General features: G+C 40.2%; 3 protein-coding genes across 4 annotated transcripts in view; all 3 read right to left on the bottom strand.

Annotated features, from left to right (window-relative positions):
• hcn2b (hyperpolarization activated cyclic nucleotide-gated potassium channel 2b) overlaps positions 1-31,731 on the bottom strand; it is a 39,717-nt gene extending 7,986 nt beyond the window's left edge. Inside the window, exons 1-6 of the mRNA XM_031318157.2 lie at positions 30,905-31,731; positions 29,183-29,606; positions 23,134-23,295; positions 15,689-15,907; positions 3,569-3,715; positions 2,447-2,687 (exon numbers count right to left, since the gene is read on the bottom strand). Of these exons, the coding sequence (XP_031174017.1) occupies positions 2,447-2,687; positions 3,569-3,715; positions 15,689-15,907; positions 23,134-23,295; positions 29,183-29,606; positions 30,905-31,731 (2,020 nt within the window). The remainder of the gene's footprint in view (positions 1-2,446; positions 2,688-3,568; positions 3,716-15,688; positions 15,908-23,133; positions 23,296-29,182; positions 29,607-30,904) is intronic.
• Positions 31,732-34,172: 2,441 nt separating this feature from the next.
• Positions 34,173-54,020, bottom strand: bsg (basigin). 2 transcript variants are annotated; one of them, XM_031318083.2, is made up of 9 exons: positions 53,768-54,020; positions 47,027-47,377; positions 43,838-44,009; positions 38,836-38,924; positions 38,132-38,268; positions 37,602-37,878; positions 35,525-35,549; positions 35,350-35,422; positions 34,173-35,208 (listed from the first exon to the last, which is right to left on the bottom strand). In XM_031318083.2, exons 1-8 carry the CDS (start codon positions 53,829-53,831, stop codon positions 35,362-35,364), a joined length of 1,176 nt encoding a protein of 391 aa, XP_031173943.1. In that variant the 5' UTR covers positions 53,832-54,020; the 3' UTR covers positions 34,173-35,208; positions 35,350-35,361. The 2 variants fall into 2 exon arrangements, with proteins under 2 accessions (XP_031173943.1, XP_031173944.1); XM_031318084.2 differs by having other exon boundaries at positions 35,525-35,537.
• An 867-nt stretch (positions 54,021-54,887) lies between these two features.
• LOC116063226 (E3 ubiquitin-protein ligase RNF126-like) lies at positions 54,888-62,443 on the bottom strand. Its single transcript, XM_031318085.2, has 9 exons — positions 62,278-62,443; positions 60,714-60,772; positions 59,851-59,911; positions 59,068-59,303; positions 58,861-58,929; positions 58,683-58,752; positions 58,419-58,512; positions 56,703-56,818; positions 54,888-56,581 (listed from the first exon to the last, which is right to left on the bottom strand). The coding sequence occupies exons 1-9, from the start codon at positions 62,350-62,352 to the stop codon at positions 56,402-56,404; spliced, it is 960 nt and encodes a 319-aa protein (XP_031173945.1). The 5' UTR covers positions 62,353-62,443; the 3' UTR covers positions 54,888-56,401.
• Positions 62,444-72,089: the final 9,646 nt, after the last annotated feature.

Here is a 72,089-nt window from a genome sequence, read left to right as displayed (position 1 = left end):
CACTGTCTCTACCAACATATATAGTACATTAACATACACCCTCATACATTCACTGTGTAGGGATCAGGAGACAGCAGCTTTTTATTCAGATATTATTTAAGTGTGACCTTAAGTGTGACCATGTTCTGATCATCATTCATGATCTGATAAAGGATTTGTAGTTGCTGTTCAGATTAATTATGAATAGCCTACGCAGATAGACGCTTTACTGCTTACTGTAGGTTGGTGGTGATGCTCCCCAAGGTCAGCTGCTGCAATGGAAGTAAAAGCTGTAGGATGTAATGTATGAAGCCCTTTCGGACTATGACATGTACTCATAGCGTGACTTGACGGCGTAGTTAAATTATCTACATGTCAGTGACATCACATACCTTAGTAGCAAGTTTCTGGGCTTTCTTTCTTACATAGGTTTTGTCCAATCATGTTTGAGAAATGAAGGTTAATAGGTTTTAAGCATTGTAGATGCTCCAGTTTTGTAAGAGTTGTGGAAAGACTCTGCTCAGAATCCACAAAAAAATTGGTAACTTGGGATCTTCCTGCTTATACATAACACAACCATTTACATATTGCTAACCTAGTATAATTAGTGGGACATGCTGGGAGATAATAATATCCTAATGAAACCACTGGGGCTGCATTAAAAAGCCATTCAAACCACTGGGGTAACCATTTGTATCTTGTGGATAGGGCAACTCTCATCATCAAATATGACGAAAAAAACAGAGAAAAAAAGGGATTTTTAGCAATAGTTCCAGCACTATTTGGGATCAAGACAGCTTTAACCTTTTCCTATTGCCTGGGATGCACTGTTTCCTGTTCCCACTAGTAGACAATACAATGTCCAAAATGATCTTATCACAGTTGCCATATACTATGTTCACAGGGAAACTCCTCCTCTTTTTCTTCTTTTCTGAAAATGTATGCCAGTTCATAAATAATCAGTTAACTACATAACATTATCACTATAAATGATTTTAATAACAAGAAACCAAAGTGACTTTGAGGCAACATATTGGCAGTTCAGACCAGTCACAACAGCAGTAACACAAACATGTGCAGACTATTAGTTTCCAACAACAAACTTAGAGTATGCAAGTTACACGCTAAAAATAGAAAATTTGAATCAAGCAATAAGGCAGGCCTGCTTAGTTCTTTCTGGGAATGAATGTAAAGATTTTCAAAGAAAATGTTTTTGCATTTACTATCTAACTGGGACGTTTTTGGACCGATTGGTGCAGATTGCTATGGAAGCAGTACATATGATGATACACTGCAGAGCAAAATATGTTTAACCATGTATCAAGCTAATTTAAATAGCTCACGTTACTGTATTGTGTGAACAGTTAACTTCAATTAATACTGTTGTGGCGTCTTCTTTTGCGGGGTGCAAATGTTTCACCAAAACAAGTTCCTTCCTGAGATCATTTTGCAGAGCCACCCTCTCTGTGTCCATAGCTAAGCACCGCCCAAAAGGATTGTGATTGGTTTAAAGAAATGCAAACAACCTAAAACTTTTCTTTTATCCTAGAATGTATCTGTGGAGGGGCCAGACCTTACTCCACAGCGATGTGGAGATAGGTCTGCCAATGTGAGACTTGGCTTGACATCACCATCTACTTACTGCTAATTACTAATTGAGAGATTTTACCACAAACACATACTGCACTGCACCACACTGCGGTGGTTAAACCATGTTGTCCCTCCAGTCCAAGCCCACTGCTAGTTTTGTTTATGACAGACCTTTGACTTCCTCACTGGCGGCAGGGAAGGCTCTGAAAAATGTATGCTTGACATTACAAATGGCCCGTCATCATCGTTATGCTGTGCTAATTAGCTGTTATTATTTGGATGTGTGTATGTGTATGTGTATGTTTGTATGCCAATGTGTCTGTGCCCCTCCAACAGCGCCCTGGGCAGCTGGCACATCAACATTACTGCCTGTGAACTCTGGTCTGCTGCAGAAGGTACCAGATGTTAAAAACTGCAGCCCCAACCATCAACCCATGAGACTTAAAAAAGTGTGGAAGTGTGTTTTGCGCACGCCTGTGTGGGTTTATGGATGACGATAGCAACACAGGCACCACATGTTTTTAAACAGCCACAGAGGAACAACAGCCTGAGAAAGTCGGACAGAAGTGGCTATGAGGCAAGACTGCACAGAATTCAAAGTAAACAGGGTGCTGTTTCTGTTTATTTCTTTATCTGCCTGTTGCTACGATTTTTAAAACACACATCTGGGATAAAACTACAGTGGACTCAAAGTGTATATTACATGTCTGGAAGCACAGAATAGAATAGCGTTCTGTTATTGTATTCTGTTCTACTTTTTTCTTCTCTGTTCTGATTAGGTCCTACAATAGAATAGAACAGAGCAGAACAGAATGGGAAATAGTAGAATATAACAACAGAACAGAATAGAAAAACTGATGATCCTAAGGTGACATACCTCCAAAGTAGGAGCCGTCCATCAGCTTCATGCCAATGCTTCCTTTGGTCAGGACGCTGACCACCCCGTGCTGGATGAAGTACATCTTCTTGCCGATGGTTCCCTCTCTGATGATGTAGTCTACAGGCTGGAAGACTTCAAACCTCAGTTTGGTCAGCATGGCTGTCACAAAGTTGGGATCAGCGTTGGCAAACAGCGGCATGGAGGCCACCAGCTTACGGCAGTTGAAGTTGACGATTTCCTAAATTTGAACAGGAAACAGCGGTGGATCATAATGTTGCATTGGATGTCGTAAGATGTATGGGCATGCATGTAAATAGGTTTACATAAGTCTCAGTTTGTACTCCACGCAGCAGTGCACCACTGCTAAAAAACAGTTACACTGCATTAATTCCAACATCAGAAGGAACAATCAATTGTGGAAAAACGGGTATAAGATTTAGCTTGATTTGTTGTGGGGGTGTTCTAAATTGGCATTTCAGAAAGAACAACTTGTAAAACTATTAATTTCATGATTATTTAAGGGTAAACACATGATGGATAGAGTTCATTATTTTCATTTATGTATCTGAAAAAAGGAAATGACTGTTTATTATGTTAAAAGGGTTAGGTGATTAGATAATAAAACACTCATGTATAAGTTTAACTATTTTTTAATTACCTAAAGGGATCTTGGCACAGTTAATTTAAATATTCTCTTATTTTTTCTTAATTTTCTGTTACCTGAAGCGCACTTTAAGCTGCCATTGAAGCAAGAGGACTGTATTTACTGTAAACTGCAGTGAACAGTGTTCACTGGCAGCAGGAAAGGTGTATGGGAACATAAAGTGAATGTGGAAATCACTGTAAACCCATCTGTTACTTTTCATTTAAAACCTTTTTTTATTTCTGGTAAGATCTGGTAAGCACTTAAGGTGACTTCATTGACGGTTAATAAGTAAATCAATACAGAAGGCTGGAAATGGCATTTCTGACAACTTGGTTACGTTTTTCTTTGAGACCATAGCTGAGCATTATAATGAATTTATTACAGTCCACTTACTCGGTGGGGAGTGGAGAAGTGTGTGTGTGTGTCTGTGGGTGAGTGAGCACATTATAGTGGAAGCTTGGGTGTTTTCATACCTCGCGCAGAGGCTCATTAAGCTCCTCCAGGATGCTCTCTTCGTCAAACATCTTTCCCTGGTATCTGTGCTCGTAGTAGTCATGGATTTTCTGTCGGAAGTCGGCCGGTAGTTTGTGGAACGACATGTACTGCTCCACTTGTTTATACTAGAGGATGGAGAGAGGCATGAGAGACAGTGGTCAGGAGAAACAGAAGCATAAATCGATGAAAACAGGACTCAGCAACTCTACTGTTAATTTTGACAGGAAGAGGCTTGAGAAGTTGGTCCGATCAGCAGCTGTGAGGACACCACACATTTCTCATTTATATTTAAACAGACTTTTGTCCATCTCTTCATCAGCTGTTCATGTGTGCAGTGATTGAGATGTACAGCTCTGCTAACATGAAGATCCTGTGACCCATTTATTCCTCATAGCTATGGGAGGAAAACGGTGATGAAGCGGTTATGGAAACATGGCAGCACTGTGAAGCCCTTGAGATTTCTCTACGCTCTACTGTGTTTAAAGAAGAATGATGCATATTGTTGCTATTATACATCTCAACTCTCTCTGTACTTTGGTGAACTAAATGCTTTACTTTGAAGGGACAAATCTACAGTACAACAGTACAGTAACAAATATTAATCAGGCTTTCCACAGGGAAATACCGTATATATCTAGTATTGTTCTGTGTTTTAATGAGAGAAATATATAAAACAAGTCTTCCATGATCTGTGAAGATGAGAAAAAAAACAGGTAAATAATTAAATTGGGGCATTTGTGTACTTGGGTTACTATTCTGAGGAAGGAAGATATTTGTTATTTATGCTGGAACTGATAAATATGTAACTAGGTGGCGAGAAAAAAAAAGAGAACTGGAAATGGAGGTTGGCTGCATCACATCATGTTTGCTCACCCAAGTGATTCACACCATCACTGATCACCAGTGTTATGGTTATCTGCATCAAATGCAGCCTGAATGGCTGCTTCTCTCAACTCATTATGAAGCTCCATGACACATTTCATGCCTGGATTCCCTGCTAAAATAGCAGCCGCTGGATCTCCTGTATAGCTTCTGCTGTGAGATGGAATTGCATGGCACAGTGTCAATTGAAGAATACAATTTGCTATTATTCCCCTGTACACAAATGGCTTTGGGTTTTATTGTATTCATACCAGGAAGATGGGGCACTGTATGCCAGTTTTACACTTCACCACCTTCCTGTAAACCAAATGGCTTGTATTTTAGAACAATAGGCTAACAAAATAATCCCCGAAACTAGTGGAGAGCTGTTCACTTCCTATTATATCAGCAGCAGACTCGCTCCAAAAAGATGCAGAAAGATGCAACAACTGGTACACAAAAGATAGCTAAAATCTCATTGGGTAAGAAAATAAATATGCAAGCAGATATAATTTAATCATGAATTAGCTTTCATGGACTCAAAGCTGTTAACAAAACATTGATCAATACTGTGCAACAAATCCACGTGGCCCCTGTTGTTGGAGCGGCTTTAAAATGTTACGTAAGGTTTCAATCTCCCAAGTGTGTGTGTTTGTGTTTGTTAAGCAGTGTGAGCCATCCCTCTGTGGGATAAACTGTCAATTGGATGAGTAGATTTCAAGCAGAGGGTCAAGGGAGAACCCTTGAACACCACACCAAAAGATACAACAAGACGCAGCTTGAATCATCTATACAGAGCTCAGCTTGGTTAGATAAGCGTCACTCAAACAGCCTTAAGTGTGATTTATGTTTCAGTGGAGGCTCAAGGCAGAGCTTTCGCCATAGTAGTAAGCAGTAAGTGGCCTGAAGTTTATACTTGCGCGTTGGTGTGTGCGTCGATCTAAGAGAATAGCAGGGCCGGCATGTATGTGTGTGTGTGTGTGTGTGTGTGTGTGTGTGTGTGGTAGAGAGAGTGAGAGAGTGACGCCAATGAGCTTCGGAGCGAGTAGCAACTCTAGAGTCATAGTGACAGAAACAAAGTGTCTCCGTTGTGCTTTCTGACCACGGTGGGAAATCTGTAGCAGGAAAAGTTAACCCTCTCCTTGATTTCATGTGGTTTATGGAGGAGAACCAGGAAATGAGTCGGGGAAAATGCAACGCTACCAAGCCACGGCTGAGTGACGTGCGTCACCACGACCTGTAGTTACATTTTTTGCGAGGTGCACGTCAGAAGCATAAATCACGCTTAACAGTGCCACTTACTGCCAGTGAAAAAGAAAATTGATTGCACCTTGTCAAGCAAAGCCGCCACTGTTTGAAGCTCACCTGTGGTTTTGCAACGTCTATATTAATCAGCAGTGTTATAATTCTTTTTCCTCCCACCTTTGAAGTTAGAGCTGTCCTGGCTGTCAGCTTTCACTGTTTTAACCTCAACTGAAGAATAACATGTTCGAAGAAAAGAAAACTGAATATGACAAAAATGCTGATGAAATCCTTTCAATTATAAGTTGGATGAACTCCAAAATGACCTCTGAAAAGTAGACAATTTGGAGATTTTCACACAAGTTCAGTTGACATTTTACATTGGGTGACAAATGGAAGGAAAAACCTGAAACCTGAAAGGAGTGTAAGAACATATACAGATACCTTCACACAGGGCACAAGGGGTCAGTGAATGATTTGATGAGTAAGGATGTGAATTATATGGTAAACGTAGGAGTGGGCGTTATGGATAAAAAATGTAAAAAAGTATTTACATCCAATTTTACAGAGACTGTATGTCAACAATCACTGGAGGCTTGTTATGGCTCAAAACCACTTCATTCAATCATTTTCTTTTCATTTGTCACCCATCTGTATGTCATTAAGTCACTGGATTGCCAATGGAAACCTACTCATGTAATAACTGAGGTGTGGAAACAGTGCAGTAGATATAACAGAGATCTTGTGTTTACATACTACACCCACTTCTTTAATCATGTAGAGTGCCGATACCTCCCTGCCTGTGAGTTTTGACCACACACTTTTGATTTATTTAGGACACAGCGCAACAGTCATTGACACGTGCATAGGAAAGGATGGCTCATTGTATGGGAAATTATATTGTGTCACACTGTCAGGTGACATATGGGTTAGAGAAGAAAATGAAGGGTTGTTCGTGGTGGCTTGGGTGGCACGGCAAATCACAATGTCCTTTATATAGCACATACTGGCTGTCGTGGTAGGACATCATTCATTTTGTTTCCCTAAAGGAGGATTTTCTCTCCATAATATAAAGCAGTGAGTGTTTTTTTTTTGTTTACAAGAGAAAACTTGGGTTTATGTAAGAATTGCAGCGTTGGTGGAAGAGAGTCACATTTGTCCTTATTTTCAGGAACAGGAACACTTAAATTCTCTCTATAAATCTCCTATAATCCTTCTCTTTCTGCTTTTTGTTCCAAATGTTCCTCACACGCTTTCTTTCCCTGCGTCTTTCAGGCACTTTTGTTCAATGATTGCCCAGTGTCAGTGTGATTTCTATACAAATAAATACTGCACACACTTGCATACAGTACAGCATGACCTTCTACATGACAAAATGAAAATCCGAGTGGATCACTTACTTTAATGAACCACATTATGAAATTACATCTGCGAAAACAATTTACTGCATCCGTTTCTTTCTTACGTGAACCAATTTTAATCTCAATCTCATTTAGTCTTAATTAATTACATCGGGCCACGGTTCATTTTAGCATTGAAAAGCCATGGCAGCACTAAATGAAAACCCTACAGGGTGTCATCCTTAGCCATCTTTTCAGATGATCTAACACATCTTGAATGTAAACACATAATCCAGACAACAACAATGGGAATTATTCTTTTCAAATTGTTAAGAAAAATGTGTTTAGGGACATAAGAGGGGATTCCCCAAATTGTGCGCATTCCTAACTAACCCAGTAGAAAACAAAATGAAGTAATTTTCACTTAAACCTGACAAATTCCTCCTGATTTGCTGTGTGTCAGTAAGAATAATGATGCAGCCGGCGTTCAGAGTCTCCAGCTCATTCAATCAAGCATGGGGATAAACTCAGAGGCTTCTATTAAGTGTTTCCTGCCTCAGGATTCAGTGTGTGGCACTCTCAATTAAACTGAAATGACATCTCTCTCTCTCTCTCTCTCTCTCTCTCTCTCTCTCTCTCTCTCTCTCTCTCTCTATCTCCCCCCACCCCCACACTTCTTTAAAAGTGGTTGCTGAAGCAGCTAAGTTTTATTGACTTTCTGATTATTTTTTTACTGACCATGTCACTCAAAGCCAGTGGGATGTGAGTGAGACTCAAATGTCCTTGTTTCCTAAAAAAAATCTGCTCACTTCTTAACTACAAAATTTGGAGTAAGTCACAGCTGTAGTGAAGCGGAATGTTATTCAGCAATTTCTCTCAAGAGGGAAATATATGAAGAAAGTATATTTTAGAAATCCATAATGCATGCTGTGTTACTACATGGTCATGTTACAAAGGGGAACATGTGAGAAATGACAGTTAATGCTCTGAGTCACACTGAATAAAACACACTTAAAGACAAAGAACCCGTCTGTATGAACACATCCTCATGTTTATAGCCAGATACGCACTTCTACATTATTTACCCTCCATGGTGGCACGTTTTCAGAAACTGAACTTTTAGAGTCTCAGCACAAGCAAAAACATAAATGTCTAACACAGATAAGAGCCTCCTATATTGTATGAGTGATGCAGTGTCTATTTTATAAAATCAAACTTTGTGGCTGGAGGATGCAGATACGACTGGACTTAGATCCTCCTGAAGTACTTTTATAAAACAAACAAATTATATTTCTGAAACCCAATCTGTTCCTCTCAGCCTGAGGACTTAGTTAAGGAGCAGCACTGAGGTTTTTTTTATAGGACATAAAGCCTCAAGTTGGTGGCTTGCGAGCATGATGCATGGCTGTCACTGTAAGCTGCCGCAGAGGAAGGGAGAAATTGAATTGGCCCTCCCATTAATGAGCCATGTCACTGAGCGTCAGGGCTCAGGATGTGACAAGTCCTATATCTGTGTGTGTATGTGTGTGTGTGTGTGTGTGTGTGTGTGTGTGTGTGTGTGCGTGTGCGCGTGCGTGCGTGCGTTCGTGCGTGTGATGTCCTGCATGTTTTAAACCTGAGTTGACGTCAGCAGTATCCTTCAGCTCAGTGACTGCAGAGCAAAGAATATAATATGTTAGAATGATGAGGAATGAGAATTTATACAAGAAATACCGTATTTTTATGTCCTACTGTTGTATGACTACAACAGAATGTTTATATTTGTTAATGTTATGTGGATCCTGATTTCATTGTGATTCACCAATATATTTTTAATATTAGAGACTCTTCCTCTCTTCATAAAGCGCACTGATGACATGAAGCCAGGTTGATGCCTTAACACATATTAATTTCTCTTCGTACACATAAACCAAACATGAAGGAGAAAGTGTAGATTTGAGGATTGTGGAAAAGGGGCTACAGGAGGGAAATACCAAAAAGATGTCCATGAAATCTTTACTTTACTTAACAAAAAGCCTGTTATAAACTTGGGCAGAGGTAGGCAGGGACAGTCTAACAAATAGAGCTGTGGAAGTGATTTTCCCAATTCAATTGCTCCATTGACATTTTCGAAAATGCTTATTTAAAGAGTTTTAAGCCTGGAGACCATCCAAGCCCCCCAGCTACGAGATGAATCGTGACCATAAAACATTTGATTCGGCGCAAAAAACCATCTTCAAAACAGAAAAAAAGCCAAAGGTACAAGACTGTGAAACGATCAAAGACTTCAATGGTAGCAGCACACCCTCCGTTTGCAGGTTCAGTAAACATTTCCATGGTCATAGCAAGCCCCACCAATCAGAGACTTCGCTGTTACGCTTTGGTATACGGATATACGGATTGTTATTGAAATTAGATTTTCATTCAGTGTCAGGCATTAGTGGTTTTCCAGGTTATGAAGTGAGCAGTTCCTCAAGTGTCTGTTTCATGTGTCAAGGCCCAGTGGATCAGTGCTCCTCACCAGAGGCCCCAGGGGTCACATCTCCCTCCTCTCACCAAGATTCGGACACGCTGCTCTATTGCTCTTGAAGGGGAGGACGTGATGGGAGAGGAGGAGCAGGAGTGCAGTTACATAATGGCTAATGCCCTCCGTTCATGTGTGGTGTCCGCTGGCAGATGGTGTATTGCCCAACAGTCAAGGGCAAATGGACATATGAAGCAGGGGAGGGCTGGAGGGACGGATGTGGGAAGAGTGTTGTGGAGAAACATGCGATGGAAAGAATAATTCTTTTTTTTTTTTTTAACCTGGACCCTATTTTACTATGTTTTTGTGTGTAAAGCCGCTTTCCGACCGGAGGGATTTTTGCAGTTCCTAGAACATAACGTTCCTAGAACCCTTTTTTTCTCGTGTTCCGACTGGACCAATTTGGGGATTATTAAGTTCCTCTGGGCATAGTTTCCTCTTTCAGCTCCTACTGCAGGGCACAGTCTTTTCCCTTTTCCACATAGTGGTGGTTAGATGGCTGTGTTATAATAACAAAAGGTCAGTCCCTATGGCCACTTGGCCAGTGTGTATGCAAATGGAAAAAAACGGTTTTGGGGGAGAGTAGTTAGTAGAACTGTTTAGAAGTGGACTGTTCCTATAACTATGTTCCTGTAACTACTTGGTCGGAAAGAGGCTATAGTGACTGATGTTAACAACAATCTTTGACCGAGCTGTAATGCAACCCTATTGGGCAAATATGCATCGTCAATTTCGACCACTAAAAGTGCTGTTTTTGCCACCGACAGACTCAGATTGTTATTCTAAGTGTCTGACACTATGGAAAGGATCCCTATGGAGATATGCCTTTTAAAATCTTCTTTAAGACATTTTTGTTTAACCAGAAATAGCTAGAGATCGCTGGCACTAAACCCACCAGACTCCATTCAAAAAAACTATACCTTGTGGCCGGGTTGGTTCAGTGGGTAGAGCAGGCGCACATACACTTAGAGGTTTATATCTTGACAGAGAGGTCCAGGGTTCGACTCCGACTTGTGACGATTTCCTGCATGTCTTCCCCCTCTCTCTCCCCTTTCTCACCTGTCCTGTCCATTAAAGGCGGAAAAGCCCAAGAAAAAACTATACCTTTAGCGTGTGTAGAGCCAACATATTTTGACATGTAAATCGGTAAACTGTGTGTTTTATTTTTTCGAGTGGTGATTGTTGGAAAAGTGGAAAGATGACCCAAAACGGCTTTTCATAGTTTTAGTTTGTTTCTGTCGAAACAAGTGTATTTATGATGCTAAAATTACTGTTTTTGGAAGGCATTTTCGCGGCTGGTTTTATGTTTCTAAAGAGGATCTGACTCTTTAACAAAAAGGTGGACCTCCTTAGAAATCCTTCCCATAATGTTGTCAGAAACTTAGAATAGTAAACCTGCTTGCTTCCCCGTCACAGCGAAGGACAACTAATCACTCAACGAAATCCCGACTGTTTGCTGTCCTGACTCCTAAATGGTGGAATGAACTCCCTATTGACATCAGGACGGCCGAAAGCCTACGCATCTTCCGCCAAAGGCTAAAAACAATCTCTTCCGACTGCACCTCAGATAAAAAAAATATATATATACTGTATATATATATATATATATATATATATATATATTTTTACACATTACATATTCTTGTTGTCTGGAGTTTGCACCTTCAACATTGAAAGCACTTAATTGGAAGTCGCTTTGGATAAAAGCGTCAGCTAAATGACGTGTAATGTAATGTAATCTGAGCCTGTCAATGGCAAACGAGCACTTTTGTGAACGTAAATAGAACCGTGCAAAATTGCCCTATGCCTACATTGTAGCTTGTTTCGCAGACTGCCGACAGCAGCGGTCTTGCTTAATACTGGGCCAATGTCAAAGATTGTTGTTTCCATTAGTAACTTAGACACAAAATCGTAGGAAAATAGGGTCCAGGTTGAAAATAACAGAAGTTACCCTTTAAGGAGAAGGAGGGGGTGACAAAGGAACGCTAAGCTGCTGTTACTGCCTCATATTTTAAGTAGTAATACTTTTTGCGGAGACACACATTCAGTGGTGGAATTTAACTGGAAAGTACATTTACTCAAGTACTGTTTGAGGTAGGCCCTACTTGTACTCTACTTGAGTCTTTTCTTTTCATGCCACTTTCTACTTCTACTCAACTATATTTCAGAGGGAAATACTGTTTTAGTTACTAGTTACTTTACAAATTAAGATTTTTGCACATAAAACACATGTTTATAAACTACCCAACAATATAATGGTCTACAAGTAGGCCTACAGCTGAAATGTTTAGTCGATTAAACACTTTCTGATTGACAAAAGTGTTTTGATCATTTTCAGTTTCTAAAATGTGAGGATTTTTCTGCATTAAATACTTTTACTTTTAATACTTTAAGTACATTTTCCTAATGACACTTACATACTTTTACTTTAAAAACATTTTCAATGCAGGACTTTTATTTTTAACAGAGTACAGTGTGGTATTAATACTTTTAATTAAGTAAAGGATCAGAGATGCTCTACGGTGATTCCCAATCAGGGTTACTTGTATCCCAGGAGGTACTTCTGTAGGTGCTGGCGTACGTGGAAATGTTGTAGAGTGGCCTAAGTAATTGGAAAAAATAGAAATTATGATTTAATTAAAAAAGATATATGAATACAGTATATCTGCATATTTGTGTTTTGGAGGAACACACAGGATTACAAACTGCTGTGTAAATGTGTCCCAATAACCAGGAAACACAATAGGCTGACTGCTCAGTACCTCCCATCAATCTGAGCCAGTTGTAACATCTTAACTCCTTGACATTGAGAGGGCATGAAAAACAATTTAGCAAGCTAGCAGAGAGAGTTAGCTAAAAGCAGTGATACATGGTGTAAATAGTTAGCTGAGAGCACGGGCGATTCTAGGATCAGACCTTGTGAGAATGTGACACGGATACAGTGCTCTGTCACTAACAGACAAGTTCACAAACTCTAACTTGAAGCACTAAAATTGATTAAAAAAAAATGTTTTTAGTATTAGAATTTTTACAGGGGCTGAGATGAAATTTAAAAATGGTCTAAAATCGCCAATGGCTGAGAGAGTACATCCAACTAAAAGTTAATAGGCAAACTGTTGATATAATTAGAATAATGGATAAATGTGAAATAACTAAAATTAATGAATAAACAAATGAAATAATAAGCAAAAAGAATACACAGGTGAAATAGTTAGCTTCAAAAGTAATGGATAAAAGGTATATAAATATAAAAAAGAGTATATAAAAGAACAGCTTCTGATGCCCCCACACTAGTATTGTGAAGGAAAACCGACCGAAAACCTTGACAATTTATCTGTATGAAAACATTGTTGACAGTCGAGCACTACAGCTTTACAGTCTTTCTCATCTCACTCTCTTATCTCACACTGTGTGTTTCTATTTATATCCCTAGACCTGTTATACACACCGCTATCCAAACAACATGTGTCCATTCTGATAAGCAGAAGAAATACCAGCATGCTTTTCGCTAACAGTCGTCATCTTTCTTTGGTCAGTCGGGTCTTTGCATGCATACGGGTGACGATGCTTAGTGCTGGAGCTATTATGCTATTTCTGTTTCAATGCTGAGCATGACGCTAACTGTTTACTCTGTTTTATGTCAATACAAGTCCATGCTGTAGCGAGCATTTACATTATCTTAGACAAAGAATCTGTTTTGTCAGAGAGGCTAGTTTCAACCCATAGCTCTGTCTCCAGTCTGTTATCTGATGGCAGAACAGTACTTATTGCAGACTGCAGTACAGCATGGTTCAATTCATTAGTTAAACAAAGTCATGGGGGACTGGAGAGGGACAGCATGTTGAATGAGTTGTCCTAGTCTAGCCTAGCAGGGTGTTGCCACTCAGTTCATTAGTTCACTGTTGTGCATCATGGAAGAAGAGGAGAATGGGACTGATGGCAGGAACTGACTGCTGCAGACGTCACACCACAGTACAGTGACACATAACTGACACAAAACAGAGACTCCAGCAAAGACTCAGCAGACTCATTTGTCTCAATTTTTCTCTTTCGTCTCTGAGCACGCCATAAGGAGGACGTCCTTATGGCATTAATGTCAAATAGCCCATTTGGAAACCAATTACAGTATAATTGTAACTTGAAACTTTTTTTCAGGTCCATCCAACTAAGTTACGTACCAAATTTGGTGAAGACTGGATGACATTTTTAGCAGGAATGGTTAAATAAAAAACTTTTGAGGCAGAAATGAGCGTGGCCTTTACTGATCAATGTGTTTTGAACCAAAAAATCCAGAAAGCAAGAAGTATTATTTTACTTTTTCTAGTTTTTCTTATGTTTATGTCCCCAACTCCCCAAAAATGTCTGACTTTGAATACACTGACTTTTATCTGTGCAAAGTTTGTCAGAGTTTTCACATTCATCTCCTTTACATGAAGATGTCTGTGCTCTTCCCTGAAATTAAGACACAAACATATCCCAGGCAAGCTTGATAGGTATGTTACTAATCCATAAACCAATCACTGTCTAATACGTAAAAGCAGAGGTGAAACTAAATCACACAACACATCGACCCATTATATGTTCATGAGTATCCACCATATACAGTTACATGGAGTCCAGAATGCTCAGTGATTATGGATGGCGTACCCCAGATCCATTGATAATGTATCCATTTCGTGCTGCATATACCATGCTCCTGAATCTGACACATACATACAGTAGCTTCATTACTTTTTAAATACCACCACAGCCCCTCCCACAGGAGTGTTGGTCTGCTATAAACTCGACATCATCATGGATGCTCCCTGATATCATGACCTAGTAAGTAAAGCAAGACAATGATTATGTCTCCAACATGACAGACATCCAAGCCAAACAGAATAAAGCTACATGTTAAGGCCGAAACAGCGGACGGCAAAATAAGAGAGACGTAAACCTGAGCACCCTTTGTTCTTAAAAATAGCCAGAGGCTTCAACTAAACAACAAAGCTCGACCAATCACTCTGATGTGTGTGTGCGTGTCTGCAAGCATGTGTATGAGTGATAGATAGCATAAGACATGTCCACATCACGCAGGATCTAAGGAAGCTAACAAGATGCAGAGCACTGCTGACACCATGGCCTTATAAAGCAGAAACGTGCTCCCCTCCCTGGCCTGCAGAAAGCTTTGATCAGCCGTCACACGCAGACGTCAGACAGGCCGAGGCTGAAGCCGTGTTTATCGAACTGATAGAACACATGCTGTTCCTATCAAAGTGTGTTAAGATCAAATGAGCAAACCAAATATCAAATGTGATAAGCATATTCACATTTCTGTAGAGGACAAGCACTGTAGCTTAAATCACCTTATGGGGTCTCCTTATGGCGTCTTGCCATGCTGTAGATATGATGTAGGTGATCTACTGTTGTAAAACCCTCCTTTTTTCATTTTCAGGTCATTTTCTTCATTTTTTCTCTGTAAAAGTTGTAAAGCTGTACTATTTACTCAGATATGTTTGAGTTTAAAGGGTTGGTTCACCCATATTACAAAAAATACATAAAATCTTACTAGTTGGGGTATCTTGCCATGCAGATAGATTACACATTTAAAGATTTAAAGAGTTTTTTTTGAGATATCTGTTTCTGAGATTTCTGCCACCATACATTGATGGTGCATTGGGAAACCATTTTAAAATAACAGCAACATCTCTTTCTAGAGAAAGAGTCCCAGTAACTCTGGTAATGCACAGAACACACCGTTTTCATAGGGGTTATTTCTCCAGTAGAAGGTAGTTCTAATGACTAATAACTGTTTACAGCAGAGTCTGATGTCTTGAGTATATAGGACATTGTTCCTGAAAAGAGGTGGTGCTGCTGAATTTATCTAAAGTATAGTTTGGTAAACACACTCAGAGGGAACTCGATCTTCTGATCTAACTCTCGGCAAGAACCCAAATAAGCGCAATTCCCAAATTGTTGAAGTATTTTGTTAAATAAAAATGGAATGCTTTGAACACAAACCAGTTCCATTCACCACCATGTATTGCTAATACTTTTTTTTTTTTTTTGGTTGAACTGACCATTAATCTGCCTCAAACTATCAACATTAACTGTTAAGCAGTAAATATCCAGTGAAATGAATCCAGACACCAAACAATTAGCCAGATCCATACCTTTTCTTGGTATTGCCGTCTGGACGAGTCCAGAGACTGGATGAGTGCGGTTGCGTGGCCGATGAACATGGCGTAACAGGTGGCTCCGACGATCATACTGAGCATGGTCAGCCAGATGTCCGACATGCTCTCTGGGGCTTGTCTACCATATCCAATGCACAGCATGTGGCTCATGGCCTTAAAGAGGGCGAAGGAGTAGAGCTCGGTCCATGTGTCGTTCTGTAGGGAGAGATGGAGGGAGGGCAAAGAGATAAGAGAACAAACAAGTTGGGAAAACAAAATAAATATAAGGAAGGTTTTAGGGTTATTTTGTCTTCCTAGAATAACGCCTTACTTTTTATATTGTTACTTTCAGGCTAGAATGATTTTGACTTTACTAACTGAGCCTGTCGTCTCAGCCAAAGGTAAACTGTAAAGGCACACTGCAGTGAAAAATTATCAAGTTAGAGTGTGACAGAGAGAGTTAGAGAGAGTAAATTAAAGAATAAGAGGGCTAAACAGTAAGGTATTTCTGGTGAAGTGTATGGCTCTGTGTCTGGTGATTGTAATAGGTTTGGTGGATGGCCTTATCATCATCATCATCATCATTACTGAGCATTGCCTCGTATTGGCCAAAGCAGAAGGAGAAGAGGAAAAAAAGGAGTGTTAATGAGGAGCCTTTACATCTGCGATGATTTGTGTTTTTCAAGAGGCATTTGCATTTTATTTGAAATTCAAATTTAGTTGGTTTTGGAGGAGGTGAAAGAGGACGTACTGGCAAGAGGCTGCTGTCAGATGAAAATGTGTGTTTTGGAAAGGTGATTGAAGGAACAGCAAAGAAAGAAAATGAGATGTTAAAGGCACTTAGCATCAGGCAGCATGGTAACCAGAAATTCGGCCCTGGTGGCTGACTGTGAGGCCCGAGCATGGCTTAAAGTCAGCTGGATCGGTGGTTTATATGTGTATGAGGAGATAAAAATGGACCTTTGTAATCTTAGATAAAAGAGAGAGAAACAACCCACAACAACAGTTTGAAGCCTTTAAGATTATGAGCACCATCAGAATATCTCCAGCTTTGTTGTTATGTACAGTATGTAGCCTTGTAACTGCAGTTCTCAGTCTCACTGTCACGGCTAAACCCATTATAATAAGCTATATTACAGACAAACCCCAGCAGAACATTTAAAACACTCCAGCCTCAGTCTGAGCCTCATCCCTGCTCCCGGGTGGTGAACAGACCCGGAGCTGTATCCCTCCAGTCAGCCATCAGCATGCTCGCCACATTGCTGGGGAGGATAACCAGCAGGAGAAGAAAATGCCCTAACCCAGTGTTCAGGCTCTCTTACACACACACACACACACACACACACACACACACAAAATGCACTGTGCAAAGGAAACTAGATTACAAAAATACTAACAAACATATACATCATAAAACACAACAACACATCATAAAAAATGGACTGCTGCTCAGTATACTGTACATGAAATCAAGAAATATCCCTTGGCTTGTCTGTCTGTAATCTATGCTTATCTGCTTCTGTCACGTGCTGTTGTGGCATTTATAAGACAATATTACTGTAAGTCCAGCAAGGGAATTTTTAATCATCTTGTTACAGATACAGGGTGTAACAGTATCTATGGGTCGAAGGTGCATTACTCTTAGTCTGTCTGTGTGGCTATTATTGAAAGCCCTTGGGTATAAATCAGCTCGTCTCTCTCCCTGTTCTCGTTTACTGTCATTTTTGACAAACATACATACATACATACAAACATTTTCATTTCGCAAATATACGCGCCTATTCCTTTACATGTGATTGTATGAGCAGGAACCCTTAGAGACAGAGACAACACTTCTTAAACCAGCTGTAACTATTCAGTATGTGTTTGAGATAAGAGTTAATTACAACTGACAGTGTACAACTGTCTCTTACTATTGGAAATTACAGCCTTCATAGTAACACAATAAACTAATTGTGCAGAGAAGAAAGAGGAAATAAATGAAATTAGCTGGTGTTCATTTTATTTGCCATCGGTCTTCACTGAGCAGCGTAGATGATAGCTAATTGTACATTACACATTTAGGGAGGAACACAAAAGGAGTATGGGACATCTATGATGCATGATGGAGTATAGAATAGTGAGTGTACGTGCATGGTGGCATGTCCGTCAGGGTATACATGCTGACAGACAAATATATTTCTCGCGATTGGAGTACTCGTGCATTAACCTAAATTGGATTGAGCGTTAATGTGGAAATAATGGACTACTGAGCAAAGTTCAGGGCTTCATGGTGGCTGTGTTTGCAAATGGAGCTGCAAAATCACAAGTTTGAATTCATAACTTGAACTGGAACGGTTTCTTTTTCTGAATATAATCGGCAGCCTACTAAAAGATCTTGGTTGACCAAGATTTCTTTTATGTTTTCTGAAGGACGGAGCTGACTTAACTGTAGCAGCATGTTGCAGCTATAATGTTGTTGTTTTTTTCTATAGAGCGAGGTATTGCACCAAAAATGAAAAAGAAATATTAAAAAGTGATCACAATAAAAACTAAAGGGGCACTCGGAGGGCACAGACCTCTGCCCAGGCATGCCCCATCTCACAATGTTAACGCAGGGTGAATTTTCCCAGTCCGGAACAAATTTTTCAGATTATTCCGACACCACATGAATCAAGCACAAACACCCTATCTCGCAATGTTAACGAAAGTGAAAAATAATTTGTGTACATACAGTATGCAGTAGTAGGCTACCGCTGTGGTTGAAAGGAATGTCATCAGTTTTGCAGGTGTTTGGTCATAAACCAAAGTATTTGAAGGGATACTTTGCCAATTTCAAACCAGCTCTGTGTCATTTTTGTGTGGGTAGTGCGTTACAGTAAAATGAACGGTGGTCACCGGAGGTCTGCCGAGATCAGCCGGATGATGCAAAACGGTCATTTAATTGTGTTGCAATTGCTGATTTGAGTCTTTATCTCAGTCTGGTTTATGGAAGTCTTTCTAAGCTGACTCCTGTGTATCTTTAATTGACTTCATCAGATGTGAAATTGATGCTTGTAAATCATGTGGCAGGACAGGATGTTAATTGATTTGCGAGAGGAATTGGACTCAGTGGATCAACGCTTTGCTTCCCAATAAGCCGTTGTTATTGGGTTTGAGTTAATTAGCTTTAATTGGTTTTTCGTCTTTGACTGATATCAAGAGGAAGCAGTTCAATATGATATGCTCGAGGAAATTGTTGCATAAACTTACATTTTTTTGATGTCTCTTGTATAGTTACAGTCACTCAGCAATCATATTGTTTATACATCATTTAACTGTTGCATATAGAGGTTACAGCAGCGAAAGGGAGGGTAGTCTGTATTATTTGGGAGAACAGGAGAGGGGCTAGTTTTCTCTAACCAGCTTCATGTTTTCAGCTCTTCTTATTATAGTCTATTGTCATTTTTTTAAATACTTTTCTTCTCTGCCAACACAAAATACAAAGGTTCAATGAGATGTGGTGCTTTATAAATCATCATCACACACCTCCATTCACTCTGCTATATAAGGCCTTAATACATCTCATCTGGAACCAGTTGTTCCTGGAACCAATGTTCCTTCTGTTGCTAGTGCGGGATATTCTGAGTGTACACAAGGTACAAAGGTACAATTGCGCAGTACAATTGTCCGCATACTGCACAGCGACTGGACTTAGTCTGAGGTCTGGCTGGGTAATTGTGTGCAAGGTCTGTCTTGGAAGAACCAATGTGAACGTCTTCAGGACAAATGTGCTGCAAAATGGATAGTCTCGCTTTGCCAGACTTTCCTCCACAGCGCTGCGGAGGAGGGTCTGGCTAGTCCACACAGCATTCCTGGATGGGAGAAAAACACGCTCTGGTTTATTGGCATTTCTTTAAACCAATCACAATCGTCTTGGGCAGCGTGAAGCGCCACAGTGCAGCTGCAAAATAGCCTCGGGAAGGAACTTGTTTTGGTGGAACATGTGTACGTTCAAACGTTGTTTCAGTCGTGCAACAGAAAACTCAGATTGGACAGATAGTCTAGCTAGCTGTCTGGATTTACCCTGCAGAGATATGAGGAGCAGTTAGTTATCATAAATGGACCGGAGTTTAAAATTCCAACTCAAAGAAAGCTGAAGGTAACGGACATCTGGCGGAATTTCCGGCGGCACCGGAGCAATCCCGGAAGTAGAGCGTCTCCAAACTTTACTTTCATGTTTCATTTCTGACCTTCATGTCTCATATATCCTAAGAATACCTTTATAAATTAAGGATTCAATCAATTTCCACATGCCTCTCGTTTGTATTGCCTATGTTCCAAATTAACTTTCAAAATGTGTTACTGAGATCTGTTACATTAAATACAGAAACAGAGCTCAGACTGAAGAGAGGAGAGGAAGAGAGAGGCTTTATTCTAATGCCATTGATCCAAGAGCTGATCCAGCTGAGGCAGATGGGTCAAACCCACCAGGAAGGAAAAGAGCTGCAAGGCTGCTATTTTGAGTATCATATAACAAACAGACGTATACATACATATAAAAGCAGGTATGAAAGTGCATATGAGAGTGCCCTCTGACCAACTGAATAAATCACATGTTGTTTCTATCTGGCTGTATTATAGCCTAAGTGCATGGATGATGCAAAAAGGAAAGTAGGGTGTAGCCCAGTAAATGTCCAGCACAGGCTGTCAGCCTGAAGTGAAGCACGTAGATGAGGATCATTTAACGCTGCGTCTCTGATTCAAAGCCACTCTGAAGAAGAGGATCTCTGACCTTGATTATCCTGAGATGAAGAGCAACACAACACACCAGGCGGCCGCGCCCACATGGGTGCCTGCTGCCTGGCATTGTGGCATCTCGCTCAGAAAATGGCACACAGGTGTAAACAACGCACATCACTCTGAGGCATCAAAGAGGAAACTGATTGTAAGCACGGCGAGGTGGAAGGGAGGGAGGAAAGGAGTGAAACACGACAGCTGAGATAACAATATATGTTCTCTGCATTCATACCCTTTGGTGATAACTAACATTGTACACAAAAATGTCGTTGTGCAATATAGAAGCTGCCTGTTCTCTGAGATTCGAAAACATCAACGCAAAATGTTGCTTTAAATTGGAATTGAATGCTTATAATAGGCTATGAACACATCTATGTTAGCAACTGGGAGCTGAGATGCCCAGAGAGCAGGCAGGTCTGAACACTATGGGCAGGAAACAAGTGGAGGCTAGTAATATCCAAACTTTAGTCATTTTATTCTTTCAGTCAAACTCAAAGTTGATGATATCGCTACTGCATTTTGTGTATATATATGTGTGTGTGTGTGTGTGTGTGTGTGTGTGTGTGTGTGTGTGTGTGTGTGTTTGCCATAGTACACAGTGTTTTGTGTGTGCCAAATGCAGAAGGTTTAGCATATGAAGCATTTCTTAGCGACAGAGGCGTCAGACAGCTCAGGAAACAGCCCGCACATGACAAATGCACAAGGAAGGAATCACCCAGTCTGCTAAACTTCACACAACAATTATGTGACGTTCCCTCCAAGAAATTGTTTAAAGTGCTCATATTATGCTTTTTGGCTTTTCCCCTTTTCTTTATTGTGTTATATATCTTTTTGTGCACGTTATTGGTTTACAAAGTAAAAAAAGCCCAAAGTCCACCCCAAAGGGACTTACCATCTCCAACAGAAAACACTGTTCACAAACTGCTCCAAACAGCTCTATTGTAGTCCAGCCTTTACTTCCGTGACGAACGTGCGTCACTTTGTAGCACACGTTATGATGCTCGCCTAGCTGCTAGAGTGGCACGCCCTCATACTCTGCAACTGATTGGCTAGCAGTACTTACTGCACATATGCGACTCCCAACAAAGATGGTACAGAAGTGTGATGCCTCACTCTGTAGCTAAAACAGAGAGCTCAACACACAGGGTGAAAAGAGGAGCTGCAGCAATGTGCAGTACAACAAATATATGTTGTTTTTTTTTTTTTAAATTAAACCATGTAAACCTATTCTGATATAACCTCTAAATACAATTATGAACCTGAAAATGAGCGTAATATGAGCACTTTAAACTAACTTGCAAACCAGATAAACCTATTTGCAGCTTCTGACACTACAGCAATAAGTCAACCAGCAACATCTTTTGGCTCTTTTCAAGTGCTGGGCTAGTTAATGGGGCAGATGATGTTGATATAGATCAGAAAACTGTGTAGTTCCCACTAATGCCAACTATTTCTCCTCAGCCTTAACCAATCAGTTTACTCCACATTCTTGTTCGTGCCACTGGCTCTGCCAGTCACCAACTCCCAGTCAGTTGTCTCTAACACAGAATGACAAGTCAGACAGGATGGAAGGGATTAAGCTCAAATGATAAATACACAAACAGGAAACATGTTTTCTGATGTTGTGACATCTGATGTAATAGTACAGCCATAAAAAATACCTTTCTTTTAATAGTGTTGGAACAAGTAGACAGTATATACACTCAGTTGCCAGTTTATTAGACCCACCTGGAAAAATTAATCTAATACAACAGTCCTGCAATAACCCATACCTTCATTAAGGATATCATGTTCAGTATTTGTTTTAGAGAGGTTTTAATTCAACTTTATGGTCATTTGAAAGCTGTAGCTTGTGGTACTTGTTAGTTTTATTGATTGATTGTGGATTTTTTTCTAGTTCTAAAGCTTCTTGAGAGGGGATTTAATGAGAACATCAGGGTTAACTGAGCAAGTTATGCTCCTGTTTGGCAAAATACTGGTTAGTTAAAGGTTTAACCTTCGAAACGAACATGATTTTAATAATGAATATTATTCTTTAATGATCTGGTTAGATCATTGCTTTTCATGCAGCTTGAGTCTTGCACTACTTGCTCTCCAGAGGGTTTTTCTTCCATGCCAGCATTAGTTTTGGACAAAACCTCTCCTAATGGCCTGTCTATCAGCAGTTGGCCAGAAGCTACCTGTCAGCTAGAAGGAGGAAAGGACATCTGATAGGAGACATAAATAGGATAGAGACAAAGAAGAGAACGGCTAAAGAACAAACCACATGGCATGCTGTATGAACTAAGTGAAAACAAGCTTTTTTTCATCCCTCATCCTGCTTTCTGTACTGGCATGTCTCCTGGGTTTAACTAGAGAGGGTTTAAGGCCAGTCCTCTGTGTGTGTGTGTGTGTGTGTGTGTGTGTGTGTGTGTGTGTGTGTGTGTGTGTGTGCGTGTGCGTGTGCGTGTGCGTGTGTGTGTGTGTGTGTGTGTGCTGACTCAACCTTAAATACATTTGATTTCCCAAGCTGCCTGCAAAAAACACACTTTTGTGCTCCATGAGGGATATTTTTTATGCTTTGGTTTTGCAGTAATTGTTCTTTCAAACGCCTTTGCATGCTGAAATTCGTGTGATTTTGTGACTTACAAATGGTATACACATATACATAAAGATATACAGTGCACACACAGCATTTCGCTTACCACCATCTTGTTGAGGGAAACCCAGCAGTCAGACGGAAAGTCCTGCAGCATGGGAACAAGGAACTGGAGACAGCCATCCCAGTGACAGAGCAGCAGCATCATACCAATCAGGTTGAATATTCGCATCACAGCACTGGCCAGGTCATAGGTCATGTGGAAGATCTGTCAGGAGGAGAAGAGAAGGGCTTAGAAGAGAGGGTTTCAAAGCGCAGTGGAAGAAAAGACAGAGATAGACGTGTGAGGGCAATGAACATAATAATCTTTATGTTTATACAGATTGAGGTAAAAACTGTTGAATCACAAACAGTACACATCCAGCATATTGTTCTACTGAGGAGAGAATTGAAACAGTTGGTACTATGCATAACATATGTATTATTTACGGTTATCTACAGGAGATTGTTTGGCCAACATTCTACTCTTTAAACAGTATCAATTTATTTATTTTACTTTTGCTACTTGGGGCGGCAGAACCTATGTAAACACAACACTGACATAATTATTATCATCTCATAAAGTTGATATGGCCAACATGTTAGCACACAGCTGCCTATTTATACATCCAACAGTTACAAAGCAACATTATCCCTCATTTTGTTTTTCAGGTCACATGGCTAATCTAAGTCCAATATTAATCTTCTTCCTTTTAGCTTTGTTTTTGTTGCTTTCTAGTTGCTAACTTTAATAGTATGCCATTTAGTGCTGGGCAGGTAGCATACAGTGAGTTTTTAGACATTTCTTTCCTCAAAACAGTTGCCTGCTGTGTCTGGAAAGAGTGAAACAAAACAGTTAAAGGAGAAATCCGGCCGATTTTTACCTGAATCTTGATCGCTAGATGTCACCGAGTACTGTCGATAAGAAAAAAAACGACCAAAATCAGTGCTAGCAAACTGGAGTTGCTGCAGCTAATGGCCAGAGCTCCCAGTTAGCTAAAATGCCAGTTGTGCGCTACTACTGTGCAAGCCACAGGCATCATTTGGACCGTTTCCATGTAGTTACATAGTCACTGATATGGTCATAACCACTACAGTGCTCAATTACCTATTTTTGAGGGGGAAATAAACTTCAAGTTTCGTCGCGAAGGCATGACCTCTGTGATCGACTCTTCTGGGCTTTCGTGAAACGACCGATGGAAAAAGAGGTAGGTGACAGTACAAACTTTGAATTTAAACGGTTTCTTCACAATGTCTGAGTTGAAAACGCATCTTGTTGTCACGTAAGGGCCCTGTTCATGTTGCACAGAAATTTGAATTGCATTTTGTGTCTGTTAAGAGGCACAAATGCACTCTTTAGAACATGCCCCCACAACTGACATTTTAGCTACCTGGGAGCTCTGGCCATTAGCTGCAGCAACTCCAGTTTGCTAGCATGGATTTTGGCCATTTTTTTTTTCCTATCGACAATACTCGGTGACATCTAGCGATCAAGATTCAGGTAAAAGTCGGCCAGATTTCTCCTTTCAGTTGCGGACCAGAACACACAAACAATGAGCTGAAAGACGCTAAAGGGAACTGCTAAGTCAGGTGGTAATTCATTGTGAGTTTGAAAAACCAGCGGCCGAACTGCATTACAGCAATATTTACATCATTTGGATTCAGCTTTACGATCTGATCATTGCACGTTATGTTCATTAATATGCACTAAAGTTCTGAATAAAATGAGAAAATACCCTGTACTTTTCATTTGTCAAGTACTTAATTTACACAGCGATATACAACAAAAGGCTTGACCATGTGGTCATTTCATACAGTACAGACTATTTACTTATCGATTTATCAGAAAACATACTAAATTGTGATATATATCGCTATCAAGATATGAAATGAGCTATATCGGGGTAGAAGATTTTGGTTATGTCGTCCATTCCTAATTCGACCTATTGTTAATATAAAAGTATTGATAATTATAACAACAGCCGGGGCGGAAGAGCTGCAGGGAAGTATATGTTTAAAAAGCAAAGTTTTCAGTAGTTTTGAAAAACTAGTTGGGTTTTCCAATGATGTAATTATACTTCAAATAGTTATTATAATAGGAGATACAATTTTAAACATGGTATGATGATGTCACTAATCAGTAACAAATCAAAACCCGACACGCTGTATGTGATTCCTCAGTCTTAGTAGAATACCAGTGTCAGGCTGGAGGGTCTACAATATGACCAGGTGGGGAAAATGAACAAGAGCCTGTGTTCTGCACTCTTTCATGATGAAACCTCATCAGACGCTGATGAAGCTTTGATCAGCAGCCCGGGCCGGCCTCTCCCTCTAGTGTTTCTTAGATTTACTCCCCCTCAGGTAAGAATATATATATATATATAGTACCGGTATATACAGTATCAAAAACAAACACATTTCTCACTTGAGACTAGAGAATTGCCTACAACTAGGCGAGATACTGTGTGTGTGTGTGTGTGTGTGTGTGTGTGTGTGTGTGTGTGTGTGTGTGTGTGTGTGTGTGTGTGTGTGTGTGTGTGTGTGTGTGTCTCCGGAGACGTGAACAAGCATCCTCCGTTGTGAGTTTACAGTTTGGGAGCTGCCAAGTCGAGATTCGGTGACTCATCCCGTCACCTCAGAGACCTCGGTGCCCTAACCCCTTAGCTCACTTGAATATCAAAACCTGCATCTCCTTTAAAACCCCGGAGCGTCTTGTTAGTTACAGTGCCGACACAAGAAAGCCAACCGGTCTCATGTATTTCTCCATCCAAACAGACCAACACGTATATTAATATCCACTTGCTAATGTGCATGATTCTTCCCCAAGTAGCTCTGGGCCTTTTCTTATGCTCTGTGTTTACCAAATCCCATGAATTTCTTTGACTTTATCCGATGTGTAATTTACATGGCAAGTGCTTTAAATGCTCATAACACTTTAGTTTTGTGTAGCTGTCTGCGCACTAAACATCTCCTTATTCTCCACATACTGTATCTACATATTTGATTACATGCGATTCAAATATATATCAAACATGTTTAGATCCTCTTTATTCTTCACTCTTCTGCATATTTTAAGCTTCCCCTTGTAAATTAGCTATAGACCAAATGCCAAAGATGCTACTTTTTCTACTTTTTTGAGTATCTCCTATAATGGCTAATAGCTTTAGCTAATTTGGAGAAGGAGAAAGGGAAACACACTGTAGGGCCCTGCCCTGTGATTAGGAAGCATTCCCATTATGATTAATGAGGCTCCATGACTAATGTTCTCCCCCGACACCCCAACAGTACCTGGTCATGTGTCACTGTCAGACCACAATCTGGGTCAATGCACATTACTGTGTCTACAACACACACTCACAACCTGAAAACCCTAGATAAAGTACTTTTTTACTCCTGTCCGCTGCACATTGTCAGACACACGTTGATCTGGATGATTCCGATGACGACGTTTAGAGAGAGCTATTGAAACTGATGACTCCCACTACCAATCTCCACTCTCATGCACCCACTGCCACCCATTCACCATCATTGCCTAGCTCATGAAAAAGGCATCCTCCTCTCGGACATGCCAGCAAGTGAAGAGTCTTGATACCAGCTTTCCTGCCTCAGGAAATTGCTCTGATTATTCCCGACAACGCTTATCTCTGCTTCTCTGTTGGCCACACACACACACACACACACACACACAATCTATTCAGAGTCAAAAATACACAACCTGCTCTTTCTTTTTTAATTATGAGCTCGACTGTTGACTCAGTTGGTCCACAGCTGAGCTAAACGGTGAAATCATCACAACACTAAGGATAATCTTTTAGGGAACACCACCGCAGCAAGCTGAGCTAAGCTGTCCCAAGCCAAGCTGGGCAGAGGGGAAACACAGCCAGCCCCGTTTGAATGGAGCTGAGCAGAGCAGAGCTCGGCTGAACTAAGATGATCAGGGGAGGGCTGAGTCGAAGCTTTAGCAGCATTCACTTGTGCGTGTGTTTGAATCAGTAATTAGGGTTCTCATTGAGCTCAAATTACCACTCTGTAATCAGAAGACCAGAGTGGTTATTTTCAGAGTGAGGGCACACACACTTTTGATTCATAGTTGATTGGTTAATCCAAATAGGAATCCTCAGTTTATATCTGCAAGCACGTTAGCAGGACAGGGTCAATTGCGTTTGTGTAGCACATAGGTATATGATGGATGGTAATGCATGTATCTTATTTCCTGATGTGTAATGTGTCCAGAAAGTGTGTGCAGTTGCAATGAGATTAAAATAGGAGTGTAAGAGAGAAAACAAAACTAAAACAATAATAACAATGGGGGGAAAAGGGAGCTTTTGTTATGAGAAAAAAAAGGTGTCTCCGTGGTTGTGTTTATTCCTCGGAAAATCCCTCTTCACTTTCCCACTCAGAGAACAAATTATTTTTTCATGAATTCTTACCTACACTGGGTTATAATGAGCTGTTATCCAGCTGTTATCCATTGCTATATAAGATGGTAAAACCGCAGTTTTTATGTGTCAGGGAGAAATTATACAGAGGACTGTTTTGATGTACAAATAGAATTACTCGTATACTGACATAAACCACTGCAATGGAATCCAATATTGTATTATTAATTAGAGCACAGTCAGACTCTTTTTTATGAGCAATCTAAATTCAAAGCGTTTGACTTTGTCACAATATCCAAACTACATCAAACATGATCATTAATACAGCTCTGATGGGTTTGATCTGTAGCAGGAGTGAAGCTGATGAGCCTTTTTTGTTATACCCTAAAATTCATCAGGATTTATAATAAACATACTCTTGTGTGAAGGCTCTCTTACAATCTGCACATTCCTTCACAGATGAGCCTGCATTACAGCACCGTCTCTGTCTTCAAGGTAACTTAGCATGCTTCATGATGTAAAAGTAAATGCTGTTAGGAATAATGTCTGCAAAGGCTAACAGACATTATCGTATATAGCCTGGCCGACATCGATATTTAGTTTTTAAAAAATCTGATAACAATATATTAGCCGATCTTGATACGGAACTGTAGATTTGTTTTTTGTTTTTACAAAGCGGGGCATTTCACAGTTGAAAAATCAACTTGTCAGTGCCCTCTGGTGGAAAAACTATGTCATGGAGACACCATTTCTAAATGACCTCAGACCTACTTTGGTATTTCTGTACGGGGATTTCTCTTCTATACGGCCAGTATATAATCCGATATTATATTTGTATTTTATTAAGCTAATATTGGCCAATATTTTGCATGTCCAATTAATCTGTCTAGATCCAGTATCTTTTTATCCATTTTCTGTTTCACTATATTTCTTTCATTATTTTATGTAATAAAAAATAATTATTTTGTGAGATTTCAGTAAGAGATTTAACAAACCAGTATAACTTCACCCTAACTAACGAATAGAGAGCGACAATATTTTTGGCCGATACTGGCTTATCAAATGAATACAGATCTGCCTGTATCATTTATGATATGCAAAGATAAAAATGCAAATAGACATTGCAGTATTTAATGTTTTAATGAGTGCATTCTTTTTGTATTAGTGACCCTCATTTTTCAAAATTAAAATATTTTCTGTATATTTTGGTTTCTATCGATGGTTATTATATAGGCCTATAACATCTCATTTACAGTGTTTTTGCACTTACAAATGTTGCTGTTATCTTATTATAGACTGTTGCAGTAATTACATGTATTTTGACCATATAAATATATGACACAACAATTTTACAATAATAACATTTGATGCATTATCACCAAAAATGTCTGTTTTTTTGGAATATCTGCCCATCGTCCCATATCAGTCAGGTTACACAGCTTTACGTATGGCTTAGATTAGCTTGACAACTACCATAGCCTAAATATAGCACACTATCTACAACAGTGGTGCTCATGCTGTGTTCTGCCCTTGTGTATTTGCTTCCATCCAAGTACCACAAGGCTACTACATGATCATTGTTATTATCATGTGTTGTAGGCCTGTATGCTCACTGTGTACCTAATTCAAATGAAAGAATAAAGATTAATTCTCCAACTCCCAACTCTTTCTCCCATGAGTGGTCAGAGTAACACCCAAACCCTTTCATTGGATCATACATGTTGAATCTCTGCCTACCTCCTCCCATTGGTGGATGTAACGGATGAGTCTGGACAGCCTCAACAGCCGCAGCAGACTGAGGATCTTGGTGAAGCGGACAATGCGGAGCGCCCGGGCTGTTTTGTACACCTCCGAGTCCATCCCTCTCTCCACGATGAGGAAGATATAATCCACAGGTATGGAAGAGACGAAGTCCACCACGAACCAGCTCTTCAAGTACTTCTCCTTAATCTTCTTGGGATCGAGGATGATCTCGGTGTTGTCCTCGAACACGATGCCGGTCCTGAAGTTCAGCACCAGGTCCATGAGGAAGAAGGTGTCAGAAACCACGTTGAAGATGATCCAGGGAATGGTGGTCTCGTCCTTGAAGAAGGTGATGCCCACGGGGATGATGATCAGGTTGCCCACCATGAACATCAGCATGGTGAAGTCCCAGTAGAACCTGACAGTGTAAAGCAGTGGGGCTAAGATGGTTAGAGACTGAGGGACTGCCCCCCATCCCCATCCCCCCTCTAAACACAGTGACAAATGGCCGATCTTTTACGAAATTCCTGCTTTTTTTTTTTTTACCAAATGCATTGTATCTTCTCCCTGTGAGGCAACCTATACCACATGACTCAAGACAGTGTCAGGACAAGGACAAGCAGAGAGACATGGATATAACAGGAAAGATAAGCTGGGTGCAGTTCATTCTAAATCAAGGAACAACTGACATGAAACACCCATAACAGTAAAGCTATACTGATGGAGGATGCCTCAGCAGTTATCACAGCAGTTGTGCAATTTGATATCTTTGAACTGCTGGTCAGACAAAACACCACATTTGAAAACGTCACATTGGGCTTTAGGAAACTGCGCTTTTTCTCCCCACAGTTTTCTGACATTTAGTTGAGACCAATAAATAAATAAATTAAGCGAATAACTGGCAGATTCATCTACAGTATAATAAAAATAATCCTTAGTTGCGGCCCTGTTGTGTCCTCAGAAGGCATACGTTACACAGCTGTCTGATCAGCGGAAAGTATACATGGGAGACTGGAAAGGAAAGGGTTGCTGAGTCATGAATGTTCCCTGACATAATCCCTGACAAAACCACTGAGTATTATATTAAATTATATTTTGGTAGCAAAATCTGAGTCACAGCCAGTTAAGAGCTCAAATAGTTGGCTTTATCTTCAGACTGCTGCTGTTTCACACTTTAGAGAAGCTGTCCTTGGTGCTGAAACTCGATGATGGAACTTTTCCAACTTCAAGTCAAGTTCATCTTTGATACAAAACTCATGAAACAAAGCTTTTTTTGAGGAAACGTTCGTGACAAATACATAGTGTCATATTGCACTCACCCTAATATTTTAATTTTTTTTTTGTTTAATTCTCAGTCCTCATGATGGATCAGATTATCCCCTAAGTTTCAAGTTTTTCCCCCAGATAATTTTTTAAGCAAAATAAAAATATAGGCGTAAATATCTAATAAAAAAAATGGAATTATGACTTTTTCTTTATTTATTTCCATCTTGGCTACAGCAAGTGTTGTCTATGGAGGACATTACCCAAGTGCCTTTATAAATAACTGAATAAACACCTGAATATTCTAAATATTATATTCTTAGTCTTTTCTCATAATAAAGTTTGATATGTAAAAACAGTGCCAGGCGGTGTGTTACTACCATATCTTTCATGCACCTCAATATAAGAGTATGTAGACCACTGGTTATGAACATAACTCAATTTGACCCATACCTGAAGTCGCTGTATGGGTGGATAATCCAATTACCCGCTGACTTTACGCGCTCTTGTTCTTTCTCCACTGCCTTCTGGCTGCCAAACATGCGCAGGGAGAATTTGTTAACTCCGGGCTGAAGCATGGAACTAAACTGCCGCTGCATGTATGTCTGATTCCCCCTGGATTCTTCATCATCCGGCACTATCTGAGAGCCATCCTCAGCTTTGGTAAATGTGACAGAATTTCTCGACTGCTGACTCGGAGTCTGTCCTTTACCAGCTGGGGCGTTGGAGAAGGAAACTCTGGAGTCTTTTTTCTCCATCGCTGCCGCGGTCTTGAACTCGGCGCCCGGCCCCTGTGTCAGAGACCCCGCTGAAGTGATAGAGCCGTCCATGCTTGCAGCCTGCCCCTTTCCGTCTTCAGCAGCTACTACTCCATCTGTCTGCATCTCCTGCCTTGAGATGAGAGAAGAGAGGCTCCCTGAACTGGCCGGGTCCCTTCTACAATCTCCGTTTTTGTTGCATATCATACCGATGGCTCCCTGTGCTATCACGCCTGCCTCTGGGACTGTGTCCCCTCCAGTAGCATCCCTCCGGCACAACAGAGCGGAGGCCGTGTTGCCACTGGCACGGACAGGTGCGGAGTCCTCGTCTTGCAGGAGCCACAGCTCATTGATGTTGGAGTTTTTACGCGCAATGGACGCGGCTCCGCCTCCTGGCGTAAATCTCTTCATCTTGGTTCCTCCGCTGCTCATATGATCCGCGCGTCCGGACAAGCTGGTTACTTGAGGTGGTCGAGGCTGCTGGAATTTGGGCTCCTCATCGCCGTCCTCCGCCTCGTCCATCACAGGCAGAACAGACACAAGACAGACACTCCCCGTACCTTGAACCTGGTGAGACTGGGCGGCGGCGGAGAAAGGAGAGTGGAGTTCAAAGCAGCAGCAGCCCTCTGCTTTCCACACACGCCACTTTAGGATAACAGCGTTGCTATGGCTGCAACCTGGCTGCTGTTATTGTGTGTGTGTGTGTGTGTGTGTGTGTGTGTGTGTGTGTGTGTGTGTGTGTGTGTGTGTGTGTGTGTGTGTGCGCTCGCGCGAGTGGAGAGAGACGACAGCATTACCTTTAGGCTGCAACTGCCTACATTTAAATTATATTGAAGAAACTATGTGAACTGAAGAAGCTGGCAGTTACAAAACTCTATTCGTCTAATAAATAAACATGTATATATTATGAAATACATAGATAAACCCACCTGATGGGAGCAAGGGCAAAGGCGACAGACGATGCTCACAAGAAACCATCAAGTTCTTCATGGTTTGTCATCCACAGTTGATTCTCAGGTAGACCATCAGCTAGGGCTGGGCAATATATCAATATTATATCGATATCTTGATATGAAACTAGATATCATCTTAAGTGTTGGATATCGTAATATGGTAGGCCTAAATGTTGTCTTTTCCTTGTTTTAAAGACTGCTTTACAGTAAAGTGATGTAATTTTCTGAACTTACCAGATTGTTCTAGCTGTTCGATTATTTGCCTTTAACCACTAAGGTCATTATATCCACATTACTGATGATTATTTATCAACAATCTAATTGTGAAAATATTTTGTGAAGGCACCATTAGTCAATCCTATATCCGCAATATCGACATCGAGGTATTTGGTCAAGAATATCATATCTGGGGCGCCCTGGTAGCTCACCTGGTAGAGCGTGCGCCCCATGCATCAAGGCTCAGTCCTTACCACAGCGGCCCTGGGTTCGATTCCGACCTGCGGCCCTTTGCTGCATGTCTTTCCCCTCTCTCTCCCCCGTTTCCTTCCTGCAACTGTCCTATCAATTAAAAGCCAAAAAAAAACGAATATCATATCTGATTTTCTTCATATCGCTCAGCCCTACCATCAGCCAATAACCTATACGGCCATTGTTAGATGATGACCCATAATACTACATGTAGGCTTTCCTCACTATAAGATTGATTGTCTGCCAATATGGACGGGGGTCTACAATTCTTGGTTAAATGGCTCCACCTTGTGGAGAAATATACACACTGCACTTTCAAGCTTCCATAAGCTAGTTCTACCCATGGACTCAGCATACGTCTACTCGTACATGGGTCACCAACACGGTGCCCGCGGGCACCAGGTAGCCCCCAAGGACCACATGAGTAGCCCTCAGGCCTGTTCTAAAAATGAAAATTGAATATTGACTGTTTCCCACCTTGTTATGTCATTGTTGATAATTGTGAGAAATCATTAACGTGATCAGTGTCTTCACATAGATGAGTATCATTAATCATTAATAATCATATATAACTAAAGGCAAACTGAGCAAATTTGTTATTTCAGAAGAGTATATCAAACTGGTAGCCCTTCGTATGACTCAGTACCCATGAAGTAGCTCTCAGTTTCAAAAAGGTTGGTGACCCGTACACCACCAATTCAGGACCCGAACTGCATATCAGCGCCTTAACAGATATTTTTTGCTGCAGTCTTACTTTTCTTTAAATATTCTGCTGCAGCTTAACACATTCCAATGGGGCAATCATTTAAGCTTTCATAAACCCAAGATAAATCTAGTTCTTAAAGATAACCCTCTTTTATACAGTAAGGAAGCACAAAAGATAAGACATTCACAGTTTTGTTGATAAAAGGGGGTTACAAACCATGCTCTTTAAGCTTTTACAGAGTGTGTTGAAATAGGAATATGTGTAAAGTCAATAAGAAAGCATGTTTGGGGCCATTTTTGTAAAACATTAAGATATTTCAAAACTTAAAAAAATGGATTTGAGCATTTTTAAGCCCAGCACACAGCTGCAGTGTTCTTAGCTTCTTTGCTCTGCATGTGTATTAATGCTGGTAGACAACATTTCAATAAGGTTGGGGTTGAGAAAAATGTTCTTGTGAATCACTTTGTACGCTTGTTTAGGCATGCAACAGTCTATAGAAATAAAGCTATTCATAGATTTTCAACCTCAGATTCTTCAGGTCTTTGTCAACGACAGACTAAAAAGGTGAAAGGCACTTGGAGGTCTGGTTTGATGACATGCTTTAAGATTTTGTCTCAAAACACATTCAACTTGTAGTAAGACATTTTTTGTTAGAGTTCTTCTTCCTTTATGCACGGACATCATTTGTTAGCAGGACAGTGAATCCTACAAACAATGGTTTTGGTCTTCTGTGCAGCTATTTGGTCCTCCTTGTACACAGTGCTTCTTGACCTGCTATTCTAAGTCAACCTTTGAATTGAGGAAAAGTTAAGCAAGCAAGCAAGCAAACAAACATGTAAAATCAAATAGCTTTATTCAGTTTGTGAAAGTTGTAAAACTGGTGGTGTTCCATGTACTTGGATGGTACAACAATTTACACAACTCTGGCTAAGTCTTTATCTGTGTAACTGAAACATCGAATCACAACACTAATCAGGTTAAATGGAACACATGGCTTCTGAATATCTACACAGTGAAGGGAACAGAGATCGACGGTCCAACAATTGCACACAAATGTCTCAGATCACATTGAGTGACAAAAAAAAAAAAAACATCTTATTGAACGGTTTATCACCTGTACTAAATTAAAACAGCAGTACGTAGTTCAAGTTGCAATCAACAGAAGCAACAGATGTTACATCTTATGCACTTGGTCCTTTACAATATACTTTTTACTCTGGATGTGACATTGGCAACAAAAACATTGGTAACTAAAACCTCGGTTTAAAATATGTGAACAGGAAAAGGAAATAAAAGCTCGATTTAAAAAATTTTTAAGTGTCACATTTGCACACAAAAATGTAGTGGTGCTTGTAAGTATAAAACTCTGCTGAGGATGGCGGTGGTGTGGCGACAGGTCAAACGCACTCCAGTAGTTGCTAAAATAATGGCAGTTATGCATCAGGACCAAAATGTTTCTGAAGCTCTGAACAGAACTTGTGCTGCATTACAAGTCACCATCCCAGATTGGAGAATATAAAAACAAAGACTGACAACTGTGAGGTCAGTGTATCAGGAAGCATCAGCATGAAAGAAAACCACAAACGTGCCATTCCTCACATGAACTGTCTAATGATTTTACATTGAACACACACACACACTTTGCTATTAAATGCATGCAATATTTGCCCTGCGGCCTCAAGCAGAAAATTACTTCACACTATGTTCTGTGGCTGCACAATGTGGAGAAGCATATAGAAGGAAAAAAAATGAGGAAATCTTTCATTTTCTTAAAACATTTAACACCCAAGCACAAGTAATTTAAAATTGCAGGGTGCACAGTATAATGTGCCACACAACGGCTGAATCCTGGACCGCCATCTGGATGTCCATCTAGAATAGAAAAAAGTCCCATGAATGAAGAATTAAAGTTGTTTTGAAACATTTGTCTTATATTCAGATTCCAAAAAAATGTGGTTTATCGTCTTTTTACTGTTTCTGAGTAGAGTAAGTTTAATTTTAAGTTTCACGCACCTCTTTCAGCTTCTAATTAGAATTCCTTTGCCTCACATTCTTGTCTTTGTGATTTGCATTAGAATTGGTCTTCCTGAAAAACAGTGAAAACATGAGTTCTGTAAAAATAAAAACCAAAAAAAACAACCAAAGACTTAAGTGACAATCAAGATACGGAGCTGCTAACGATACTTACAGAGGAGCAGCTCCTGAGTCATCATCTGGACAGCAGCAAACGATCAATGAAGGAGGGCAAACAAAAAAACAGAAGTCAGTTGATAGCAGGAGGTTACATGTCTGTTACTGGTTTGAGCACCACATGCCACCCATCCTCCCCCACAGATGACGGTAGAAAATGTTAGAAAGCGACATCCTCTGCAACAGGATTCCAACTAGGTTATGATCAAATACCAACTGAATATGAGTTCAAGCATGCCCACCCGTTTCTGACAATGAATGACAAAGCTAAATCCTTAGCACATCATTTATCCAGCAATTCCCCACACACAATCATTGTTTGTGTTCTATAAAAGACACATTACTGAATGTCACTTAACAGACTACTGTATTGTCTCTTTAGTAAATCTTCAATAAGATTTAAACATTGCCATTTATGAATATCTTCGTACATTGTCCAGAAGTCACCCCTTAACATCAGGCTCATGCAATACAAGCAAAGGACACCAAAGACCTAGTGGCTGTATTAAGATAAGAAGAAGGAAACCTCTTTAAACAGGCAGAGCCAACTTACACCCTGGCATGTATAGTGGCAGTACTCACAAAGTGAGGCTCTCTCTGCTGCCAAATGGTCAATGAGACAAATGGGAATGATGTACTAACCTTGAGAAGAGGGTTGCCTGTCATTTATCATGCATAAAGTACAAGATGCAGAAGGCATGCAGACAGAATGCCGAAACCTCACTTTTCAACCTGTTCCAAGTTCATGTCAAACCATTACGTGTCTCATTTGACTCTTTCATTGGCTCAAACACGTGATTTTTAAAAAGGACCAGTAGAAAGTGCAAAGAAAATATTTTAAGCTTGCTCCGATTGCAGGGCCAGTGAAAGAGTGACCAAATCTTTGAGCGCATTCCTCTTAGAAGGGGCGACCAGGAAAGCAGTTCATTCAGACTCCCATAGCTTTTTCCACGCGGTCATTTCACCTCAACCACTTCAGTCTGACATGCAGTTTTGTCCACTTACCAAAATGCAAAATCAGCAGCGAACAGAGAAGTAAAAATGTAAATAATAAAAATAGTTTCTATCACAGAGCGTTGATACAAAAGGCGGAAGCTAACTCCTGATCTGTATTTTAAAATAATAAATAATAATAATAAATAATAATAATAAATAATAACAATAACAACAACAACAACAATACCAGAGACAATAAGGGTTCGTATTAAATGCATGCAACTACAGTCTATACATTCCCACCTTAAGAGCAATGCCTTAATAGCCTTCAACTTGCCACTGAGGGGCAGTAAATCTTCTCAACTCAGTTTAGTAAACGAGGCCTACAGTTTGATGCATTTTTGTCCTGTTGAAAGACTTCAAATTTTCTTTTAGCCACACATTATGACGGAGGATACAGAGTGCAGGTTGAGATATGGCCATATCTAACCTCCAAAACGTACAGTTCGGTAGCTAACTATTCATCATATGAGGGTATTTTATATAATAATTATTATTATATATATTATTATAATAATATAATAATATTTTATTAAAACTTGTGCACTTAATAAAACGGCAAAATGCCCAGTATGTTTTGGAATTCACCAACGGTTGTGGCCAATTGACAAATAAAATTCTCAGCTCCAAGTAGCCGTTCAGACCAAAAACAGCAGTCTTGCTTCAGGTATCGGTGAAAAGATTAAAAACTACATAGGAGGCCCAGTAACAGCATCAAGGGCACTTTATAGCACTAGAAGACAAGGCAACAGCAGTAAGTTATCACAGCTCTAATCACTTCATCCGTTTGGATTTTTGCAAGGTGAAACAGTAGAATGAGCCTATTCAGGTAACAAAGTCATGTGACCTTGCACTGGCAAACGGCAGAGTCTTGTTGGATGATCAACGTATTTGCCACTGACTCGCCCCCCCCCCCCCCCTTTTTGTTGTTGTTGCTCGAACCCCCTGACACTGTCAACACAGTGGTCTCATTGAAATGAATGACAAGGCAGTGTTTTATCCACAGTGCTAATGCCGGTCTGAACACTACCTGAAAATGTATGGAACATGTAGTGGTGGAGGCAGCATGGCGTACGTACCGTCGGTGATCTCATCAGGCTTTCTCCTCTTCTCATAGATGAAGATGATGGTCACCAGGATGATGACCTCGGCCACAATGCCAAGGAAGGGCCAGAGAGCAGCCAAGCGACTGCGGACACGCAGGTGGATCCTGTCACTGGCTGTGCCAAGTTCATTGGTTCCAGAGCAGACGTAGTCTCCAATGTCTTCTTCGATGTTCAGGTTCTCAATGACCAGCGTGGTCTTGTTAGGGGTGCTCTTTATCTCATATTTCTCGCTAGTGCCGTTGATGATAGGCTGAGGGTCATTTTTAAGCAACAAGTTAGTTATACAAAGAGCGATACAAATAGCAAGACAGGTGTGACCATTCTGCCTAATTTAATTTAACAATTGAGTACTGGACATACACCATTTGTAACTTGCAATCGCAAGATTTAAGGTGACTTAAATGTCAAGTCACCTAAATGTTAAGTTTAAGTTGGTTTAAAACTGTAGACCAAAAACATCCTGAATCCTTTTAAGAGAAATTATGAGCTTGAGAAACACATACGATTTGGGCGCCATCTTTCTCTTTGAACCAGGTCCAGTCAGTGGGCAATGGGTAGCTATTGCTCACACAGACCAGCACCCCTTTGTCCTTCTCGTTGCCATGCTCAGAGTGCTTGTAGGCAGCAACATGGGGAGGAGCTACAGCAAAAAGAGAAACAGATATTCAAATTAGAATATGAAAGTTTGTAGATTTAAATACATTTAAATAAATGACCTCCCATAAATCGTTTATCCTCGAGCTTGAGGCACCTTCCTGTAAGAATTCAAAACCAAGAAGTGATTGGAATGTTTCCAGAGCTACCTTCATAATAATGAAATATTGTTTTGAATCCCATGATCAATTCCTATTTTCTTTCTGTTTAAATTCATCATTGAACTGTCACCCTCTCGATTGTTCCCCTATCTGCTGCATGTGCGGATGACACCCAGTTTTCAGCGGCGTTTGGCACATAATCATTTTCCTTAAATGGTGAACTGCACAACAGCACAGAGAGCGAGATGATGGACGACCAGGACAGCCAAAGCAACACCTAATATATTAGCAGGGCTTACTCTTAATACACACACACCTAATTTATAACTATAAAAACACAACATTTGCAACCCATGTAAGTTAAAACCCCAATGTAAACATGGACATGAACTTAACATTAAAATGACCAATGAATACAACTTTTATCTGCGATATTCATTCATTAAACTTACTTTTGACTTCAATTGTCTGCTTCACCTCTGGATCGGTCAGGAACACACATTCGTACTTTCCACCAGAAGTGTGAGTGATTTTGTCCAAACTATGGAAAGAAAAAGAAATGAAGGATTCAAGACCTCTTTGCAACACTCATTAATGGAACTTGAATTTTCTCTGTTGACCTAGCAAATAGCAGGTGGTGACTTCTAACCAATTCCGCTGAAGCCACTTTAATGACAGAGATTAGTTTTCCACTTAGCTAAGTAGAGAATTCACAATAGAACCGTTTATGCACAAGAGCCAGGGGTAAAAATAAAGCTGCTTGTCCATGCAACAAATATTTCAATTTTTTCCCCTGGTAATCACAATCCCACTTGTGTTTGTCCCATACAGTTCTGCCTGCTCTCTAATGGGGAATTAAGGTCAGGGCAAGTGAGCACACTGCCAGGAGTGCTTATCCCCGCTACCAAGACTACCGGCAAAGCTGCACGACTGCACGGTCCATCTCTCTGCTAATCAAGAGCAGTGAACGCCTGAATGGTGCCCCTAGCTTTGCTGCTAATGGAGGAAAGGAGAATAGTGAGAGGGGGAGGGACGACAGACAAGCAGAAGACAAAGTGCAAGGGAGAGAATATTAGAGGATAAAGATAGATTTTGACTGTAGTAACAGAGCCAGAAAGGGACAGCATAAGAAACAGAGTGAAGCACTAGACCAGGGGTGTCAAACTCCTAGGCCACATACCCCTAATTTGATCTCGTTAGAAAAATTATGCTTAGAACGGTTTTTGCTTCAATTCCTTTGTTAAACCATTTGCATCCAATCTGCCATTTTAGTATTTCTGTTTTAGTATTTCTGTTACTCATGAAAGCTGAGTGACCTTGCAAAGAGCACAGGATGTATCCTGAGGGCAGAGCACACGTAGGAGATGCCAGGCCTGACGTGCATGTGGAGGAGATGCTGGGCATGACCAGAGACAATAAGAAAAGCTACTGATTGCATTAACCTTCTATGAACCGAATAGCTAACTTGACTCCCAACTCCTTTAAAAAGATTCTGTTGTGAACACATCTTCAGTCACTTTCTGTACTATGCTGCGAGTGCTGTGAAGTAAAAACTAACTTTTGAGAACAACTTCAGTGATTCTTGTCTATTCCTTGATAAATAATGATCCTAACAGATCTCAGGTGGGCCAGACCAGTAAACCACTCCAATAAGATCAGAAACTTTATCTGCCACAGAGTTTATTGTCAGCTTGATGTTGGAAAACGCAAGTTACTTCTGCTACGACAGCCTTCTAAGGCCATTGTAGGAAAAAAAAAAAATAATGTTACGGACCCGGGAGAGAGTGGTAATATTCTGAGAAAAAAAAAAAAAAAAAAAAGTCTAAGATTAAAGTTAGAAATTTACAGTAAAACAACTTTGATTTCTGAGATTAAACTGGTAAATTTGGAATTGGAATTAACTACTTCTCTGCAATTTTCACATTTTAAAAAGTCATCCAGTGGGCCTGATTGGACCCATTGGCAGGCCGGTTCGGTCCTACGGGCCGTATGTTTGACACCCTCGGACTAGAGCAAGCCATGCAATGCCAATATATCTCACTTTTAGATTAGATTCAACTTTTTTGTCATTGCACATGTCAAGTACAGAGCAACGAAATTAAGTTAATGTCTAACCAGAAGTGCTTAAGGAGTGATTAAATAACAAATGAAATAACATGTGCTACAGTATCAATAAATAACATATGCTACAGTATATACAGAGTGTAAGGTATGAATTATATCCAAGTATATTAGATATGTGTCTATACGAGTGACTATTACTACAGGTATGTACAGGCTATGACTATTGTAATACAGAATAATAAATAATTATACAATATGTACAGTAGTGCAAGAGGAATGATTTACAGAGCATTCCACCAAACGAGTCAATGGGAGAATAAGCTGTTTGGCATTGGCAGAGAAGATTTGGCAAATTTTTCATGGGCGCAACCCACTCAACGCTGCTGCTCATCCCACACATGCATGTTCCTTTCAAATGGGGCACCATTTGAAAGGGAACTAAACAGGCTTTCCAACGGTATAAGATTTATTGCCAAAAAGCATTGTTACCACAGAGAAATAATCTTAAAAATAACTAACTAAAATTTTATTTTAGTTAGTTTTACAGACATTATAGTTTTAGTTTAGTCATTGTTTTTGTAATGCCTCGTTTTTATTTCAGTTAACGACAATGTTTCTTCCCACCTAGTTTTCGTTATTTCGTTCGTTTCGTTAACGATTATAACCTTGGGTAGGACAGCTCTCACAAAGTTCAGGGCTCACTCTCAGCCAATGACAAAGCGCCTTTTAGTCACGTGTTTCACTCGGCGAGCGAGCGTGGTAGTTCGGAAAAACCAAATGGATACTGATAAAAACCCAGGTACTAGTGACGAGAATCAGCCAACCACTCAGTCTCAAACCGAACTCGTTCCGAAAAAAGGCACGGATTCGGTGGTGTGGAAGTATTTTAGATTCAAGCAAGACGACGAGGGTCAATCTGATGCGATTTGCAAGGTATGCTTTGCCCTCGTTGCAGCACCACAAATATTTACCAGCACCTCAAACGTCACCACAAAGTGCAATATGATGAAGCCGTACAAGGCAAGAGGTCCGAAAGACGTTTCAATTAACCTATTTAGAGCCATGTTCAGGGCATATTCAGCGCAGTGCGTTACACTTCTATTTTTGGTAACCTACTTGAATGGCCAGTTGAATGTTAATTCCATAAAAGGCAAGCAGTTAAAGGCAAGCAGTTAAAGAGTGTGCTAAGAAATCATCAGAAATGTTTGATACTGTACGTAAATTGGCAATTGACAAACTCCATTTCTCTAGAGACTGAAAGAGACTTTGTAAACTATAGTGTGTGGTCTAGACCTACTCTATCTGTAAAGTGTCTCGAGATAACTCTTGTTATGATTTGATAACATGAATAAAACCAAATTGGAAGGAAACATGTTGATGAAATCTGGGGAGTATTGTCTTTAGATTGGAGTGGTTAAAGTCATCAGCAACAATAAAGGCAGCCTCAGGGTGCGTTGTCTGCATTGACATATATAAAATGGACCAACAGATCCCGTTGCTCTGGACGGAGACCAGTGAAGGATATTAGAAGCACTTTTCCGGTGAGCGTTAATGCGCAGCCTCCAACTGAGAGAGATGACGTAAATGTGAGCAACCTGTCTGAAAGTTGTAAGTCTTCTGGTAGCTGTGCCAAGAGAAATCTCAATCATTCCCAATCTTGCAGAGACGGAGAGCGTAGGTATATGTAAAGAGATAACATAGGCACAGGCTAATTATTGCTAACTAAAATGCTAGTTAAAGTGCCCATATTATGGAAAAAAAAAAAAAAAAAAATCACTTTTTCTGGGATTTGGGGTGTTATGTTGTGTCTCTGGTGCTTCCACACACATACAAACTTTGAAAAAAAATCCACCCATGCTGTTTAGAGTGAGATACGGTTTCTGAATGTGTCCTGCCTTCAGTCTCTGGGTGAGCTGTTCAAAATCGGCACGGCTTTCTACGTCACAAGCCGAAACGAGCAGGCTAACCGCAACCATTAGCTCGTAGCGTTAGCATGCTAACGCTAGCATGCTACCTCATTCTCAATAGCAAAGCACTGCTACAACACACACAAGTTCACCATAATCTACAAAAGAAATACTTACATGTGCGCCCTCATTTAGAAGTCACCCAGCCAATCCTGCCTTGTAACGGACCGAAGTTGTAGAAACAGCCTTTCTTTTACTGTCTATGGAGCTAGCTAGCTGACATGATCTACATCTGAGCTACTGGGCATGTGCAAGTGCAATCAAAGATAGTACAGAAGAAGAAGAAGAAGAAGAAAAGAGGTCTCACTCTGTAGCTAAAACAGAGACCAGGTGAAAAGAGGATCTGCAGCAGTGAGAAAGAGCGGTGCAGTACAACAAAAAGATGGTGTTTTTTGAAAATTAAACCATGTAAACCTATTCTGGTACAACCTTAAAATACAATTATGAACCTGAAAATGAGCATAATATTGCTGCTTTAACATTAGTAATTAAACGTAAGAGTTTGTGCACCAAGCTGTGTTTGTATAAATGCACACACCTCCGCCCCTGGTCTCACCGGAGCCATCTGCAGTCCTGTCTGCACGGTGAATGTGACGTCCTGCTAACTCAATAGCATTGTTGGAAAACGGCTATTTAACCATGTCTCTGTAAAGATCATGACGTTTGAGTCCATAATCCGTTTACTGTTGGTGATGCAGAGTCGTAGTTCGTCCATTTTATTCGCCAGAGACCGGACATTAGCGAGGAAAATGCCGGCTAAAGGGAGCTGATGCGGTGTTAGCTTTAGCTTAGCTCGTAGCCCTCCGCGCTTACCCTGCTTTTGTTTACGGTCTCGACGCTGTCTGCGAGCACTTCCGCCCGGCCGGGAAGAGTGAGTAGCCTCCGTTGTTCTGGAGATCTCCGGGATAAGCTGGAGATCGACGATAAAACTGTTGGAAGTTCTGTAATCCAATGTCCAAGAGCTCCTGTCTGCTGTAGGATGTTAAAGCAGTGCTGCCTTGAATGAACAGTCCAGTGAGGAGCAGATAAAACACCGCTAATTTGCCAAATCTGGAGAGACATTGAGCCTTGCGTTGTTCACGCCCCGCCATCTTGGTTATTTTAGGCTGAGAAATGGCTAAATGTCTTCTAAATAATCTGTACCACGTCTGAAAGTGTCAAAAGCCAGCTAGGCTTGCCATTTTCTTGTATGGTTCATTTACTCAGTACTGCTAATCAGGGTTGTGCAAAACAAACGGGCCTCTCAGGGGAAAAAAGCAATTCTTCTGCTTTACGAGCTAGTGGGAAACAGCATATATACACAAACAGATTCAGGACAAAGGGAATTTACATTGCTATCAGAGGAGGATCGCTTTTATTACGCCATAGTAACTGCAGGGAAGATCTGCCCATATGGCCCACTTGGGTAGATGTAGCTACTTACCGGAGGACTGTGTAGGGAGTGGCAGCAACGGACTTGGAAGTTTCAATGAGTTTGCCATTGTGCGTCCAGTGGGAGCCCTTGATGGTAAGGCTGAACTGCAGTGTCAAGTTGCAGCTAAGGACGGCTGAGGTCTGGTTGGTGACTTCAGAAGGTTCAGTAATGATGTTTGGGTCTTAAGGTAAACAGAGAGGGAAAAATAAATTATTCATCCTTTTCTAAAATGGCAGCTTTGCAGGTTGAGACATCAATGGTGCCCTACAAAAGGCAAAACCCAGCAACTACATATTTGTTTAAAATTGAGTTTTAACCTGTATCAGACTTTGACATCCGTTTTGCTATATAAAAAGATATGCCATAGAAATGTGTTAATCCCTTTTTAGATTTGCAGTAACTGACCTAAAAACCAAGCCAAAACACAGTATTTGCACTTTGGTGTGTAGTTACTGCACTCTGCCTTTGTAGGACCGAATTACTTGTCTTAGTACCCTTATACTTCATTACTGCCGTTAAGATATTGCCTTGAAATGTATCATTATTACTGGGTGCATCGTTTTTAAGATATAGTTTTAATTTACATTTTGGCTCTGAACACTCAACAGTTGTCTTTACAGAAATTAATGATATGATACAAAAGTTAATAGGGTAAACTGTACATGACAGCCCTATGCACACACTCATTGATGAGTAAAGAAATAAATGGGAGGCGGCCGGAGCTAATCATGGGCCTTGGCCACTAAACAAACGCTGCCACTTTCAAAGTTTACAGACAGCCTCAATACGGTTATCAGGCTCCATTTTTGACATTGGGTTTAAATCCAAAATATTGCCCACGTGTAATATAGATTACAATTTTGGTGAGATGACAATTGTTGAGTGTGAAGTGGTCAAGCAGAAATCAAAACAATTACCAACTAATTCCATGGCAAAATCCTTCAACTTACCAAGTTTAAGAAGGAAAACAAATCCATTCTCATACATTAAACAAAGAAAACACAAGTACACGTTCTGAACAAAAACACAGACCTTTCTAAGAAAGGGGGAAAGAGATCCCCATAATGGGGCGATCTGTCCCACCAACAGTAGAATGGAGGGAAGAATAGGAGTTACTGGAAATCTAGTGGATACAGTAGTCTACAACAAGGTCATGGGGAAAAGCTCTTCGAATACAAGCAGAAGAAGCAACAACAACAGGGGGATGAAATATTATTGGCAGTATCGCTGCCAATCACATGATAAAATGTTGAAAATTACATAATTTTGCTTCAACTGGGTGAAGAAACGGACAAATTCTTCAAAAGTGACAAAAGATAATACTGACCACAAGGCAGAAAGATACCCCATGGCTGAGAATCCATTTTAATAATTAAGTTACCATCTTCTGTCAGCCTACAGTTCAGTAGGCCGTAAGTCACAGGAATGGTCTACAAGCATAAACAAAAAGGAGCACTGCTAATGTTAGTATTATTTAGGGAAACAGGTAACGCCTAATTTGAAGGGGTGTGCATAAGACTGACATGACACCTGTCATGAACATGGAGTCTTTATAAATGTTTGACTGTTGTCATTAAGTGTCATTTGGTACTTTATGACACTTTTAACACAATGTTAGCATTGTTGGAGATGTTTGTGTTATGCAAGTGTGGCGGCCTCGCCCTGGCCGTACTTTGCACGCCTTCAGGTACCGAGCTCTCGAGGTACAGCTATGTCAGTAAATTCGCGTATACGAATAATTCCCTTGACGTCAAGTAAAGTGGAACCATTTGGACTTTACATTTAGATGTCATAAATGTCTGTGACCCGAATGAGTCGATATTCACGTTTTAGGGCACCATTACTTGGTCAGCCATTTTTTTTCTATATTGTCCAAATTGTAATTCAAATTTGTGAAATACATTTTAGGGCACTAAATGTTTCCCACAATGCACTGTAATAGCTAGTGAATATCAATGCTCACTACAATATTAAAACTATACCACAATGCATTGTGAAATTCAATCACACAGCAAACAAGTGATGTTAATTCATGAACATTAATACAGCTCACAAATGAAATAATTTTGTAGGTAAGAGATGTGAAATAGCTAAATGTGTGTTAACTGGCTCTTGTTGGATGGTTGTTTTGTAAGAATAAGGAAATCTGAAACTATTATAGGAGAACTTAGCTTCCACTTGCTGCCATAGCCACGGTAGTGGATGTAGTAGCAGGCTACTGAAGTGATTTACTGAGATAGCTTTAGGCTACTTGTTGCTAAAGTAACTGATAACTGTTGCTAACTGTAGTTAGCCACTTTTAAAGTTGTCTAACTGGCCTTTTAACATTCATGACATCTACATGGCAAGGCCACATCGTTCACTTTACTTAAGGTCAAGGAAAACAGTAATGACAGTTATAATGATCTCATGACAGCCAATGTCAAAACCAACCACTTATGACCGTTTAATGTCATGTTAACACAAAGTTAAATAGTTTTTGTAAATTTGATAATTAGGCCTGCTATGACATATTTACGAGGTTACGTTAATGTCAAGTTGTCATAACATAGACGGACCGTTTATATTGTCTTGGTTAACGTCAACTTGTCATAACAATAATGGCAACTTTGCAAGTGTCATAATTTACGACACTTAATGACAACAGTCATAACCATTCATAAAACTCCTTCATGTTCTTATGACTGTTTCTTATGCACAGCCCTTTAAATAAAGTGTTACGGGAAAATGCTAGCAAAGTAAATATCTACCAAGAAGCAGTACTAATCAAGAAATCTGACACCCCTTTGGTTTTAAATTATTGATATGCAATAATTTTGCTGGAAGAGCCATTTGCAAATTTCCAACCTTATGACCAGTATTATATCTAAGAAAACATAGTGGAACCTAAGCCTTGAAACAGGGGGGAGGAAAAAGGCATCAGATTGAAGACATTTTCTGTATCAGGTAAACAGGACAGGGGAGCGGCCCAGCCACGCTTTATGACTAGGCTTCGGATTCAACTACAGGACAACTTTGGAGCTTTTGAGGAGAGGAGAGGGAGAGCGTATACTGGGTGAAGCAGGATGGAGAGGGTATTGGACCGGGAAGCATGGGAGTTGAGTGTAACTGGAGCTGAATGTCCAGGACTTCACTAATGAGGAGATGACAGCCAAGCTACTTTGACCGGAGTCTCCTCATGCTTCTTCGGCCACTCACTTTCGATGACAATAATGTTTGCCTGCGAGCGGATCCACTTGATTTTTGGCGTCTTCTTCAGTTCATTGCGGTCAGGGTCGTTGGAAGCGCGGCACTCATATGTGCCCGAGTCGTTGAAGGTGAGGCTTGTGAGGTGAATGGTGCTAGTGGCGTGCGCTATATATGTGGCATTTATTTGCACACGGTCATCCCGTGCCCCATCAGAGAGCTGGGTGAAGGTCTCGTTGGGCTCTTCACCCTCTATAAACCACCACTGCACCTCAGGGATGGGGTTACCTATCACCTCACAATGCAGCTCTGCGCTGTCACTGATCAGCTTCATCTGAGACAGGGGAGACTTGATAAAGCCCGCTGAGCACCGTTTACAGTCCGCCCAGCAAACAGAGATTTCAAGAATGTTTTGAATATGTTGGGTTCAAAGCAAGCCAGGTGATTTCATGGATTGGTGATAAAAAGGCCGTGATGGAAGAAAGACAAGCAAATAGGAAAAAAGAAAGAAAAAGAAAGAAAGTTAAAACACAAATTAAATGAAAATATGAAAGTATGCACACAGAAAATGGATCAGAGCTACATTTTCACCAAATTATTTTGGGAAATATTTATTCCTGGTACTCTGACCCATCTAGACGAAAATAAAATCATAAAACGGCAATAAGGGATGACCCGAGCTGATCTGAGAGGGCCGCAAGCTTCATGAAGGCTATAATGTTTCATATTTGTTCAACCTGTTATAATTATTTTGGAGGCTGCAATTTGTGTTGCAGTTGAGTTGTACTACACTTGGGAGGTATTTCTAATATTTTGTCCATTTATATCGTACCAAGTACATTTACATGCACACCAATATTCCATTATCATTCCTCATATGACAATATTCCGAAACATGATATTCCGCTATTATTCGGGTTTTAGAGGCATTATTTGGACATGTACACAGCGCATTCGGAATATGCGTCTCAATCATAGACAGTATACAATAATGGACCAACAGATCCCGTTACTCTGGACGGAGACCAGTGAAGGATATTAGAAGCACTTTTCCGGTGATGGCTGAGCGTTACTGCGCAGCCTCCAACAGAGAGAGACGACGTAAATGTGACGTGAGCAACCTGTCTGAAAGTTGTAAGTCTTCTGGTAGCTGTTCCAAGACAAATCTCAATCATTCCCAATCTTGCAGCGACGGAGAGCGTAGGTATATGGAAGGAGATAACATAGGCACAGGCTAATTATTGCTAACTAAAATGCTAGTTAACATTAGTAATTCAACTTAAAACAGCTAATGTAAGTTGAAACTGCCTGCAAGCTTCTCCTGTACTGTACGGTAATTCCTCTACTATGCGACAGTAAGTCCCGTGGTTATGACACAATCGTTAGCCTATTTTTATAAAAACGTCTGCTACGGAGCCATAACGTGAGGTACAAGGTAATGGAGACTTTTATACATTGTGTTTCTTTAGAAATAAACAATGGACAAATAAAGTCTTTAAACGCTTCAGATGTAAAGTTATTCTCTGTCAAAGTGACGTCAAAATGAATGGCAGTCAATGGAATGCTAACGTTGGGTGATCGCTTTGTAGCATCAAAATGGCTACATGTAAAAACGGGAATATTAGTGGAATACTCCCTTTCATTAGCCATGTAAACAGCTTAGTTGGAATATCGTCTTTTTCGGAATTAGGGCAAAAACCGGAATATTATGAGCATGTAAACGTACTGAATGAGAGTAGACTACTAGGTTTGAATGAGCCTCTCTGTGATACGCTGAATCTATCAATGGTGGACTTGTATGTCAATTTTCCATTTACCACATGAAGAGCCTTTATATGAGTGTGTGTTCCATTTAAAGTCTGTAAAGACCTCCTCAATAATGAATATTGGGACTGCGGGCAAAACAGCTTGATCAAGACATCCCTAAAAAGGCAGTTAAAGCAAAAGATAAAGAAAAAAAAACATCAAAAGCATCCAATAGCAATGTGCAATGAATGGAACAGAACATGAAGAGAAAAGCAGATGAGCTTGAAATGAAAAACAATTTCATGTAATAAAAATTAAAAATCCATGAAAGCCTAAGGACATGCAAGCATTTTGGGCTGGTGCCTTTTCTCTGGTGTGCCTTGTGTCACCCGACAGTGGTTGGCAGGGTGTTAATCTAGGCCAACACAGCCTATTTTTCACAACATTATGCCAATGATTTCATGCAGGCTACACGACAATGTAGGATCAATGTAGCTACATGGAAAATCAACACAGTCAGTACCCACCGGGTGATGCATTCACATGGGAATAACATTACAAAAAAACATTTTTTTTTCACTGTTGCACAATTGACTGTACCAAGCAGATTTAGAAAATAATATATGTATTGTTTTGAATAAAGTGTGCTGGTCAGTTTGATTAGGCTGCTTGAGTGTGTATGGGTGCCTGTGTCTGGGCCCTTATTTTCTGCCTACACTTCATTAAGGCTCACAAACCACTGAGTGACCGTTAGGTCTCATACAACGTCCCTTTCTGATGGATTTACTTCTTCAGGTATTTGTTTCCTCCCCTGCTCTCCACATTCACAGCAGGCAGGGGGACTTGTTTGGCCACTCAGTGGTGGCCGGGGGGGGAGGATTATACACTAAGGTGGGTCCAGGGAAGAATAACATTCTCACACTACAGGCCAAAGCACGGCCAGCTTGTTTCCCTCCTATCCGAAAAATCCTAAAACTAACAAAGCCGGGGCTGGGCTCAGGGTATACCTAGTACCAATAAGAAAATAACACAAACGAATATCGAGTTCATCCTCGAGATCTAACTGTAAACTCGCTTTTTTTTTTTTTTTTTTTTTAAAAACATGCACATCCTTTTTCTACATTCCCTGATGAACATATACTTCATTTTGTGTTGGAGAAGTTACATTTCCAAAACACAAATCAAAACTGTCAGCAGATATTAATTAGTGACAAAACAAAATAAGCAGACTTGTGAATGTGTACATGACAGCCCTTGTGAACAACATGTATATCATGTAACCTTTCTAGCTTAGTGGCTTCCACCACCGCTGCCAACAGGTCACCTTCGTAGCACATGCTGAATGGAAGTTCAAAATTAAATATAGTCCTGACTGTGAATAGATGTCAAGCACATGGATCTTGACAGTGTAATTTACTGCCTTTAGACCTCTGCTCTTTAACACGAGAACTAACTAACTCTTTCAGAGAACAACTTCCATAGTTGATATTCATGTTGTTGTTTAGATATGGTCAACAACAAGCTAAATGCCTGAACAATGTAGGGCTGCAACTAGCCATTATTTTCATTGTCGATTGATCTGTCAATTATTTTCTCGATTAGTTGTTTGGTCTATGAAATGTCAGAAAATGGTGAAAAATGCCGATCAGCGTTTTCCAAAGCCCCAGGTGATGGCCTCAAATGTCTTTTTGTCCACAACTCAAAAGATATTCTGTTTACTGTCATAGAGAAGTGAAGAAACTAGAAAACACATTTAAGAAGCTGGAACCTGAGAATTAATTCCATAAAAAAAAAAGAAAAAAAAAAAGGAATCAAATCAATCAAAATAGTTGCTGATTAGTTGGCGATTAATAATTAAACAGTTGACAACTAATTGATTAATCTTTGCAGCTCTAGAACAATGTACAAAAAAAGCCTGTAAATCTATAATTTTACCATACAGGATATACAGATTCAATATTGAATGTAATACAGAGATAACATAAGATGTGTTAAGCACAAAAAAGTAGAGGAGCAAATAAACCCAAACTAAGGGGATCCATGCTCTATCTTCATAGAGAATTCATTTTTCATTCAACCAGCTAGGTGAATAAAATCAGCTTGGAAAAGGTGTTTACTGAGCCTTTTGAAAAGACAAAGGGTATAGGCAAAATACTAAAACATGTAATCATCAGGCCTCTTAACACTTCAGTAAAAGTATAGTGACATGTTCAACAGGAAGAGCTAGTACAATGTAACGTCATTTCCAATAGAAGATGGATGCCAATGGTTCTTACATGATGACACGTATGGAAACAGACACACGGTTTAAAGAGGCCATTTCAAGCTTTCATTGTAGCCCTGTATTTTTTGGTAAACGGTCACTGTTTGAAAATACACCAATTCCGAGGAGGGGGCAAAAATACTTGTCACTTTCAGCCCACATAAATCCACTGGATGTGACCAGTCTATGTAAAGTACAATTATCAAGTAGCCCACTGTCACCACTGTAAGAAAATGTCAACTCCCACCCCATACACACAACAACCTGTCACTGCAACTGCTTAGACTGCAGGCTTTTATAATAACCATAAAACAAACACTAGAAGATAATTTAAGTGAGAGTAGGTTTAGCAGCTGGGATCTCAAAATGGTGGTCAATCACAAAAAATGTGTTTGTATGCATCCCCCATTCATTACCAGATTACTGGGATTAAAAATCCAGTACTTAAAATATGTGACAAAAACTGACTTTGTTCACACACAAGTAGCCTTATCAACCCACCTACCTAATAACACCCACTTTTCATGCCAAAGTTAAGCTAGAGAAGAAGCTGAACCTCTACTCCTGATCTACTCCAGAGCAGTTATTACCAAAGCAGGAAACATCGAGGGGCATGAGGGCTCCTTTTATTTAGTTTGACGCACATGCAGACCACATCCACAAACTCTGTCTGGTTGCTGCTATCGACTCTTTGCAATTTCAAAGTCACCCAGTTTTGCCCATGCTTTAGGAAACCATGCTAAATAAAGCATACATTTTACTTTCAAAGCCCATAGTTTTACAACAAATGATGTCAAGTCACGTACTTGCCCATCTCTCTCTACTGCCTTGTGATGACGAAACACAGAGAGGAAAATGACTCAGTTTGGATATTTCTAAAGCGTACTGAAATGATTGAGTAACTCTTTCAGTGGTATAACTCAATAGAGAAGAAAGCTCAAAGCAACATTATTCAATGTAAGTACGTAAAAGGCATGGTCATGAAAACACACAAGACATCAAAATCCTGGCATGACTGAGTACAGTGACAACTGAACCAGTCCTCTTCTTATACATTTAGTGTAATGTGTTGACTATCTCTATACTTTAAGACTTAGAAGCTCATTTGAATGATCTTTCTTAGACAATAAGTATATGGTAGCTTTATTATAAAAAACTGCCGCCATTGGTATTGCTCACAGAGACAAAATAAGCAATTATCCCTATTTGCTCCCACCTACTTCCTAGGGTCATTTAAGTTTGTTGTTTTTCCCCTACACGAGTCTTCACTAAAAATAATGCCTGTCCTTATTTGAGTTATTTGCCGTAAAAATTGTCACCCCAATGCTGACACACATGTCAAGTGACACATCCAACAGATTATTGACAGCGTTCTGCCAGGGAACATCACTGCCTGGACCACAAGGCCCTACAAAGGAGTTGTTTGTTTGGCTGAACACACAATAAGCTGTGTCCTACCCTGCTGCCTAAAGGACATTTACACCAGGCACTGCAATAAAAAGGCTAGGAGAATCATTAAAAGATCCAAACCACCTGGGTAACAGCCTTTTCTCCCTGTTTAGGTCAGTAAGAAGGTACCTTATACACCAGGCCAGCACTGAGAGGCTCAGGAGGAGCTTCTACACTCAGGACACTAGCTAGATTCCTAATAAGGACATTGCCTGAAACTGCTCCCACTCCGCCGACCATCATAAACATCATTTATTATTGACACTGTTTTTAAAAGTATAAATTGAAGCAACTGATTACATTCCACTGATTTTTTTGCGTTCACTTGACAAATACATTGATTTATTATGATCACTGTAACCAAGCAAAGAGCTGTGTATGAATGAAATATAGTATAGTATCGAGTAACATTAATCAATGGCGACCCAGGTCGATCAACTGGTAGGAAGCAGAAGGGCTAGTGGCAGGTAATTTAATGACCATCAATACGACGAGGCCATCTACCCTTTAATATCAAACGTACTGCAACAGAAAATGGAGGAAGGCTCAAAATATTGTATTGTGGCATGTGATACGCATCACGGCGTTTTGGCCTACTGGCTCAAAAGTCAACTAACGACCGCCTAACCAGAACAAGCCTCCAACTAGCTATGCTAACGTTTAGTGGGGGGGGGAGGTCAACTCTAACAGGCTCCATTTCCTAAAAGGCGGTGCGGCCTAGATTTACCAAAGACTAATATTTTACGCTTTAACGTTAGCTGAAAACGAAGACGGCAGTTAACGTTAATTACTATCTAACGGATAGCAACCCTTTGTAACGTTATGAACCTTTTCTATGGTTACGCAACTAACGTTACGAGGTCACAAAAGCAAACGTTTCTGAACCACCATAGCTTTTCAATTAACAATTGTTAGCTCATGTGACCGATTACATTCGCTTACGATTGGCAAATACACAAACCCCTTTCTGTGAAAATGGGACACACGAAGAAAAAGATAACGTTTCGTTACAGCTAACTGCTGTTACGAAACCGCAGGTTAATTGTTCGAAAAGATTTTGCAAATGTAAATTTGTGTCGCTAGCAGTAACACTGCAGCTAACGCTAATATGTGACTGTTTCTTACTAACTCTGGATTCATTTTGTAATAACGGTAGCTGCAAAAATATATTCGACATAAAAAACAACTGTCATAACCCTAGCAAAACAGGAATCGGAATAAACATTTGTAATGTTCGTAGTCAGGGCAAAGTCTAGCTACATATTCAACCAACATGGCTGACACACAATTCTTACCTGTGGACGCATTGGCTCGCAAACAGCTCAAAAGCAGGGCACTGACAGCCCACAGCAACTTCATTGTTGATAATTTAGTATTTACTAAATCGTCGAATAAAGGCAATGTTACTTAAGACGGGCTGAATCTTCTTCTCTTTCTTCTGAACTTCCAGCTAGATGTAACGTTTCAGTCGCCTGAGTCGCGGCGATGTAGTTGGTCGTCTTCGAGTTGCACCTCACGTACACCCTGATCATCACGTAAATATGACGTGTTGTTTAGAGGCGTGGTCACGTCAAATAAAGCCATTTGACTTTATTTAATGATTCTTACGTAACTTGGCAAAACCCAGACTCTAATTAATATCTTTAATGTAAAACAAACCAACAAAAAATAATAGTTGTGATATTTGCCATACACACGGATAATTACTGTTTTAAGGAAGTTACATGTTTTGAGGGCTATTGTCTCATAAAATAATAACGTCACTGTTTTAGAAAGAAACATTTCTAACACCTACGCACAGACTAACATGCATGTCAGCCATCTCAATATAGTGTCTAAAGGAAAGTCACCCAGATGTTTGTGTATGTTAGAGCAAAATCTGTCAAAAGTGTAAGGAAATGTCTGCAGTAGTCAAAGACTGAACTGTGAGGTTTCAAACAAGCCTTAATGTATGAGAAGGTATGTTAGAAAATCCACAAATCCAGATGTGCCATGCTGATGTTTCTGAAAGAAGCCCAAGTGCTGCAAACCTATTGAAAATACATGTAACTTCTTGTGACAAAGTCACTTTGTCACAAGAAGTTACATGTATTTTAAATCCAAAATGGTAGCTTTAGACGTTAAAATTTTTAGTAAATTAATATTAAAACAGCTTGTCATATTTCAAGGTACAGTTACAAGGGCACACATTTGCACAAAGACAACAATAAACTGTGAATATAAATCAGCTATTTCACATTGTAAAGTCAAACTTATAGTCAAGTGTATCAGTTTGTCATCTAGCTAGACCAATGTTCTGCTCATAGAAATCCCCTCAGATTAAAGGCCTTTGAACCTAAACTCCAACGGAGAAGAGAGGTACAATGTGGAGGAAATACACCCATATGGCTAAACAATGAAGGGAAGCAGAATTGATTGGCCCTTTGAAAACATTTAATAGGCAAGTACAAGTACCCCATTGAAAGATTCAATAGAGACTCTTGTTTACTATCTGCATTCCTGCAGGCCTTACTTTGAAAGTACAAAACGATCTCAAGGCTATTATGCATTGAAATCACTTCGAGCAGTGCTTGCTAATGGTGTTATTGTTTTTGGTTGTTCTAAGAGCCTGTAAGATGTCATTAAAGGGACAACTAACTTAGACTGAACAGACCAGAACAGCTCATGTTTGCCAATGTGTTTACCATATTACTATTTTCTTTATTTGGTATTAGGAAAAACAAGGGACTAATTTTTTTTTGCTCAATGATCGCTTATTTGCTGTACCAATGACCACATTTTAGAAAATGTCCTGCTCTTTTTTTACTACACTACCATCTAGTGTCTAAGCACAGCACTACACAATAAGTGCATACAATTAAAATAACATTTGTTGGTAGTTACGGTCAGTTCTTGAAACAAGCTACGTTTTACCATGGATGTCTTTAAATCCATTTTTATGACTACCTTTGCTCATGATTAGACCTTTAAAGAACATTATATATACATACACGTACACACCAAGAATGCTTTACATGGATTTTGAGTGGTAGCACCCAAAAAGCTTTATTTTCATATCAGTTTTTATTTTTATATTGACACGATCATACTGCAAATCAATAGTTTTTCAACCTGAAACTTTAGAAAACATTTAATTTACCTTTAAGTTAAAATGCACTAAAATATTTCTAAGTGTTTTAGGATTGCAGATAACATCCTTGTGTGTAATTTAGTAATGGCGTATCCACATCATTATCCAAACAGCACAAAATTACTGCAATTTGATGCATTCTTTCAAGTGCAAACAATGGTACCTGTGTGGTGTCATGTGATGTGGAAGTGAATCTCTACAGTAAATTCAAATTTTATAAACTCTTGGAATTTTGTTTTGAGAACAAGAGGAATCATATGTAGTATCATTCTAAACCATGAAGAAACTTAAGTGCACACTTTTAAAAGTGCACTACAGTGCACCTTAGGTCATATTATCTGAGAGATATGAATGGTACTTATAAAAATGAATAACTGTACATTCCTTTTTGCTTCATTGGCTAAAGTGGGTCTGGGGTTTAAAAAAAAAAGAAAAAAAGTAAAAACAAAAAAGAACAGCGACTGTCTGGTTTTCCCGAGTCTTCTACCTTTTGGATTCCTTTGTTTTCTCTTCCTGTATGAGGTGATTCAGGCAGATCTCCATATCCTCCCTGACAGAAGCTGCACTCCAGGCCTCCGCCCTTCCTTTGTTCAGATCCCTGATGAAGGTGGGAGCAACAGGACGGGCAGAAATACACGGACCTCACGCATCACTTACCCCTGAATCAGGCTTGAGTGCTCCTGGCCAGATGCACTCAGGTCTCTACCCTACAGCAGGGAGAGACTGGAGGTCACTGCTCTGAAGTACAGCAGCCTAGGAGCTATAAACAGCTCATAGGGCGATAAGGACATGTGGTTCTCTAGGAGTTATCAGTGGAGTTCTCATTGCTGGTCGAACTTGAGGACTGAGGGGTAGAGGAAGATGAAGAGGACGAGGAGGAGGAAGGGGAGGAGGTAAAGTTCATCCCTGAAAGTTCTGGAGGGTTCGTTGCTGTGTTCTGCCCACTCAAGCTTTTCCTGCACACTGGACAAGTGTCATGCTGGAGAGAAAAGAGGGGTAAAAATACAAAATGTCATCGCTGATGCTTCCCCATTACATTATTCCAGATAGCAAATGGTGAATATAAGTGGAAAGAGCATTAGATAGCGGTTCTTTAATACCTGTTCCAGCCAGGGCACGATGCAATCATTGTGGAACATGTGATTGCATGGGAGCTGCCTCACATTTTCTCCAACAGTGTAATCTTCTTTACACACTGGACATTCCAGTCCTGAAGCTGAAAGACAGAAAATTTAAAAAAAAATTTAAATAAAAAATAAATATGATCCAAATACAATCTGTCAAGTGGGTTTGAATGAGAGGTTCACAAATAGTTACATAGCATTGTGAACCATCAATTAGTTATTCATATCCAACAGCCACAGTGGAGTTTAAAATGAGATGGGATAGATCAGAAAAAGGTTTGGTTGCTACTGGTCTGACTTGCCTTTAGCTATGCAAAGTGGCAGTTGCACAACCGACTGTCTAAAACCTGGTATTAGGGGTGTGCTAACTAACTAGCATAATTAAAATAACCTGCAGATAAAGATGGGACATTTGGGTGCAAAACTCTACCAACTGCCAGATGATGATTTCAATAAGACTAAATATGTATCTTGTGGTTGATTATCAAATAAGTGAACTGCTTCAGTTATCTGTCTTGCCTTGTCTTTTTTTTTTTTTTTTTTTACAAAATCATGCCTTTGAGCTCACTTGAATGAATAATTCAAGTCCATGGTGAGATGCTTCAAATTAATCATTCTTATAATGTTCAAAACTGAAGCCCAATGAAGCCCTTTTATCTGGCAAAAAAAACAAATATTAAAATGACATTGCAGTGTAGTAACTAGGGGTGTAAGAAAAAAAACTGATACACTTGAGTATTGCGATATTTTATTTTGCAATACTGTATCGATTTTCAAAAACACAATATCGATTTTTTTTTTTTTTAGTTTACGAGCAAAAAATATTCATGTAAGACAGTGGTTCACGTTTATGTTGTGTTTAAACCCCCTACTGCTAGATGGCTATGCTGAGACACACCGCTAGTGTCCTCGCCTAACTGACTTTTTGCTAGAAGCTAACAATGTAGCTATGGCTGAACTTTGGCCTACTTTAGCATATACAAATTAGCTCACTAAGAACCTGTGAACCACAATCCCAAACTGGCAGTTTGATTTTCTGTATACTGAATTGTTTACCTAAAGTAAACTTCTTTGACTTTTATGCACATATTGGGGTGGCAGTAGCTCAGTCCGTAGGGAGTTGGGTTGGGAACCGGAGGGTCGCCGGTTCAAGTCCCAGTACGGACCAAAGTACAGAGTGTGGATTGGTAGCTGGAGAGATGCCAGGTGCTCTTGAGCAAGGCCGCTCAGGGCGCTGGTCCAGCACTGGCGGCCCACTCACTCTGACATCTCTCCATTTGTGCATGAATAGGTCCTGAGCATGTGTGTGTATTTCAAGCCTGTGTGTAGTGATTTCTAACAAACCGAGTGTAAATTGTAATTCCCCACTGGGGATTAATAAACAGTATAAATTATTACATCATGTCTTTTTTTAAATATTAGTTTTTTCTAAAATTATACTTTAAAAAAATCCCAATATATCCCCTTACGCACAGTATCAAAATATATTGCAATATATTGAATCGTGACCCATGTATCGTCATACGTATCGTATCGCCAGACTTTTGCTAATACACAGCCATAGTAATAACAGCATGCAACAATCTGCTGTAAAAAAAATTATACTGCTGTCCAAAATTTGCACATAATACAGTCTAAGATATCAGAAGATTTTTAGACTAGACTATTAGCCTTTATTATGCTTTAACTTACCAACATGCTCAGCTGTAATTTGTACTGTAGGAAGAGTTTTTATTTTATCCCCATCAGCAGGCGGAGGTCCCGTGTTCTCAAACTGGTTTAATAACTAAAGACAAGAGACGAAAAGATAGAAAAGAAATGCATGTATACATATTACTGCATGTTTTCTTACACAACATCATGTTGTGTAAGAAAACACTCAAAATCAAACCTTTTTTTTTTTTTAAATAAGAAGAGGAATCACTTTGTAAACATGTGAAGGTTTCTGAAAAATACCTGAGTTATAATTGCATCTAGTCCATTAGCACCCCAGGCATAATCCATAGGACTTGAGTGCAGAACACCCCTTTAAGAAAACAATCAAAACATTACACAACAGTTAGGAGACACCTAGACAGTGTTTTGTTAAGAATTTGTTTTCTGGGTTAAATATAGCTCTGTTCCAGACACTCACCAGGGTCCAACACCGATATTTGGCATTGCAGTGGGTGCAATTATTCCATTCACTAGTTGCTGAATGATTCTACAAAAGAGAAGATACAGCTATGAGAAAGATGCATTGAGAGAGAAATGAGACAAAGTGTTCCGCTGTAAAAGGAAGGACTTAAGTCCCACTGGTGCTTGATTTTATGTCCCACAAGTCACAGTGTGTTCTCCTTACCCTTCTAAAGTGGGAACTCCCTCAGCCCTCCCTGCTTGTCGCCTTGAACCATGACGACTTCTCGGTTGCCTGGCACCATATCGTTGCCGTGATGCCGTTTCCCTTTCTCGCCTGTTTTCAGCATCCCTGTTATCCTCTGTCCCCAGTCCAGACCCGAAGTTGAAGCGGTCGTCAAAGACACCCAGGGCAAACTGACCATAGCCCGAGGGGAATGTAAACAAGTGCTGGTCCACATTCTGGGAGAAAAACAGATGAAAGCACACAGAAAAACCTGGGTGCTGTAATCTTGATGGTAGGAACCTGTGAAGCTTTGTTTCTCTACTTACTCAAAACTATGTATTGTCAATACAACACACCTGAAGCATTGATAGTTTTGTTGACTGTAAGGTCAAATTTTAACCCAATGGAAAAGCATTCTGGCATAAAGAATCTCGCTGTTTAATGAGGTAACCACATCATAACAGCTCCTTTATTTTTCAGGAAACGAGTTATCCCACAGCACTTACATAAACTACATATCAGGCTAGGAATGTGACTCATCTTTGGGCAAAGTTAAAACAGCTCAACCCGTCAATGTAACATTACCATATAGAGCAAGACTGTGGTCTGTTACAAAAGCGGAAGTGGAAACCCTTAGGTGACTACCATCCTGTGCAGTACTAGATCAGCAAAAAATTGCCAACGGAAACTATTTGAGGGAATTCTGACAATATTATGCAACAGTGTCGTAGATCAGAGAAAAGGTTGTGTGACAGAGATAAGAGTAAAGAATAGGTTAGAAACCTCAAATGGTTGCTGGTTCTGGGGCCCGCTGGAGATGTTAGACATAGAGCCATTGTCAGCACTAAACAGGGAACAAGTAGTTGACAAAGTTATTTCTCATCAAATTCATCCCCCCCCCCCCACCATGTGTCACAGTTTCCATCATTTCCAGTAATGATATCAAGTGTTTGTGTCCTATTTCTCCCCTTTATCCTCAGCCCTACACCCTCTGACCTTCTGCCTTCTGTGATATAAATATTAACTTCTGATATCACTCTGTAATTAGAGGATATAATGATTTAGATTGTATGTGTTATGATACATTTTGTTACAAGCTGTGTAGCTTTACAAGTAACAAAATGTATCACAACACATACAATCTAAATCACTTATTTGAGAGTGATATCAAAAGTTAATGTTTAAAGTTGACCCTTGATTACAATCACTCATGTGATAATTGACTGTATGGAAGGTTGATTAAATGTGTGGCAGGATCACAGCTTGTGTTGCTAGCCCTTGTAGGTGCTAGTGTAAAGCAAAGTAATGCAGCGTGCTATTACACTAAGTGTTAGCCACTGTATGTTCAGAATCATCTTTATTGGACAAGTATGTATACACATACAAGGAATTTGAATTTGACGGTGTATGTTGGTGAATAACATAACTGTTAGGAATGACGGCCAAACATATGAAAACCCAGATTTAAAAAAAAAACAAAAACAAACAAACAAAGACTTTCCTTTACAAAGACTATTTGAGGAACTTCATTCTCCATAATGAATGGCGTCAGTCTCCTCATAACTCTCTAATAGTTACAGTCTAACAATCATATAAAATGCTGCCTTGATTTGGAAAACTGTATTTAATATACAATTTATACACACCTTCTCTCCTCCAGCAGTTCCTCAATAAACCCTGACTCACATCTCGGACACGTGTACTCCTGTGAACAAACAAAAGGTAGCACAAAACAAAAAAGTCACTTGCATGAAAACTTCAACTACAGCCTATTACTGTGTCAGTGCGTGGCAAGTGTTAACTGCAAATGAGATATGTCAAATGCAACTCTACTGATAGCACAGCTGGACAGTGAGATAAAGAAGACAGAAAATGATTATCCTTCTCATATGACTAAACCAAGCTCTCGAACCTCGAAAAGCAGCGTGAAGTGCTTTGAGGTCTGACAAAATTGTCCCATTCATTGTAGCGAATATTAATAAAACACCAAATTTCAAAAGGCGGGCTCACGACTCACGTGAGGAGGACTTCCCACTCCATCCTAACCACTGTATATATTGGGCTATGTGTTGAAAGTGGCCTGACCAGCTATGTCACTATTTCATAAGTTTGACTGTAGTCTGTAAGCCCCTTCAGCAAACACCTTATACAGCTGAGAAGACCTCCCCCTCCATTCGGGACATCTACAGATAAGATATGTTTAGGAAAAGCTTCCATGTAGTGGATATTAGAGCATAAAAGCCCAACACCACCAGAATGAGCTACAGCTTCTTCCTCCAGGCTGTCAGACTACTGAGCACCTTACAGCAACCCAACATTCAACACACACACACACACACACACACACACACACATAAACCTTGTTACCGTACATAATTTTTTACACTTTCTTACTTACTTATGTGTGGATATACAGAGGTTTTTTTGTCATTGTGTATTTTTTTTAAACCCTGATCCTGAGATAAACAATGACACACAGTCTATTCCAAACAATAAAACAGCACAGGTGTATGAGGTGTTAATGCGACCACATGCCATTACCAGCAACCTACAGAAACCTATGGCTGATCTTTTACATTGTGAAAGGCACATGTACAGCTCTATGACAGATCATTCTAGCCTGTGACAGGCATGCCACTTGTGTGCTTCACTGAATGGAAAAACAAGAAAAGGACGCAGTGGCATTGTTGCTGCGGGACCATTCACACGAGTGGTTAACAATCTAATCTAACGTTAGTACGCAAAGTCAGACTAGTGTTAACGGAGTTTCACTAATAAAAGAAATACCTGAAGTCGAAAATTAGACGCGATCAGTGTTACAGTTACCAGTTATTGCTAGTGAATAGAGCTGCTAACGTTATCAGTTAGGCTAACATAAACCCACAGTAATCAACAAATGACCCAGTCAAACGTTGTTACAAATAAGGTTTGGCAGAGTAGCAGTGGCCTGTGTGTAATAACTAAGCTAACGCTACGCAGTTCGTGTTTGTATGCTGGTGTATCCACTACAGAGATAACAAGCTAGCTAGCTAACTAACACTGGGTAGCGTTAGCAAGATAAACGGGAACTCGTAGCAGCCGGCTAACACTGCTAGCATGCTAACTGTTGGCCCAGCTGCTACAACGATTTCTACTGAAGCAACAACAACGCCACTGTGTTTTTCAATTTTCCAACTGTCTCTATCTTTACTTTCTGTCTACAGTACTTACGGGAAGCCGAGGACTAATCTCTGCGGAGCATCTGTGACAGAAGAACCGGCTAGGCCATGGAGGAGCTTCCGCCATCTTTAACCACTAAACAGGTAGAGAGGAGGAAGCACTACGGAGCACCGAAAAGGTCAATGTTGACCTCCTAGAAAATACGGCGAGCATGTGATTGAAATGACTGCCCTGCATGATGCATCATAGATAATACTAAAATGTATTATATGAATGAAGAATATAAAGACAAAATTAAAAAAAATGGAACATTACTGGATGGGTTTTACATTATTTATTATAGAATTACAGCCTAAGATTAATCTAAAATAAAACAAATTGATTATATTGAATTAATTAATTAATTAATTAATTGTTTTTCAACAGGTGTAAACATAAGGGACAGCTTATTCTACTGTGTAGAGTTGAATTATTAATGAAAATGCATTTATTTATTTATGCAAGACTAACAATTGTGTGTGTTACATAATATTGCCACATGGTGGTGCTTTTGTGTATCAATTGTTGAAGAGTGTTACTGTATTTCACATTGTAGCCAGGGACCAAGGATACAATATACTCTCGGTAAGTTTCCTATGGAATCCATGCGATCAGAATTTAGAATGAGGATTGACTTTATTGTCATTGTAAGTTGTACATACGATGACATTAAACGTGCTACTCTATGGTGCAAATATGAAAACACATATCAGGTTATTATATGTTGGGGAAAACCAAGTTAAGGTGTCCTTAATTCATACACATATACCAATGCAAAAGCCTCCCCAAGAAATGTGTATTATGTATCCCCACACTGTGTCTCCATTGAACTCATCCCTGCAGGTTATGGGCCCCCTGCACTCCCTGTTCACATATAAACCAGAGATATGTTTTTGCAATCTGGCACTGCACTGGATTTATTTTGACACATTTTACTTTTTTCCATTGGATTCCTGTCAACCACCTCTTGAGACGTACTTTGAGTATTTAAAAGTAGCATCTGTTTTTGCGCAACGCATCTTGTCAATGGTGGATTTGTGTGGTGTCCTTGATTATTTGACAGTAGCTGTTGGAACCATTTGATTAAGTGTCCAACCTGAGACATAAAAAATTAAATAAATAGCCTCTCACATGGGAAAGACATTCTCTCATTTGATGTGAACACAGCCAAGTTCTTGCTGGCAGCTACTAGCGGCCCTGAGATAGCAGTGAAGGTCTCAGAGATCCCTTAGTTAAATAAGAACTGGAGAGGAAAGTGATTGATTTTATTTTGTTTTCAGGTCTGTTTTTGTTTTCGAAGTTGTAAATTAAAGTTTCCTCAATATTCTTCTCTCACAGGAAGCCTTAATGGGATTGCCAAAACTACAGATTGGCAGCTATAAACATATCACACAAGTCTGGAGTATCTCTGGTACTTGGCAACTTGGAGAGTAAAGTAGGAATTCCCATCCGACAGTCCATCAGCCAATCACATCTCTAAAACCGTCTGGCCTGATTTTGTATTTACAAATCCAGTAATATGCTCTTGAGGAGAGTAGCCCAGGATGCAACTAGCTCATATTGTGTATATTATTATGCAGAAAAATCTTTGCATCTGCAGAATTTCATTGACCCAATGGTTTAATTTCCCAACGTGGCATGCATAACATAGATATGATTATTTATAGACTGGATGTTTCCTCACGGCAAAGCTCACAATGTAACCTAGTTAGGCCCTAATATCCTCTCTAGGCCGGAGTTGCGTCTGATCTGGCCATGTGGGAGCAGGAAAGACACGGCTGTCCCATGGGCTGAGATTAGAGAGGGTCTGATAGCACTGAGGTTTGCTATGTCTGCCTGGCTGAGGTAAGCTATTGTCTCTCTGCGCCGAGTGCGTCACCGCCGTCCCAGTCGAATGCTCATTGTAGCAATGCAATCTGGGCAGTGAGTGACTTTGGGTCAGAGACAGATCATGTGAGTGGCAGAAAACAACTCTACCAGACAGAGCGAACTTCCACATCATGTAGTTTTAGGTCACTACTAATCTGGATTTGGAATATGTTGTATTATTATAACAGTGAACTGCTTTTGAGAAAGTTTAAATATACTGGATGTGATGTTTTCTTGCTGTGATGTGGATCAAAACACATGCTGTAAAAAAACACTGCAAGGGGTGGAAGTCACTAATTGTATTTCTTCCTGCCGCTGTAATTAAGTAGCTTTTAGACTGCACATACATGTATGTGCACATGCACATATACATCCACGTACAGTTTGTTGTTGTTGTTGTTTTCTCTCTGCCTACATTTTACGGTTTCATTACACTCTAAGAGGCAATAAAGTGTTGCAGCCAAGGCAGCAGACAGATATGCTGCAAGGGACACTGCTGCTTTTGTCACTCCATAGAGCTTTTCCAGACACTCCAGCCGGGATTGCCCCACACAGTCCCTCTGGGCCCCCTAAATCACACTCCCGTACACACAGTAACACACACATAGGCACACACACACACACACACACACACACACACACCCACACACACACACACACACACACACACACACACACACACACACACACACTCAGCAATAACAGCCGCCTGCTGGAACTTCCTGGGCCCCTTAGTCATGCGCCACTTGTTTTCAGTCCCACCCATCGAAGGCTCTCTCTCCCTCCAGACACACTCTGTCTGAGGCCATGTGTCACAAGAGCTGTGCATCAGACACACACACACACACACACACACACACACACACACACACACACACACACACACACACACACCGTAAGATCCCTGGACAAACAGCTAAAAGGCTGTCAAGGTCAACATTAGTGATTGAACAAGCTGTCTTTAAGAAAATAAACGTAACATGTCCTCAACATGTATATACACATTTTTGAATCACAGCTGGTAATACCAAAGTGTTTTTCTGCTCTGCTTGTGATCCAGAACAAAATCCTGTGGCACTACATCAGAACATAAGTGTTTGGGATTACATCACTGGGCAGCTAACAAAATATAGATGTTGCTACAGGAACATATGTGTACGATTAGGAACTCATGTTCAACCGTCTTTGTTGTAGTGGAGTGTTTGTAGTCATTAACTGCAGATGTTTCGGCAGAGTTTGCTGTATCTGCTTTGATTGACTTATTGTTTCATTAGATAATATCTGTCCCATAGATCTGTCCTAATACTGTGCAGTGCACTCTCTTCAAAATACTGTTGTTTTAACAGTTTAAATACTTTATACTCTTTCAATTTATATTCACGTTTACTTGTCACAAGGTGATTTGTAGTACTAACATTTTTTAAACCAAACTAGCAGCATGGTCATTCCCATCCGCCTCAATTGTACTTTAGCTGCCTTCAAATTGGTTGTGTTTATTGTGTTCACGAGATAAGTCCATATGAACCTCGCCCTGTGGTGGTATTCATGAACTCAGAAGTGGACATTTTCTGAAAGTTCCGAGTTCACAAGTTGTGATGTGTTTACTGACGTTTTTAGAAATGGCAGAGGTCACGTAAGTCCATTTTTCGGGGGATGGTAAACTAATATAAACTTAGCACAAAAAGTAAGGAAATTTGAGTTTGGTAGATTATTTCTCTGTGGTAACAATGCTTTTTGGCAATACATCTTATGTAATTGGGAAGCCTGTTTAGGTCCCTTTCAAATGGTGCCCCATTTGTAAGGAACATGCATTTGTGGGATGAGCAGCAGCGCTGAGTATGTGGGTTGCGCCCATGAAAAATTTGCCAAATCTTCTCTGCCAATGCCAAACAGCTTATTCTGCCATTGACTTGTTTGGTGTTTGGTGGAATGGATGATTGATGTTTGAAGAAATGAGACATATTAGCAATTTAACAATTAATTCATTTCACAAACAGGAGCCTCAGCAGTGTGTGGAAGAACCATACACAGCCACAACAACCTGGCACCTCCTCCTCATGCTGGTCACCAGCCTGGTCACACACTGCTGTGGGATGGCATCCCATTCTTCAACCAGCATTTGTCGCAAGTCAGCCAACATGGTTGTGTTGGTCACTCTGGCACGAACAGCACGCCCAAGCTGATCCCACAAGTGTTCAATGGGGTTGAGGTCAGGACTGCTGGCAGGCCATTCCATCCTCTCCACTCCCACATTCTGGAGGTAGTCTCTGATAAACTCCGCCCTGTGGGGGCGAGCGTTGTCATCTTGGAGGATAGAGTTCGGTCCCAGACTGTGGAGATATGGGATTGCCACTGGTTGCAGAATCTCATCTCTATATCTCTCTGCATTGAGACTGCCTCCAATGATGACAAGCCTCGTTTTTCCAGTGAGGGAGATGCCGCCTCACACCATCACACTGCCTCCACCAAAAGGTGTTACTCTATCGGTACAGCAATCAGCATAGCGTTCGCCGCGTCTTCTCTACACTTTGACCCTATGATCCAACTGCCGTAGGCAGAATCTGGACTCATCACTGAACATAACGTTCCTCCACATGTTCAGGTTCCAGTGCACGTGTTGTCGACACCAGCGCAAACGGGCCTGACGGTCAAGGGCAATCATGGCAGGACTCCTGGCACCCCTATGAGACCGGAGATTGTGCTGCCAATCAGGTGCCAATCAGGCACCTGATTGGCAGCACCTGGGGGTACCAGAAGCTCAAAACAAGTGCCAATAGCAACAGCAAAATAACCTGTTTGGCAATGGCAGAGAAGATTTGGCAAATTTTTCATGGGCGCAACCCACATACTCAGCGCTGCTGCTCATCCCACAAATGCATGTTCCTTACAAATGGGGCACCATTTGAAAGGGAACTAAACAGGCTTTCCAACGCTATAAGATTTATTGCCAAAAAGCATTGTTACCACAGAGAAATAATCTACTAAACTCAAATTTCCTTAGCTTAGCTTAGTTTACCATCCACCGAAAAATGGACTTACGTGACCTCTGCCATTTCTAAAAACGTCAGCAAACACATCATAACTTGTGAACTCGGAACTTTCAGAGAATGTCCACTTCTGAGTTCATGAATACCACCACAGGGCGAGGTTCATATGGACTTATCTCGTGAACACAATAAACACTTTTTGTGCTAAGTGTATTATAATTAGAATCTTCATTCTAGTTCTTCATAATTTTATAATAGGCCTATGTCTGAGGAAAATTTTGATATTCCCAACAGCGTCATCTTTTTACTTTGTCATTATGCCAATTTGCATTTGCTGCATTACGTTACCCGCTCGCTAGCTTGTTAACTGTTAGCCTCTGTGGCTACTAGATGCCAACAGTAACTTTAAGGAGAACTCTTTTGGCGTCCATGTTGCCATTGCCTAGCAGGGGTGTTCTCACGACTTAACCACTTGAACGCCAAGCATATCGTGAACACGACTCATTAACCACAAGCTTACACAGTCCATTTGAAGGTGCATTTGTGATAAGTGTTAATTAGCAAATGTAAGCATGCTAACATGATAGCTGGCTGTGGATTGTTAGTCAAGTGATAGACACTGGCTGGTTATGTAAAATTTAAATTTAAATTTCAGAATGGTCTAAGACTTATGTGTGATACTATGAGTACAGTCTAACTAACCAACAATCAGTGGCAAAACAGAATGAGGCAATACAGTATATACACAAGGACATTGAGCACAAGACACAAAACATAGCATGTTGGAAAGACATAGTGTTAATCTCTTCTTCCCAGCCGAGCCTACATAGCAACACCAACCGCAAACCTCCACAGGAGACAAGAAAAATATCCAATAAAAATAACAAAGCCTATTGCATAGCCTATTGCATTTCCACATGGAATTCCCCAGCAGGTGGATGAGTGTGAAATGAGGACAAAAAAAGAAGACAATTAACTGTGTGTGTATGAGAGGACTGTGTAGAATATTGTTTTTGGCATGCATTCTGTGTATGTGTCAATGTGTGTCTTTTTGTGTGGGTTAGGATATGTTTCAGTCCTATGTGTGTGTGTGTGTGTGTGTGTGTGTGTGTTTCCAGAGTGCGCTGTGAGAATATTTTGTGTGCACAGACAGTATGTGTGAGTGTGCACATTTACAAAATTAGCTCACACAGTTGTATGTCTCGTAGCCTCCACAGTCCACACCATGCAACACTAAAGCTTATAACAGAATTCATGAGTTGCAGTTACTCCTCTTATCTAAAACTGACCGTCAGTGTTGTGTTTATAAGATGTGCAGATCTGTAGTCTGGGGGAATAGATACCATGTGGGCCTCCTGAGTTCATTTCTGGTACACTGTCCTACTTCAACAAGCAGATGCTATCCTAGCAGAAGATTGAATTAGCCATATATGTGCCCCAGTGACTATTCAATTGGCTGTTCAAATAAAATAAGCTGGTGATAATGAGCGGGCAAAATTGAATAAAATCCAAACCAAGGCACTTTTATCTTTGCTGAGTTTGCATGGCATACCGTAACGCATGACAGCTAATTAAATGTTTAACCAACTTTCCATAATAACCAACAAACTTTCCATTTTAAACTAGCAGGTATCTGGGCCAAGGCTTGTAAAAGAAAAGGTATTTGTGTTTTGTTTCTATGTGAGAGCCACCTGAAAAGCTGATTATTATGGTAAAATGATGGTCATGGCCTGGTAATTTTCCAAGCCTCAAATTGCACAATTTGACTAAATTTAAGTAAAGTTTGGGAACTAAGTGTAGCGCAATTATCACACTTCATTGACTTTTTTTCAGTTGTGTAACTTGATATTTCAACATGAACTCAAACCAGAGTTAGTTCAATGGCCTTGTTAGTGCCAAGGCAGAGGAGTCAACAATCTCATATTATACTTTTCTCCGGCACAGGAGTCTCACACAGTACCTAAATGTCTCAGCACGCATTACAATCAATATAATAAAGGTCGCATATAGTAAAAAAGTGAGATTTCATGTCTGTTTTGATTATAAAGCAGGTCGATGTGCTATATAAATACTGTGACAAAATTCAAAATTCTCAGTCCACAGAGAAATTAACACATATTCAGAAACAATGCCTTTAAACGGACCACCGGGACTTCCGTATGGTTGTGATGTCACAACTATATTATATATAGTTAAAAACATGCAGCTACAGTGTCGTCATTCCTCGGCTGCAATGATGGACGTTTTTGGGAGGGGGGCTTAAAGAAACAGGTGTGAAAACGGTCTAGTAGAAACCCAAAATACAAGTATGAACCTAAAAATTAGCATAATATGGGACCTTTAAAGCCTTACAGTTTATTTTGTTGCATTTCCAGTACATGTTCCTCCTGTCAGTACGTATGGGCCAAACCACACACAGAGCCAGATGAGAAGCTGTCCCAGAGGACACGACGAGGAAGTTAGACAATTCACCAAGAATAATTGGGGACAATTAGCATGTGCACAACTTCCTAACTGGGCTGATTTGTTGTTGGTGATCTGATCCTGACCAAATCACTGACAAACACTGCTCATTTGGAGTAAACCTGGAGTTTTAGTTGTAGCTTAACGGTGGATAGTAAACTTGGTTGCAGAGTTTTTCTGAGCAAATGAATCACTTGTTTAAGAGCAGTATCCTTTGCCTCGCAAACATTTCCATCTCGGGGCAGTAAAAGCATGGACTGATGATTGACGTTTAAAACTAGAACTGTAATAATAGATCAAGGGTGCCAAATTATACTCATGAACATTTCCTAAATCATTTTTCTTCTTCTCTACAATATGTTATCATTATCATTAAATAAGCATTACTCTGTGATGACAGTCTGGCCTCAATAAAATATACATGACCCCAGATCAGAGATTATAAAAAGCAAAGAGCATTTCCGAGAAATCCATAATCCAACGTCATCCGTTGCAGTATAAACTGTAAGACTTGAGTGTGGGCTGTTGTGTCAGTGTAATGATCAATTGTCAAAAGTTAAATTTCATGCACATGTGGAAAATGAAAAGACTTGCCGTGTAACAGAGCAAGTCTGGGAAATAATGTCTGATGCAGATATATTCAGATAGAGTGATGGATGTGATATCTATTAGTTTCAGCTGTGGGTAGGACTGAGCTGTTTACAATCCAGTGGCGCGTTCCAGAGAGTGGGTGGTCTCTGAAACACTCCACAGCGCCTGGTCTGATCACAACATCATTTCAGATCTAAATGTTGGCTGTAAACTTACTGGAAGTAGTACGGTAACTTGGCGGAAATGATGCCATGTGGACGTCGTTGACGTTGAGTAAGAAGCTTGACATATCAGAGCAGGATGATTACGCATCCCTGAAATGTCAGTGTGGGCGTCACATTATAGCCCCATGTGTTTGTAGGGAAATAAACACCTCAGCCAGAGGTTGTGATGTAATGTGTGTGACTAATCCCATGCTCATAACAGGTGAGATGCACCCACACACTCAAACATTCAGACAAACACGCGCACAAAGCTGTGTTCCAGTGGAAGTGAGGCTGACCCCTCATTGGTTGCACCACAAACAATTCATGTAGGGAAAAAAAGAATGAAATATGGAGTAAAGTGGGCAGAGGATTCCTGAGGTGTCATGTTAAGTGTAATTAGGATAGCTCTGAAATGGCTCATAGGTTTACTCTGTGGTTATGTAATTACCACCCCTGGTGTGACACTGGCACATCATATCCGACATCAGTCAGAGGGCTGTGTGATAATGATATACAAGTTGTGTTCCTGGTGAAGATATTACACAGTCATAATGACAACAGCAAATGGGATTTGTCTTGAACCCATCCGGATGGTTTGTCCGGATACATGCATCAAAATTGTAGCCTGACAAGCCAGGCTGCAAATTACATTTGCTGCCGCTAGGGTGCATCTAGATTTCTAGGCTATCAAAATTGCTCTCTCAACTTATTTCTCTGTTGTGTATTTTCCTGAAAGACCACCCATTTCAACATACTGTATGCACCGCAAAGTGCGGCATTTGCTTTATTTTAGTGGGTGTTCAACGCAAATTCCTGCGGGGTTGCCACTTTTTAAACTAAGGCGAGAAACACCGGTTTGTTAAGTTTACTGTGTGGGTCACAGAAGAATTTATAGATGGCACGCACTTAAGGTATGAGAAAAATTGGCTTTAACATTGTATTTTCCACGTACATTTAGCATAATGAGGTGTAGATTTGGCAGTTACTCCAAGAATAGGTTTCTATGTATTATCCCAAAGATGAAAAACTAAATGGTATGAGAGGCCTCATTGGACAGAAGTTCAGTAGGCCACACTAAGACATGTCTGCATGCCTGATGACTAAATCTGACCAATATGTTTGTGTGGATCTTTGGATCAATCGATCATGTATACTTTTACACACAATGCACAGAAAAACGTTAAAAGATACATTTTTAAAAAAAGACAATTTTTATGTTTGGTTTTATGTGTGGGCACAGAAACAGCCCCTCGGTGGCATTGTTATCTGCCCCTGTTTACACTAACAAAACATCCAATTCCATTCCCAGTGTAATAAAAGGGTACTTGGACACGAATATAAACATCTCCCTAAAGTTGAACCAGATGCTGCTGCATGGCGGTGCGCAGGATTCAGAGAAAAGAGAGAAAGACAGAAAAACAAGGGAGGTACTTTACACAGGGAAGTGAGTCAGTAACCAGGCTACAAAACATTCATTTCTCAGTTCCTTTGCCCTCCATCCCCCTGACCTGCCCACCTAACCCAGAGCAGGGGGATATTCCTTAGGAGACAGGGAAGAAAAGCTGCCCAGCATGGATTTGATTCTCACACGAGGCCTTGAGAGGCTTGTCAAAGAGGTGACTCAGCCACTGCACGTACAGAAGAGGAGGTCTAAGCACTGCACGCATAAACCGAGTGCCTGGCTGGCTGCCGAAGCCTGACCCACTAC

Source organism: Sander lucioperca, chromosome 11, assembly GCF_008315115.2.
Source record: "Sander lucioperca isolate FBNREF2018 chromosome 11, SLUC_FBN_1.2, whole genome shotgun sequence".
In the NCBI taxonomy this organism is placed as follows: Eukaryota; Metazoa; Chordata; class Actinopteri; order Perciformes; family Percidae; genus Sander; species Sander lucioperca.
The sequence above is the reverse complement of the archived record's forward strand: the minus strand, read 5'-3'. Positions and strand labels throughout refer to the sequence as shown.

What these genes read in the sequence shown, in the direction of transcription:
- LOC116063226 (XM_031318085.2), bottom strand. Translation starts at nt 62,352, where the DNA reads ATGGCGGAAGCTCCTCCATGGCCTAGCCGGTTCTTCTGTCACAGATGC. An exon ending in TAGATGCAATTATAACTCAG is followed by an intron (nt 58,513 to 58,682) that starts GTATTTTTCAGA and finishes TCTTGTCTTTAG; the next exon opens with TTATTAAACCAGTTTGAGAA. An exon ending in AATTACAGCTGAGCATGTTG is followed by an intron (nt 56,819 to 58,418) that starts GTAAGTTAAAGC and finishes TCTGTCTTTCAG; the next exon opens with CTTCAGGACTGGAATGTCCA.
- bsg (XM_031318083.2), bottom strand. Translation starts at nt 53,831, where the DNA reads ATGAAGTTGCTGTGGGCTGTCAGTGCCCTGCTTTTGAGCTGTTTGCGA. An exon ending in GCAGACAATTGAAGTCAAAA is followed by an intron (nt 38,269 to 38,835) that starts GTAAGTTTAATG and finishes TTTTTGCTGTAG; the next exon opens with CTCCTCCCCATGTTGCTGCC. An exon ending in GCCTGATGAGATCACCGACG is followed by an intron (nt 35,550 to 37,601) that starts GTACGTACGCCA and finishes GCTGCTGTCCAG; the next exon opens with ATGATGACTCAGGAGCTGCT.